The 72,089-nt window shown below is 48.1% G+C and overlaps 1 pseudogene; it reads right to left on the bottom strand.

The window, feature by feature from the left end:
- Positions 1 to 45,061: 45,061 nt before the first annotated feature.
- On the bottom strand, positions 45,062 to 46,584 carry LOC147990928 (uncharacterized; annotated as a pseudogene).
- Positions 46,585 to 72,089: the final 25,505 nt, after the last annotated feature.

Below are 72,089 nucleotides of genomic sequence, written 5' to 3'. Positions count from 1 at the left end.
ACAAATATCAGTATCATATCACAATCGTATTTGAACAACTAAGCCCTGTATTGTTCAGCTTGATGGGTGGAATCATGCTAGTACGACAGAAAGCACCTACGTAGATCATAGTAGAGTAGATAAAAGGGGAAAACCCTAAGCGTCAAGAGTAAAATTAGGAAAGTGGAACTAGCTGGACTAGTGGGTGGCGCACATGCTTTTTGAAACGAATATATGAACATTAGGTGACCAATTAAACGTTCTCTGTTTTAGTAATATGAGCATCATATCAGATTCGTATTTCAACACCTAAGCTTTGGAATTATGAGTGGCATGTTGTTTTGCTTGATGGGTTGAGGTCTTAAGGAGCAGTGCTAGCACAACACGAAGCACCTACGATGATGGTAGTGAATATAAAGGGGGGAAACCACAAGCTTTACGAGTATAGTGATCGTGCCATGGCAGATCTGAAGGTGCAAACCGGACAAAGCTACTTTGCAACCAATGTTTGCTTACAACTAGCCACTACGATTTGGTATGGACAAGAAAAGTACAGTAAACAATTTACAATCTATTTTCTGGGTGAGATCAATTACTTAAGCACATATGGAACAGTTCCACCTCTCTTGTGACACCGTGTAGGCCCCTATTGATACGTTGAGGGTGCTGCGGGTGCGATGGCTGTCGGTGGCGGGGAAGAAGACTTTAGACGGCAGACGGCTGGTTCAGGGGATAAATCCTGTTGTCGTGGACGAGGCGGTCGTAGGAGAGGCAACAGCAAGGTGGACGACAGCGCTGATGAAGCGAGAGGACGCGATGAAAGGATCCTGGTCCGACGCCGTGGATGAGAGACGTGCATCTCTTGCAGTGGACGACGGGGTAGCGGCTTCGGAAAGGTGGAGGATGGGGTGGTGGACGGAGGAGGCTGGCCGCAGTGGGGAGGTTGTTGCGGCGCCGATGGTGTATGAATGGGGAAATGGAGGGGGAGGGGGATCTCAAACTTTGGGACGCGCTTGTCTGAAATGTGGGAAAGTTATGAACTTATCCCCCGTTTAAACTTTCGGACATCACGTCGGTTGGGGATAGGACGGTAATCTCGCATCTCCCAAATATTTCCCGGTACCGATTTAGGGCAAGGAGAGGGTGTTTTGCGGCCCACGGTTGGCGCCCATGGTGTATGAACGGGGCTGACAGGTAGGGCGGTTGTGTCACGTCTGAGGGAAGTTACACATCTGCCCCTATTTAAAATATTTGCCTACATCGATTTCGGGCGAGGAGAGTTTTTTTGCCGCCCACCGTGTATGAATGGGGAAATGGAGGGAGAGACACATGTCTTTCAGACGAGCTTGAATCAAATGTGTTTTTCCGCCCATGTTTGGCGCCCACCGTGTTAGAATGGGCTCAGAGGTGGTCGTGTCACGTCTGATTGAAGTTACTAGTCTACCCCTATCGACGGCAGTGTAAATACGGTCGATAAGGATGTCAAAGTGTCAAGGGTAGACAGTAATTTCCATCTAGCAAACACTTGCTTCGGGCAGCCCACAAGTGATAGTGTGTGTTTAGCCGCTTCATTCAAAACTTGGGAGAATTAGCATTCACATTTTCCCTGGGCCCTGGCAAGTAAATTCAAATCCAATTTGTATTCGATTACGAATATCCACCGATAATTCTATGTTTTGTTATTTATTTCTTCAAAACCACAACACGGATTTATTCCACCTTTATATATGATTATGATTTAGAAATGTCGTGATCTTTGAATTTTGTAGGTTGGATACACTTTGAGTCAAACAGTTATTTCATCCAATACAATATGCTCACATGAAAAACAGTTCGCCTTATGTCAATCATACAAGTACTGAGGATTACCTCGCCTAAAAAGTTCGGATCATTACAACACATGGACAACATAGGGGGTCTTACAACATAATCCATTCAGATACATGACACAACATGCAAGTACAATAATCTATAGAAAATTTCAACTGGTATCTAAAGAAGAACTGGGATTACCCTGGGCTTCAGATAGCAGAAACAGCAGGACCTCCTCCGTCTTCAAATGCAACATTCTTACTTCCTCCAATCTTGGGTTGCTTGCATAATGTGTGCAGCTAATTGCATAATTTCGAGCCTCAAGATCACAATTACCTCATTCATGGCAGCCACAACATCTCTTTCTGCCTCTAGTAGAGCCTCAAGAACTATAATATGTATGCTCAGACTGCTCTCCGACGGTGTTGCCTATGAACTGCTACCATCTGGTAACATGGATGGCGCATTGCTTCCACAAATAGATTCCGGGGTTGTGTATTGTGTCCTAGTGTGAACGGCATCCTGAAAGGTTTCCGCTGGACATAAGTAAGAGATAGTTATCGCATGATTAAGGCAGTAAGCTTACATGGTAAATGACATACGAATTATTGCCGAGCATGGCAAGCTATATTTAAATGGTTCAAAGCAGCATCAACCGAAAAGAAATTAAAATGGTAAGATGAAACTTGAAAGGGAGTGTACCACCGCCATATTTAAGTTGCCAAGGCATCTAAGCAGTTCAAATAATCTGAGAAAGCACTTAACAGTGTGGCCTCATATAAACTATGAAGACAGACTTGTGATGAAGTTCATAGGAAAAGTTAAGGACTCAAATGAACTAGGCATGCATTTCTTTATGATAGTACAGCAGGCACTGCTGACATATTGGCCATCTCAGGTATAGCCTAACAAGTAACAAACAAGCATTCGAATCAAGCAATACAACAAAGCAGACAACTAAACTATTTGTAATTCTACCGAATTACAGGTTGAGGGCACAAGCCAAGAAAGCAGCCCACACGCATTACATTTCACATGTACTAAAACACACTGGCTTACCATATGTTGCTGTGAAGCCTTGCTGCTATTGCAATGTTCTTTGAAGATATCGTTAGCATCTCGTGGTTGCAAATCTAGTTGTTGTAGTTTATTCTGCACCCTCTATTTAGGTAAAATTAATTTTAATCACATGCACTGGTTCGAATTGATCATCAACGGTTCATCTAAACTAATGAAAGAAGGGTGTGTGCTTACACGACAATATATCTGCTTCACTATATTTTTATGCTTGTTCGAGGTGCCAGCCCCAAAAGAACAAATATTTTGCTTGATGGGGTTGGCAGCTCCATAATTAATCCTTACTTCTGAAGCATGTTACCCCAAAGAAGTTGGAGTAGGCTAGATATGAAACCCTTTCATGAAGACTGGCTAGTTTTTAATTAGTCATGCAACTTGGGAAGATCAAGAACACACACAAAAGTAATGAACTGAGGCTTGGAGCAGTGATGTAATAGCTAGCATCAGAAAATGTAGGGTAAAATGAACAAAAAGCAGCGGAACCACATGCTAGTTTGCTGATGTGTAATTAAGCATAGAGAAAATGAAGCAGTCTGATGGAACCAACAGGTGGCATCAGAACAACACCGTTATCATAAATATAGCATGCAAGAAGTAAAATAGTAGGCAGTGATATCTAGGAAGTACAGTAATACTTAGGACAAAACTAAAACATATTAACTATATGTGCACTGGTATGTAATTTAGCAAATGTAACATGTTCACTGCCAGAAGTATGGCCCTACAGGTGCAAGCAGAATAACACGTGTCATGAAAAATTGAATGATGCCTTGAAGATATTTAAAGGTGCAGTGCTTATGCTAAGAAAGTGAATGTAGGCGTCGGCCGTTGGATAAAGTAACTGATTCTTGGTGGCGTATGGGTATCGTTGTCATACTTGATAGCTAAGGATCGTCAATGGTGCTCATGTTGCGGTTGAGTTTGGGCAGGCTGTCGCCGTCGCTGAAGCGGCTCCGGTACTTTGTTTGCGGCGCCTGTCGACATACAAGAAAGCTCATCTGTGGTAAGTGAACAGTTGCACGATAAAGAAGAGAAAAACGAAGGAGTACAAATCGAAATAACCTGATGAGGCTGTGGCGTTAGTAAAGCAGGGCCGGTGGAGTTGAATATGGCGTCCGTGGAGTGGGTCCAGTGCAGTGGACTAAGGCTTCGGTGGGCGCAGTGTACAGTGCTTTCGGTGATGCGGATCTATTGCGGCGGACGAGGGCTTGTATGAAGGGCCAGCGATGGGGCAGACGAGGGAGTCAGTGAAGGGCCTACACTGTGGTGGACGAGGGCACCGGTTAAGTAGATCCGGTGCGGTGGACCATGATGGCGGTCAAGGAGATTTGGAGCGGTGGACAAGCCAGTTGGTGAAGCGGCTCCGGTGAAGTGGTGAGTTGGCAGTTGAGGGTTCCAAGGTGCAGATGGTAGATCCGGCGGGGTGTGAGGTCCACCGCTGTGGCGGAGGACTAGATTCGACAGCTCGCCGTGGTTGGGGGGTCGGGGAGGGGAAGGGGAGGGGCTCAGGGGAAGAATGTTGGGGGCAAAGTGGGGAAAACTATTGAGTTACCAAAGCAGCCCTTTTCCGTTCATGTGGCAGGGTAAAACAGGAATATCGCAGGGCTAAACTTTCGGGCACGAGATATTTCGATGTGAGCGGGAAGTTTGAAAGATTTTGGCGTCTGAAATTATAAGTGTTTTTCTCTTGTACGGCCGACTATGATATCATGGCCGAGAAGTTATTTGTTTTGCACCCAAAAAAAGTGCAAGTTTTGAAAATCAATGTCTCCAACTCGAAACTTAGATTGCCCATTCAATTCAAATATGGATCATTGAGCTAGTACAAGTAAATACCATCATACGGTCCAATTCAAATGAAATTCCAAATGCGTTTATCCTAAATATGATGACAAAAGAAAAAATGCGTATGTGTATGAATAAATTGGATGATTATAAAGTTTGAACATGCCTGTATGTATATATCTCTAGGTTTGATATATGAATTTGGAATCACGAAATCCCGGCTTAAAAATGTACCTCCGTTTAAAGGAATTACAAAAGCTAATGATGGAGTCGAATTCCAAAATTCCAGTCTTAGGTTTGTAATTCTGGTACATCAAGGTATATCACGCATGTTCAAAAGTATCATTATCTCATAGTCCAAACTGTGAAACAAATTGATCAACCATGAGTGCACACACTATTGACCATATATATATCCCAATTATGCTAAAGTCCCTCAAATATAGACACCTAACTCATTATCTGAAGCCAACCCCCCCACCCCACCCCTCCGACGCCCCACCCCCCTCACACGCACACGCCGTTCTCTCCCCCAGACACGAACACACGAGCACATTAACACCCCCCTCTCTTCTAAAGTCCGGACCCCAATATAGGTCTCTTATCACTTTATCTCTCGGGCATGCACACATCTCTTCCCGCACTCTCCAGGTCTCCTGGCATATCTCTTTCCCAAGCACACACACTATGTAGAGTGTATCTTTCTCATAAATACAAAATGTCGCCCCCAAACGTCTATCTCCCTAGTTATGTGGTTCTCGTACACTCACCTCACACACCACCCCCACTGCAAACAAGCACACTTTGTCTCCTTGTGCAACACTCTCCTCTTTCTATCTCTCCCACATGCGGACCCGCCCCAGCTCCTTCCCTATATACATATATGCCGTGACTCTTTCCATAGCTCCCTAATGTATCATCGTTCTCAATCTCGCACGTTGTTCTCTACACCATCTATTCTTGATCTCTCATGAAGTCCCTATCACACACACGATTACTCGCTTCCCTTGCGTCTCCGTACATAGGCCAATTTTGAACAACATCAACATTGTCTCCCTATCTATACGCCACTTATGGACACAAATGACCCCTCTCCCCCTCTTTTCCTCTCTATCTCTCTCTCTCTCCGTCGCTAGTTCTCTCTCTCTCTCTCTCGCTCTCACACCCCTCTCCCACACACACTCGATGTCTCTTCCAAATAGTCTAATCCCCGCCCGCACCCATGCTATCCCGCTACTACACATGCATTTGTCTCTCTTTGACACACATGTCACACCATTCCCCCTTCCCTTATACTAGGTTTACATCGTTAGTGGTCTCTCTACTCCACATACACACACTCCCTCTCACACACAAACACACACAAACATGCACAAACACCCATCTAGCTATTTGGATCTTTCTTTTAAGACACACACCTTGCATATTCTCTACAGCTCTAGATATGCATATACCCCCCCTCTAGCTCAGATGCACACCAAAATTCTCCATCTCTCTAACTCACACATCTCTCCCCATGCCCGCATGTGTATCTCACACACTCACTCTCTGATTATGTCTATGTGTCTCCACGTTACACAACACAAAGCCCCATGTACATGTCTCTCTATACTCCACACACATAGACACAAAGAATATATTATCATTGCCTCAGTCTCTAGACATATCACACTCTCTCTCTCTCTCTCTCGCAAACACGCTCAACAAGGGTTTTCGTGTGAATAACTTACCGTCTATTCATCAACAGTCGTGGCAGTACGGCGAACACGAGACGTGAAAAAAATAAATCTACACGTGTGTAGATAACCTAGTATGACTACTAGGACTAGAGCAAGCCGAAAGCGCGTCGCCGTCAGCCCCTCCTTATCGACGACGGGAAAACCTTTGTTTTACACAGTCGAGAAGTCACTGTGCTAAGGCCCCACATGCTGAGTCGTTGAATAGAATGTAGATCCTAGTTTACGAAAACAAGCTAGTATCAATAATACATTTGTATCTCCATACTTATATTTATTATCTTATAAAAACCGAGTTGGCGATGATGGTATGCGTGCCATCTTGTAATACACCGTCCGTTCTATATCTGACGGATGGAAACAAAACTAAAAGATACCCGCACCTCTCTCCACATTTGCAGACAAGGCCTTCCCTCGTTCATCCTTATCTCCAGCAACCTCATTATTGAGCAATTAAAAAAGGAAGCCTCTGGAACAAACTGGCCTCGTGGCCGCTGCCGGCGTCGTCCATCCCCTTGCCTCCAATCAGTCCGACCACCAATCACCACCACACCCCACTACTCTGCACCTTATCTCCTCTTTCACGAGATATCATTAATTTTTACACATGGGATTACTCCTACATGGGTCGATCACAACAAGTGTTTTATAAAAATATGCACCTCGATGTTCCGTGCAATGCACGAACATCTTGCTAGTACTCCTATAGAAGACTAAGTTTGTGATGATGGTGTGTCTGTCATCCATCATTTCTGACCATTAGATCTACATCTAACGACTGTGAGGTAAGTTGTTGCCTTTTCTCACCAACATCCCACTTATCTACCAATTTGCAAAAAAACCCATAATTAGTATCTTAAAAACCAACCACACCCCTCCCTCACCTCACCAAAATAGCCCAAGGAATATTTTCTGATTGAAACATAATATATCTCTACTGATATCCACACTCTTGTAAAAAACCGAGTTGGTGATGATGGTATGCCTGCCATCCTGCAATATAGACCGTCCGATCTATATCTGACAGATAGAAAGCAAACTATGACAATTTTGCAAAAAGATACCCGCACCTCTCTCCACATTTGCAGATAAGGACTTCCCTCGTTCATCTTAGTCTCCCACAAGATAACCAGCTCGTATAAATGCATCTTGATGTTCCATGCAACGCATGGGCATCTTGCTAGTATGTATATCAAAATTAGAGTGTTTTGTATCAAGTTTGTGAATAAGTATTATTCTAATTATGATCCCTTGCAACGCACGTGAACATTGCTAGTATTTCCAACCATTCCAAAAAAATGCTAGTATTTCCATAGTTTCGAGTTTCCAATCAAGATATTAGTCACCCATGGTTGATATTTACTTTCAATCACGTACACATAGGCACTATGTAACTAGCCTTGCTTATTGGCTTCCAAAGCTTAACTTTCACTCCTACTTACAATATGTAGAGTATTTAACAAAAAACTACCACTTACAACTAGCCCTAGGAAGAAACTTTTGTACAAAAAATAGCAAAAACATACCCAAAATTTCTTAATCCGTGCCAAAAACTACTACCTAGTGCCGATTAGGCTCGTTTAAACCCGTTTATGACAGGGTTGGCCCACACATCCGTGCTGACGAGGCAACTTAAAACAACACATTTTGTTTGACCGTTGACATGGGGGACCCACATCTGACCTTCTATCCTGTTTTTCCTAAACATCAAATCATTATTTTTCCTGAACATTACTTCAAACAGTACTGACGCGTGTTCGTCGGTGGCGCTGGTGATGAGGGAGTTGGCCGCCGCTCTGGCGAACGGGCCGGACGCCACGCTGGCCTCCGCACAGGTTGGCAGGCTGGCCTGAGAGTGACACACACGCGAGCAAGCCGCTGCGCTGGCCTTCGCTCGAGCCAGATGGCAGGCCTTAGTGCGACGCGAGCAAACCTTTGAGACATGCAGCTCGATGGAGCTATCTTGGCTAGCTAGCAGCCGCCAGCGCCAGACAGAGCTGGCATCCGGGCTGCCGCAAGATGGGCTCCGCACCACCGGCGGTTTTGACCTTGCCTTCTACCGGCGGCGGTAGCTGCGTCCCATGACCGAGGATGACTAGGTGGATGTGCCGGAGGTAGGAGGTCACTCGGGGATTTTTGTGCAGACTGACATGTAGGTCCCAGAAGTCATAACGCCTAACTTGCCGGTCGAATAGAAGGCGTTGACTTAAGGGGCGACATGGGTTGAAACATGCATATAACGGCACTTTGTAGAGTAGTCATTTCTTGGTAGGGCTGGTTGGTAAGGGCATGTAGTACAATGGTTGATAAGGTAGTCTTATCTTAAGTCTGCCACGTATGCAAGTGGTAGTAGTTTCTTGGCATTATTAGTGGTTTCTTGTAAGGAACAATGTACTACTAGCGACAAAAGGCGATTCTAGGTTGCGTTGTACTCCAACGAGTACTACTAGTGGCCGCGGGAGTGTATACCTCGTTTTGTGGGTTCGATCCCGGCCGAACGCACGGCTACCTTTTTTAAATAGTAACTTTGCTGCGAGACAATATTGTAGTACACGGGTAGTTTGAGTTTTGAAGTCGAACGGACGTGTCGCACCACAATCTGGGTGCACTAGATAGCCCAGTCACGTGAACGGGTTTTCCTTCCCATCATCTTGTGGCTCGCGTGCTCTCCCTAGCCGTACCTTGCTTGCAAGCTTCCTCATTAGCTAGTAGCATATTTAAACTAGCGCCTCCCAATTAAGCCCGAGGAGCTGGAAAAGCATGGCATGGCATTGGGAACTGTGCAATATGGCTCTGTATGTGAAGTGCTAGTACTCTGTAGCTTGTTGCGTTGCACGCATGGACTTCACTCCATTATCGGCTCTATAAAAGAAATTCCTCTTGACGTGCTTATTTTTTTGAAATGGAGACAAAAGCTTTGCCTCATCTCATTCATAAAGAAGGAACTACTAACAAAGTTCGATGAGATCCATTACAACTCCACAAATGGAAGCGAAAAGCCTAGTCTCGCTGTATCAGATAACTCAAATGTTCTGCCCCCGCAGTAACCATCGCTGATAAACAGGCTACTAGTGTGTGCGTGAGAGGAGCGACTAAGTAGGCCACCTACGCGCTTGAATAGAGCACCGAGAGTACCCACTACGCAGGTGTACTTTCCCTGCATTGGTAGTACAACGATGGTTCTAGAGAACAGTACTACCCTCCACTTCCAATTGTAGCTCCTTGGCCATGAGATTAATAGTTCAAAACGGGTGCACTATACTAGAAGCACAGTACATCACACTACTAGTTGAGAAACTTGTACTAGTACTTCTACAGTAGGAGTACGTAAACAATAGCCTCACCCCTTCGCTAAGGAACGATCGAGGAGCTATAGTTGGAAGGGACGAGGCCCTGCGGTTACTACGCTCTTATCTCCTCCTTGCTAGTTCCCCTCCCCCCGAAGAGAAGGCAGTTCGTCGCTGCTCCCATGGATTTGCTAGGCGGTTCTCCTGCTCGTCGGGGCTGGGAGACCTTGGACGATGATCCTCTGGGAGAAATCGCACGCCGCTTCGACGTCCTCACCGCCGCAAGACTCGGTACTTCCTGCACCAACCTTTTCAAGACGGCGCTTAAACAGGCTTGGGAAAAGGCCATGCTTCTTGGTCTTCCATGCGTCGTCGAGGAGAAGGTTCTTCTATGGGACAATCCTTCAAACAGTCCACCTCTCCTTGGCCATGGTTGCACATTGACTTCGCTAGATTTGTCGGCGTTGAGAGGTAGTTGGATTTTGCCCGATGAGCAGCTCAGTCATGGAGTTTGATCATGTAGTACTTAGTTATTCCATTTCCATCCCGTAATTTCTCCGCTGCCCACCATCTTATATATAGGTCTGGGTCGGTGCCAACGAAGATTGGCTTGCATACCTCCAGCCGGATACCACCATCATTTTGCACAACATCCACAGTAGTGCGGCCGTTCCCGTAGACCCCTTCTCAACCATTGGGATCAGCCTTCCGGACTGGCTGGGCTTGAATACGTATGATGATGCCTACATGAGATTGAAGAAGATAGCAATTGAACCCACCGACAAAGCATCACGGCTACGACGATTACTATCTCATCGCGGTGTTCGACATAAGGATTGCCATCAATGCAAGAGGCAGTAACGGCAGAGGCTGGAGGCAGATTTGTACCCCTACACGTTCGAAGACGTCGTGTGCCATCTAGGCCGCATCTTCGCGGTGACAAGCCAGAGGACTTGTCTCATCTGGTTGCCATCCTAGGGTACGGGAGATTACAAACGGAATGCACAAACCATCATTTGCATCCCTAACGGTACTCCACTATTTTGCAGGGACTAGTCATCCCCCGATCAAAATAAGATCGCCGATCCTGGATGTGCATTTGCAACCGTGATTTGGTCTAACCTGGAACATTGTAGCTGACTTTGGCATATTGGGATCAACTGTATTAGCAGTCGTTACCCATGGTACCACTGATGTGCAACATTGTCACACAATCTACCACGATCGGACCGTCACCATCACTACAAAAAAAATACACTTCCGTGATGATACGTGTTTCTCACAGTAGCTCGCTTTTTTGTCATGCATGTACATTCATGACAAATTTATGACAGAATCAAGATAGCCATACCTGTGCTGTCGTAGAAGTGTTCCATGACATTACCAAAATTATCATCACGGAAGTGTCCACTTCCATGATGATAAATCGCGCGTCACAGAAGTGCTTTCGTCAAGGGTGACCGACACGTGGCATCCACCGTAACGGAACGCTGTTAAGCTATCGGGTTGGGTTTTGGATCCGATAACCCGTTAACAGCCCCGACCAATGGGGATTTTCCACATGTAAAATCATCATTGGCTGGAGGAAACACGTGTCGGCTCATCGTTGGGACAGATGTCAACCACTCATTGGATGGAAGGCGCCTATGATACATCGACACGTGGCACGGCCCAACAGAGGCCCATTCCTGTGAAAAGGCCGGCCCGTTTGACTTGGTCAAAAGCTGGCAGGCCGTCCCATGGAAAGCCTGTTAACGACCTGTTCGAATATAGCCCATTCACAGCCCGCTAACCCAAGGCCCGTTACACCCTATCCGAATTAGGCCTAATAGCATCATTTGGGCCATCCAATATGATTCCAGCCCGTTTTCACTTGTGGCCCATGTATGGCCCATGACGCCTTTCGGCCCATATGAGGCCCTATGTAACTCTTGGCCTACTGACGGCCCGTGGTGAAACTGGCCCGTAATGAACAGTGTATCACTTTACACCCATTAATGGCCCGTGGTGAAACTGGCCCGTAATGAACAGTGTATCACTTTATACCCATTAACGGCCCGTTATTCCGTTGGGCTGGTTCCAGCCCATGTTACCTTTCGGCCTTCTCAAAGCCCATTTATTCTTGGGCTCATTTCCAGCATTCGTTTACTTACGGCCCGTTACTGTCATTTTCTACTTGTGGGCCAAATTCAGCCCGTGGTTACAGCCGGCCCGTTTGTGGTCCGTTAATACGTTGGGCCGTTTTCATAGCGTCATCAAATATGGCCTATTAACGATGGTCCGTTATGGTCGGCCCATGAACGGACGATTCCAACTCTAGCCCGTTTACGGCCATAATGCGGCCTGTTATTGGCCCATGTTTGGCCATCGATCATACTGCCCGTATAAGGCCCATTGATGATACTGCCCGTAGAAGGCCCACTGTTTCTACGGCCCGTAGAAGGCCCACTGTTTCTACGGCCCGTAGGAGGCCCAGTGTCACTATAGTAAATATTAGCCCATGGTTATTGTGGCCTAGTTTTAAAAAATAGGTTATTGCAGCCACTAGCAAACCGCGGAAAAAGAAATGCAATGACTAGAAGCAAACAAATAAACAAGACAACAAGGAAATAAATAAGCAAGCAACTTACGCTGGGCTATGACGGCTATCACATATATTACATCCACTAGGCATCAAAGTTCGCCACCAATGCAAATAAACGCGCCGACAAAAGAATATACAAAACTGAGAGCACTTCAGAAGGCACTAGGCCTGGCCAGGTCGCCCCCCAAACAACTGAAGAAGCTGAGTAGACCTCAGTTGTGTCAACGATAGATGCATCAACTCTAGATTTAAGGCATGATGGTGCGCACGGCAGTCCTCTGACATCTTCATTGCATCTTTGACTTCAAGTCAGAGCTGAGCTGAAGCAAGACTTTCCGCTTTAAGTCGAGACTGAAGAAGTCGAACTGATTGAGGCAGCGACTACACAGAGGTTGTCTCACACCTGCTGGTGAGTAGCTTCAACTCACTGTCTTCATCAAGACAGGACCTTGGGGTCATCTCACTGTCCTCAAGATGGTTTGGCTCACTATCTTCCCTAAAGTTCTGCCTGGCGTAAGAGATACGAGTCTGAAAGAGAAACAAGGAGACACATAACAGGTTTCACAATTATATAAGAAAATAAATGGATCTGTTCTGCATAAGGAACATGTTTTTACAACTACAATTTGAAACTGGTAGTTGTTGCAAACATCCAATCAGATGTAAACAGCAAAGCAAACAACAGTGGAGGAAATGATGCCTATCCAAATCTATACTAGAACAAAGTTTGAAGGCTTGAGAAGGATGAACTTACATTACATGTTAACACGGGCTGGACAAAGCCCTTCTCCATGTTGATGGAAGGATAATTCAATAAATTCCCCAAAGAAAATTCTTTCTAAGCGCTGCCATTATTCTACATTTTGCAAAGAGTAAATATAGATCAAATAATATTGGAAGAAACAGAGGATAATGAAGCTCAGGTGCAGATTGATGATACATAATCAAATAGCAATTAATTAAGTACAGCTTTACAAGGCAAAAGGGAGAGAGGTACTGACAAGAGCAATGCAGAGCCCATTATTGTTTTGAGATAGTATGATCCTTTGAGCAAGGAGATTCATCTGAAATTAGTTTTGATACAAGAGAGAAGGTAAGGCACAAACAGAAATTTAGGAGTTCAAAATTTGAATTGATATCATAGACAGTACCTGACGCTGGGCTCCCTGCAGTTCAAATAGGGGTTTGGCCACTGGAGTAGGGGTAAAGTGTGGTACAGTTGGGCCTGTGTTTTCTGTGGCTGCTGATCTATCTGATTTAACAGGTATCACTACCTTTTCCAAATACCTAGGTTGTACTCCTTGACGACCTGCACTCACCCTCTTCCTTTTGGACACCTATTATGAAAGAACAACATTTGACTTGAAAAACATAGTGTGACGACACATGGAATAGGTACAGAAAATGGATAGGTATGGCATATACTCATATATGATGCTTAAACTAAGCAGATGGTGTAACAAAGTAGAAGTAATGCAAGAGGTCAGAAGCAAAATATGTGCGACCAATACAACTTTGCAAAGTTAGAGCAAGCACCTTAATGGGTGAATAATATAGGCCATCCTCCACCATGCCAAGTTTGTTAGGCAGTGGATCATTCCGCAATATTCCTCTCGTGCGCCCATTCTCATATTCATTTTGATAATGTTCAATATCTGAAATGCATGAAAACATAAAAACAAGTGAGATTTTGTTTGTAATGCAGAAGTGATTCTAATCCAATACTGCCTCCCTGTAAACCCCTTTGAGCTATCTCCGCAATTCTTTTAAAAGATGCCATGCATGCTGTAATTTGTTGTGTGCATTAATATAATGTGGCCTACTACTCAAAATATGAGAGCTCCAGAAGTGATAACACTTCGCAGATGATAGCTGAAAAAAAGTAAAGAAGAACAAGTCGACATGACCTGACAGATTCAAAATATACTGAGCGAGAACAACTCGACCTGACCAGTCGACCGCAAGAGAAGTGTATAATCTTAAAGAAGAGCAGAAGAGCAAGCAGATTGAAGATATTACAAGTCTTTTAATACAATGTCGGTTGGCCACCCATGATGAACCAGAGCACACAGAGAAATACTATTCTTTCCCGTCTCTCCATATGTGGCTCACATGCATTTCGAAACAAAAGTAGGAACATTTAGCTAACCAATTAAACATCTCCCAGTTTTACTAATATCAACAATAATATCAGATATGAATTTGTACAACTAATCTTGTTTAGCTCGATGGGTGGAGCAGTGCTATTACGACATGAACCACGTAGGCTGATTGTGGTCATCATAAAATGGGGAAAACATAAGCATGATGAGTACAGTGTTGACCGTGGCAGTGGGATGGCAGATCTGAAGCTGCAAACCGCGCAAAGGGTAGTTAGCAACCGATGTTTGCTTTGAAATAACAACTAAGATTTGATATGGACATGAAAGTACGGTCAACAAGTGACAAAGAAATGCAATTATGCTGTCTCTCTATATGTCGCGACATGCATTTGGAAACTCAAGTGGGACCTTTAGCTAACCAATTAAATGTGTCGGTTAACTAATATCAGTATCATATCACAATCATATTTGAACAACTAAGCTTTCGAATTCTAAGTGTTGTGTTGTTTAGCTTGAAGGGTGGAGTAATGCTAGTACGACAGAAAGCAGCTACGCAGATCATAGTCGAGTAGATAAAATGGGAAAACCCTAAGCATCAAGAGAAAAATCAGTAAAGTGGAACTAGCTGGACCAGTGGGTGGCGCACATGCTTTTCGAAACGAATATAGGAACATAAGGTGACCAATTAAACGTTCTCTATTTTAGTGATATGAGCATCATATCCGATTCGTATTTCAACACGTAAGATTTGGGTTGAGGTCTTGAGGAGCAGTGCTAGCACGACACGAAGCACCTACGATGATGGTAGTGAATATAAAGGGGGGAAGCCATAAGCTTTACGAGTATAGTGCCCGTGCCATGGGGGATCTGAAGGTGCAAACCGGACAAAGCTACTTCGCAACCAATGTTTTCTTTCAACTAGCCACTACGATTTGGTACGGACAAGAAAAGTACACTAAACAAATTACGATCTATTTTCCGGGTGAGATCAATAACTTAAGCACATATGGAAGAGTACCACCTCTCTTGCGACGCCGTGTAGGCCTATGCTGATATGTTGAGGGTGCTGCGGGTGCGATGGCTGTCGGCGGCGGGGAAGAAGACTTTATACGGCAGACGGCCGGCTCGGGGGATATATCTTGTTGCCATGGACGAGGCGGTCGTAGGAGTGGCAACGGCAAGGTGGACGACGGCGCCGATGAAGCGAGAGGAGGCGATGAAAGGATGCTGGTCCAGCGTCGTGGATGAGAGACGTCCATCTCTTGAAGTGGACGACAGGGTAGGGGTAGCGGCTCCAGCAAGGTGGAGGATGGGGTGGCGGACGGAGGAGGCTGACCGCAGTGCGGAGGTTGTCGTGCCGCTGACGGTGTATGAATGGGGAAATGGAGGGGAGGGGGGATCTCAAACTTTGGGACGCGCTTCTCTGAAATGGGGGAAAGTTACGAACTTATCCCCCGTTTAAAAATTCGGACATCGCATCGGTTGGGGATAGGAAGGTAATCTCGCTTCTCCCTAATATTTGCCGGTAACTATTTCGGGCGAGGAGAGGGTGTTTTGCTGCCCACGGTTGGCGCCCATGGTGTATGAACGGGGCTGATAGGTAGGGCGGTTGTGTCACGTCTGATGGAAGTTACACATCTGCCCCTATTTAAAATATAAGCCTACATCGATTTCGGATGAGGAGAGTTTGTTTTGCCGCCCACCGTGTATGAATGGGGAAATGGAGGAAGAGACACATGTCTTTCGGACAAGCTTGAATCAAATGTGTTTTGCCGCCCACGTTTGGCGCCCACCGTGTCTGAATGGGCTCAGAGGCCGTCGCGTCACGTCTGATTGAAGTTACTAGTCTACCCCTATCGACAGTAGTATAAATCCTGTCGATAAAGACGTCAAGTGTCAGGGGTAGACAGTAATTTCCATCTCGCAATCACTTGCTTCGAGCAGCCCACAAATTATAGTGGGTGTTTAGCCGCTTCGTTCAAAACTTGGGAGAATTAGCATTCATGTTTGCCCTGGGACCTAGCAAACTAAATTCAAATCCGATTTGTTTTCAATTACGAATTTCCACAGATAATTATACGTTTTGTTATTTATTTCTTCAAAACCACAACAAAGATTTATTCCACCTTTATATATGATTATGGTTTAGAAATGCCGTGATCTTCGAATTCAGTACGTTGGATACACTCTGAGTCAAACAGTTATTTCATCCAATACAATATGCTCACACGACAAACAGTTCACCTTATGTCAATCATACAATTTCTGAGGATTACCTCGCTTAAAATTTCAGATCATTACAACACATGGACAACATAGGGGGTCTTGCAACATAATCCATTCAGAGACATGACACAACATGCAAGTACAATAATCTAATGAAAATTTGAACTGGTATCTAAAGAAGAATCGGGATTATCTTGGGCTTCAGATAGCAGAAATAGCAGGACCTCCTCCGTCTTCAAATGCAACATTCTTACTTCCTCCAATTCTTGGGTTGCTTGCATAATGCGTGCCGCTAATTCCGTAATTTCCAGCCTCAAGATAAATATTACCTCATTCATGGCAGCCACACCATCTCTTTCTGCCTCTAGTAGAGCCTCAAGCACTATAATATCTGTGCTCAGACTGCTCTTCGGCGGTGTTGCCTCTGAACTGCTACCATCTGGTAACATGGATGGTGCACTGCTTCCACAAATAGATTCTAGGGTTGTACATTGTGTCCTAGTGTGAACGGCATTCTGAAAGGTTTCCGCTGGACATCAGTAAGAGATAGTTATCGTATGATCCAGGCAGTAAGCTTACATGGTAAATGACGGACGAATTATTGCCAAGCATGGCAAACTATATTTAAATGGTTCGAAGCAGCATCAGCCGAAAAGAAATTAAAATGGTAAGATGAAACTAGGGATGTAAGTGGCAAATAAATGAAATCTGCCAGTCCCATCTAGTTAGTTTTTGCTACCTCCCTAGTTCATTTTCCTCAAAAAATAAAAACTCTTTTGAACTATCATACCACTAGTGGACTTTAATCGGGATTAAACCGGACCCAGTTGACAACCGTAGTTGAAAGGGAGTGTACTTCCGCTATATTTAAATTGCCAAGGCATCTAAGCAGTTGAAATAATCTGAGAAAGCACTTAACAGTGTGGCCTCATATAAACTACGAAGACAGTCTTGTGATGAAGTTGAGAGGAAAAGTTAAGGACTCAAATGAAATAGGCATGCATTTCTTTACAATAGTACAACAGGCACTGCTGACATATTGGCCAACTCAGGTATAGCGTAACAACAAATAAGCATTCGAATCAAGCAATACAGCAAAGCAGACAACTGAACTATTTGTAATTCGGTAGGATTACATGTTGAGGGCACAAGCCAATAAAGCAGCCCACTCGCATTACATTTCACATGTACTAAAACACACTGGCTTACCATATGTTGATGTGAAGCCTAGCTGCTGTTGCAATGTTCTTTGAAGATATCGTCAGCATCCTGTGGTTGCAAATCTAGTTGTTGTAGTTTATTATACACCATCTATTTAGGTAAAATTAATTTTAATCACATCCACTGTCCGAATTGATCATCAATGGTTCATCTAAACTAATGAAAGAAGGGTGTGTGCATACACGACAATACTCCCTCCGATTCTTTTTACTCTGCGTATAACTTTTTCTCAGTTTTCTCGTATTAGTCTACGCGTTGCCGATTCCTAGCGCTGGTTTCCTTTTGTGCCCCGCCCCATCCACCTCTGCCCTAATTAATTGGCAAATTAGTCTAGAAAAATTAAACCAGTGCCCTCCTTGGTATGCGGGTCAAGAGTTATGGGCAGAGTAAATAGAATCGGAGGGAGTATATCTGCTTCCCTCTATTTTATGCTTGTTCGAGGTGCCAGCCCCAAAAGAACAAATATTTTGTTCGAGGCTGGCACCTCTAACTCTATTTTATGCTTGTTCGAGGTGCCAGCCCCAAAAGAACAAATATTTTGCTTGATGGGGTTGGCAGCTCCATAATTAATAGAAGCATCAAATTAGTCATGCAACTTGGGAAGATCAAGAACACACAAACAAGTAATGAACAGAGGCTCGGAGCAGTGATGTAATAGCTAGCATCAGAAAATGTAGGGTAAAACGAACAAAAAGCAGCGGAACCACATGCTAGTTTGCTGATGTGTAATTAAGCATAGAGAACATTAAGCAGTCTGATGGAACCAACAGGTGGCATCAGAACAAAACTAAAGCATATTAACTATATGTGCACTGGTATGTAATTTAGCACATGTAACATGTTCACTGCCAGAAGTATGGCCCTACAGGTGCAAGTAGAATAACGCGTCTCATGAATTATGCCCTGAAGAAATTCAAAGGTGCGGTGCTTATGCTAGGAAAGTGAACGTAGGCGCTGGCCGTTGGATAATAGTACCTGATTCTCGGCGGCGTATGGGTATCGTTGTCATACTTGATAGCTAAGGACCGTCGATGGTGCTCGTGTTGCGGTTGAGTTTGGGCCGGCTGTCGCCGTCGCTGAAGCGGCTCCGGTGCTACAGTTGCGGCGCCCGTCGACATACAAGAAAGCTCATCTGTGGTAAGTGAACAGTTGCAGATAAAGAGAAAAACCGAAGGAGTACAAATCGAAATAACCTGATGAGGCTGGGGCGTCGCTAAAGCAGGGCCGGTGGAGTTGAATATGGTGTCCGTGGAGCGGGTCCGGTGCAGTGGACGAAGGCTTCGGCGGGCGCGTTGTACTGTGCTTTCGGTGAGGCGGATCTGTTGCGGCGGACGAGGGCTTGTATGAAGGGCCAGCGAAGGGGCGGACGAGGGAGTCAGTGAAGGGCCTACGCTGTGGTGGACGAGGGCGCCGGTTAAGCAGATCTGGTGCGGTGAACCATGATGGCGGTCAAGGAGATCTGGAGCGGTGGACAAGCCAGTCGCTGAAGCGGCTCCGGTGAAGTGGTGAGTTCGCAGTTGGGGGTTCCAAGGTGCGAAAGGTAGATCCGGCGGGGTGTGAGGTCCACCGCTACGGCGCAGGACTAGATTCGGCGGCTTGCCGTGGTTGGGGGGGTAGGGGAGGGGAAGGGGAGGGGCTCTGGGGAAGAATGTTGGGGGCAAAGAGGGGAAAACAATGGAGTTACCAAAGCAGCCCTTTTACATTCATGTGGCAGGGGTAAAACAGGAATATCGCAGGGCTAAACTTTCGGGCACGTGATATTTTGATGTGAGCGGGAAGTTTGAAAGCTTTTGGCACCTAAAATTATAAGTATTCTGCTCTCGTATGGCCGACTATGATATCATGGCCGACAATTTGTTTGTTTTGCACGCAAAAAAAAATATGCAAGTTCTGAAAATCAATGTCTCCAACTCGAAACTTAGATTGTCCATTCAATTCAAATATGGATCATTGAGCTACTATAAGCAAATACCATCATACGGTCCAATTCAAATGAAATTCCAAATGTGTTTATCCTAAATATGATGACAAAAGCAAAAGTGTGTATGTGTATGAATAAAGTGGATGATTATAAAGTTTGAACATGCCCGTATGTGTATATCTCTAGGTTTGATATATGAATTTGAAATCACGAAATCCCGGCTTAAAAATGTACCTCCGTTTAAATGAATTATAAAAGCTAATGATGGAGTCGAATTCCAAAATTCCAGTCTTAGGTTTGTAATTCTGGTACATCAAGGTATATCACGCATGTTCAAAAGTATCGTTATCTCACAGTACAAACTGTGAAACAAATTGATCAACCATGAGTGCACAATATCTCAATTACGCTAAAGTCCCTCAAATATAGACACCTCACTCTTTATCTAAAGTCAACCCTCCCCACCACACACACACACACACACAGAGAGAGAGAGAAATCGTTCTCTCCCCCAAACACCAACACACGAGCACATTAACACCCCTCTCTCTTGTAAAGTCCGGACCCCAACATAGGTCTCTATCACTTTGTCTCTCGGGCATGCACACATCTCTTCCCTCACTCTCTAGGTCTCCTGCTAGCTCTCTTACCCAAGCACACGCACTATGTAGAGTGTATATTTCCCATACACACAAAATGTCGCCCCCAAACATCTATCTCCCTAGTTATGTGGTTCTCGTGCACTCACCTCACACACCACCCCCGCTGCAAACAAGCACACTTTGTCTCCTTGTGCACCACTCTCCTCTTTCTATCTCTCCCACATGCGGACCCGCCCCAGCTCCTTCCCTGTATACATATATGTCGTGACTCTTTGCATAGCTCCCTAATGTATAATCGTTCTTGATTTCGCACATTGTTCTCTACACCATCTATTCCAGCTCTCTCATGAAGTCCCTATCACACACACGATGACTCGCTTCCCTTGCGTCTCCGTTCATAGGCCAATTTCGGACAACATCAACATTGTCTCCCTATCTATACGCCATTTATGGACACAAACGACCCCTCTCGCCCCCCCCTCTCTCTCTCTCTCTCCGGCGCTAGCTCTCTCTTTCTCTCTCTCTCACACCCCTCTCCCCCACACACACTCGATGTCTCTTCAAAATAGTCTGCTCCCCTGCCCGCACCCATGCTATCTCGCTACTACACATGTCACACCATTCCCCCTTCCCTTATACTAGGTTTACATCATCAGTGGTCTCTCTACTCCACACACACTCTCTCCCTCTCACACACAAACGCGTGCACAAACACACACAGACACGCACAAACACCCATTTACCTGGATCCTCATCTCTCCTCATGTCTGCATGTGTATCTCACACACTCACTCTCTAATTATGTATATGTGTCTCCACGTTACACAACACAAAGACCCATGTACATGTCTCTCTCTATCCTCCACACACATAGACACAAAGAATCTGTTATCATTGCCTCAGCCTCTAACATATCACACACACACTCTCTCTCTCTCCCTCTCTCTCTCTCTCTCTCTCTCTCTCGCAAACACGCTCCACAAGGGTTTCCCCGTGAATAACTTACCGTCTATTCATGAACAGTCATGGCAGTAAGGCAAACACGAGACGTGAAAAATAATAAATCTACTAGTGCTTAGACCACCTAGTATGACTACTAGGACTAGAGCAAGCCAAAAGCACGCCGCCGTCACCCCCTCCTTGTCGGCGATGGGAAAATCTTCGTTTTACACAGTCGAGAAGTCATTGTGCTAAGGGCCCACATCTCAAGGCGTTGAATAGAATGTAGATGCTAGTTTACAGAAGCAAGTATCGATAATACGTTTGTATCTCCATACTTATATTTCTTCTCTTATAAAAAACCGAGTTGGTGATGATGGTACGTGTGCCATCTTGCAATATAGACCGTCCGATCTATATCTAACGGATGGAAATTAAACTAAAAGATACCCGCACCCCTCTCCACATTTGCAGACAAGGCCTTCCCTCGTTCATCCTTATCTCCAACAGACCTCATTGTTGAGCAATTAAGAAAGGAAGCCTCTCGAACAAACTGGCCTGGTGGCCGCTGCCGGCGTCGTCAATCCCCATGCCTCTGCTCAGTTCGACCACCAACCACCACCACACCCCACTCCTCTTCACCTTATCTCATATTTCTCGAGATATCATTAGTTTTTACACATGGGATTACTCCCGCAAGGGTCAATCACAACAAGTGTTTTATAAAAAAATGCATCTTGATGTTCCGTGCAATGCACGGATCTTGCTAGTACTCCTACATAAGACTAAGTTGGTGATGCTGGTGTGTCTGCCATCCATCGTTTCTGACCATTAGATCTACATCTAATGATTGTGAGGTAAGTTGTTGCCTTTTCTCACCAACATCCCACTTGTCTACCAATTCGCAGAAAAACTCATAATTAGTATCTTAAAACCAACCACATCCCTCCCTGACCTCACAAAAACAGCCCAAGGAATATATTCTAATTGAAACATAATATATCTCTAGTGACATATGTATATCAAAATTGAGTGTTTTGTACCAAGTTTGTGAATAAGTATTATTCTAATTATGATTCATTGCAACGGACATGAACATTGCTAGTATTTCCAAACATGCATTTCTTTTCCTAGTATTCCATAGTTTCGAGTTTTCCATCAAGATATTAGTCACTCATGGTTGATATTTACTTTCAATGATGTACACATATGCACTATGTAACTAGCCTTGCTTATTGGCTTCCAAAGCTTAACTTTCACTCCTACTTACAATATGTAGAGTATTTAACAAAAAACTACCACTTTCAACCAGCCCTAGGAGGAATCTATTGTACAAAAAATAGCAAAAACATACCCAAAATTTCTTAATCCACGCCAAAAACTACCTAGTACTCCTACCGATTAGGTTCGTTTAAACCCATTTATGACAGGGTTGGCCCACATGTCCGTGCTGACGAGGCAGCTTAAACCAACACATTTTGTTTGACCGTTGACACGAGGGACCCACATCTGACCTTCTATCCTGTTATTCCCCCTCAAATCATTATTTTTCCTGAACATTACTTCAAACAGTACTGATGCGTGTTGGTCGGTGGCGCCGGTGATGAGCGAGTTGGTTGCCGCTCCGCTGGATGGGCCGGATGCCGCGATGGCCTCCGCACAGGTTGGCAGGCTGGTCTGAGCATGACTCACGAGCGAGCAAGCCGCCGCGCTGGCCTTCGCTCGAGCCAGATGGCTGGCCTTAGCGTGGCACGCGCGAGCAAGCCGCCGCGCTGCCTTGCCAATCTAGCTAGCAAACCTTGCAGACAAGCAGCTGGACGAAGCTATCTTGGCTAGCTAGCGGCCGTGAGCGCCGGACGGAGCTCGCATCTGGGCTGTCGCAACATGGGCTCCGCACCACCGGCGGTTTTGACCTCGCCTTCTGCCGGCGGCGGTAGCTGCGTCCCATGGCCGAGGATGACTAGGTGGATGGGCCGGAGGTAGGAGGTCACTCGAGGATTTTTGTTGGTAAGAGCATGTACAATGGTTGATAAGGTAGTCTTATCTTAAGTCTGCCACGTATGCAAGTGGTAGTAGTTTCTTGGCATTTTAGTCGTTTCTTGCATTATTAGAGCAAGTACAATAGAGCTGAGTCAGCGGGCTATAAGAAATAAACTACTACTACATGTGGGCTATAAGATGGGCTGTAGATGACATGGCACTGGCTTATAGCCAGCAGCTGGCTATACTATTAACCATGCTCTTAGGGGTTTCTTGTAAGGAACAATGTACGTACTACTAGCGACAAAAGGCGATTCTAGGTTGTGTTGTACTCCAACGAGTACTACTAGTGGTTGCGGGAGTGTATACCTCGTTTTGTGGGTTCGATCCCGGCCGAACACACGGCGGCCTTTTTTAAGAAAATAGTACTACTACACTTCGCTGCGAGCCAATATTTTACATGGGTAGTTTGAGTTTTGAAGTCAAACGGACGTGCGGCCCCACAATCTGGGTGCACTGGACAGCCTAGCCACGTGAACGGGTTTTCCTTCCCAGCATCCCGTGGCTCGCGTGCTCGCCCTAGCCGCACCTTGCTTGCAGCTTCCAGCTAGTAGCATATTTAAACTAGCGCCTCCCAATTAAGCCCGAGGAGCCGGAAAATCCTGGTAGGGCATTGGGAACTGTGCAATATGGATCTGTACGTAAAGTGCTCTACTACTACTCTGTAGCTTGTGGCGTTGCATGCATGGAATTCACTCCATTATCGGCTCTACTATAAAAGAATTTCCTCTTACCATGTTTTTTTGAAACGGAGGCAAAAGCTTTGCTTCATCTCATTCATAAAGAAGGAACTACTAACAAAGTTCAACGAGATCCATTACACCTCCACAAATGGAAGCGAAAAGCCTAGTCTCGCTGTATCAAATAACTCAAATGTTCTGCCCCCGCAGTAACATCGCTGATAAACAGGCTGCTAGTGTGTGCGTGAGAGGAGCGGCTGAGTTGGCCAGCTATGTGAGAGGAGCGGCTGAATAGAGCACTGAGAGTACCCACTAGGCCACTACGCAGGTGTACTTCCCCTGCATTGATAGTACAGTGATGGTTCTAGAGAACAGTAGTACCCTCCACTTCCAACTGTAGCTCCTTGGCCCTGAGATTCAAGAGTTCAAAACTGGTGCACTATAATAGACTAGACTAGAAGTACAGTACATCGCACTACTAGTTGAGAAAAGTAGTACTAGTACTACTACAGTACAAGTACGTACTCCTCCGTCACATAATGTAAGACGTTTTTTGACACTAGTTGGCGTGTACAAAAAATGGAAAAAAACATACCCAAAATTTCTTAATCCACGCCAAAAACTACTACCTAGTGCCAAAAATTTCTTACTAGTGCTATTATTTACAGTATAATGCAACCCCATAACGTTCCATAATCCCTTTCTTTAAAAAAATCACTTCTGGAGAGAAGATTGCTATCTCCACGCGAGCTTCTCATAGGCCGGCGCCACCGCATGCAGTCATGTGAGAGAGAGGGAGACATCCATGCATCATGTAGAGAGAGGAGAACGCGGGCGGATAGCCAATGGGCTGCATTGGGCATTTATAGCTGCTAACTCCTCCCATCCATGCGCCAGGGGTATTTCCGTCTAGAAAGCATGCAGCGATCCCCTGCCTTGGTATCCGGGTCTGCTCTTATGCGCAGGGTAAAAATAATCGGAGGGAGTACTAGTAGTAAATAATAGCCTCACCCCTTCGCCGAGGAACGATCTACAGTTGGAAGGGACGAGGCCCTCCGGTTACTACGCTCTTATCTCCTCCTCGCCAGTTCCCCTCCCCCGAAGAGAAGGCAGTTCGTCGCTGCTCCCATGGATTCGCCAGGCGATTCTCCTCCTCGTCGGGGCTGGGAGACCTTGGACGATGATCCTGTGGGAGAAATCGCACGCCGCTCCGACGTCCTCACCGCCGCAAGACTCGGTGCTTCCTACACCAACTTTTTCAAGACGCTGCTTAAACAGGCCATGCTTGTTGGTCTTCCATGCATCCTCAAGGAGAAGGTTCTTCTATGGGACAATCCTTCGAACAGTCCACCGCTCCCTGGCCATGGTTGCACGTTGACTCCGCTAGAGTTGCCGACGTTGAGAGGTAGTCGGATTTTGTCCGATGAGCAGGTCAGTAATGGAGTTTGATCATGTAGTACATAGTTATTCCATTTCCATCCCGTAATTTCTCCGCTGCCCACCGTCTTATATATAGGTCTGGGTCAGTGCCAACGAAGATTGGCTTGCATACCTTCGGCCGGATACCACCATCATTTTGCACAACATCCACAGCAGTGCGGCCGTTCCGGTAGACCCCTTCTCCACCATTGGGATCGGCCTTCCGGACTGGCTGGGCAAGAATACATATGATGATGCCTACATGAGATTGAAGAAGATAGAAATTGCGGACCCGCCGACAAAGCGACGCGGCTACGATGATTACTATCTCATCGCGGTGTTCGACATAAGGATTGCCGTCTATGCAGGAGGCAGTAACGGCAAAGGCTGGTGCATGTTGGTGGCGGCAGATTTGTACCCTTACATGTTCGAAGACGCCGTGCACCATCTACTCTTCGCGGTGACAAGCCAGGGGACTTGTTTCATCTGGTTGACATCCTACGGCACGGGAGATTACAAACGGAATGCACAAACCATCATTTGCATCCCTAACGATACGTCATTATTTTGCAGGGACCAGTCATCCCCCGATCAAAATAAGATCGCCGATCCTGGATGTGCATTTGCATCCGCGATTTGGTCTAACCTGGAACCTTGTAGCTGACTTTGGCATATTGGGATCAACTATCTTAGCAGTCGTTACCCATGGTACCACTGATGTGCAACATGGTCACATAATCTACCACGATCGAACCGTCACCATCTACCCAGGTATTCCATTTTTTAACCCTCTCGCCTTCTCTTTCATTGTTGTACTAGTAGTCTACTTTGTAGTACTAGTAGGAGTACCTTTTACCTTGGAGGACGCGTATAGCTAGCTAGGCCCTTGAAGACTTGAACCCACTAGCTGCCACCATTTTTGTTTTTCCATGTCTTACTATCTCATCCATGTAGCCAAGAGTGGCTATATATAATAAGCCGGTTATTTTACTTCCTCTATACCAGAGTAGTACTATTTGCTGCATAGTATTACTGACCGCCAAATTTGAGCACAACATTATTATGCATGGACCTTGACTATGTACGTCACCATGTGTACAGATCTGGGATGCCGCGTGTACCAGATGAACGGCGCCGAGTTCGACCCCCGTGATGCTACGTGGGTGCCGAGGAACACTCTTGGAGAGTACTTGCTTTTCATTGGGGATAGCTACCCCATTGTGAAGCGGATGCCACCTTCCGTGCACGACACGGAAGGCCTGCCGTTCATGAAGCATGGTTGTGTCTTCAGTGCGCACCGCCGGATGAACGACATGCTGGGACACGCTATCCCTAATTTATGCCGCTTCAGCTTGGATGAGTCCCCATCGTGTGGAACCGGACTGGAAAGCTGCGACAATGATTCCCGTTCCCACCACTATGGATTGTGCCATCCATGAAGAACACCTGGGACTGGAACCTGGAGGAGGACATGTAGCCCATCTATAACGTGTAAGTGGAGTACGGTAATTGTGAACGGTAGCGCTATGAATATATGTAGACTAGTCGTGCACAAATTTATCACATGAGTTGGAGATGAACTTGTGTGGCATACTAGCATTTGTCCTTTAGAATTTATTACTAGTAAATGTGTTATGTGTACGTGCAACTTGTGTGGTTGTTGCACGGGCTCCAACATGCTCTTTGAGAAAAAAAAGGTGGCACAGCTTTGGATATACGTGACATGGTGGCATCATACAGTAGCATCATTCGCTATAGTTGTACTAGTACACTCCTACTAGGACGACAACTCCTATAAAACCTTGCGCTTGGCTCTTTGCCTCTTTGGGAGGTTCAACAGTTCGTACTCGTGTGAACCTTGCACTTGGCTCTTCGCCTCTTCGGAAGGTCCAACAATGATGATACCACGGTACAATATGCTTCTGGCAATCTGACACCGATTGAACTGCTGCATGTCCACCGCGAGGGAGAGGGCGAGGGAGAGGGAGAGGGCGCTGTAGTCAAAACTCTCTCCTCATCCTGCGAACCACCACGCGTGTGGGCGAGGGAGAGGCGTAGTAAGCAAGCTTCTCCTCATTCGGTGAGTTGACGGGACACATCAAAGCAGTAGTAGTACTAGTAGTAGTAGTCCATACTGTGTCCTTTCCAATTAATATGGCTTAATTTGAAACGAGAAAAATACACTGGTGGTCAACGATGTAACAATATGCTCTTTACGGTCACTATACAGTATATTGTTTTGCGGCGGTTATGCGATCACTAGCTCATCGTAGAGCACCGTATTGCACCCTACTGACCGGCCACATAGTCGACGTGGCACTTTGTTGACTGGTTAAATTGTCACCTGGTTTCTGGGTCCCACCTGTCAGTTGGCAGAGCAAAGAAATCAGTTAAACAAAACTTTACACAGGCGCGACACGAGTCCAACCCTTGCGCGCGAACCGCCCTGGCTGTGTATGTGAGTGCATGCATGTGTCCTCCCTTGGTCTTCCAACAAAGAGTGTACTAAATGATGTACATCTACACTTCCAATGTGTTTAGCCTTTAATCTAAATCGATATTGATTGACTAATGCACCAACTTGTGCTGTAGGTATAGGCTACATGTCTATCCTTAATTACAACATGCAACGGCCTTCATTTAATCTTCTTATCTCAATGGTCGCATGCACACATAAGTCTGCTACTTTTGGGCGTTAATTATGCCATGGTCAATGTGTAAATCTCTAAATGTACAGTCTTTCATGGACGTAGGGAGTAGGTTGAGCACTTGAGCGTGAGCGTGTGTGTTGCGTCGTGTGCTGTGTGCCGCATGGGTGCGTGAGTGTTGCGTGCGTCCATGTGTACGTGTGAGTGTTGCATGTTGCATGCATGCATGGGGCTTACTCCCTCCCATTGACATGTCCATTTGGCTATAGATTTCAACAAGTGACTAGGTACGGAGCAAAATGAGTGAAGTGAGCGTAGATGCATAGGGATACTGTAGAAAGGAAGTCCTCGCGATCCATTTATTCCCCATCTCGGTCAGAGAGAACTATTCAACTAGTATTCATAGTGAAGTGACAATACACACTGCAGCAGATGGGACACGTAATTAATAAGATGAACCAGTGTGTTGGTGTTACTAAATCAGTCGGTTATGTTTGGTAGTCTCAAGTCATTGAAAGCATGCACAACCCACATATCTTATTGGTTGATATGCCACAAAACAAAAAACGAGAAGGGAGTTAATGTATGGTGCCTAAGTGTTTTGGGATTATTTGGTTTTCGTAAGGTGACTTACACACCTAGACGGAGGGAGTAGTAGAATTGAGATTGAATGCACTTTCTTCCCCGTCTTCCACTCTTCTTCCTCCTCTTTCCTTCTTCCTCTTCTCTTCGCCATCGTCGGCCGCACACCATTTAGCCCCGCTCATTGCTCGCCCGCCCGCGCCATCTTCCTTGGTAGCTCGCGTGTACCATATCCCCTCGCTCACTGCTCGGCCACATGAGGAGAAGCTTCTTCACTCGCCCGCCCGAATCCACTTCCCCGCTGGCTCGTAGGCACTGAAAACTCCAATGGCAGAACCGACTGACACGCAGATCCACGATTGGAATTCCCTCCCCAATGTTCTCTTGGAGCAGATCTGTAGTCGTATGGACCTACTAAGCACCGTCCGTCTGGCCGCATGCTCGGTGTCTTTGTACCATCTACTCGTCCGCAACCGGCCGGCTCTTTTCAAGACACCCTGCTTGCTGATGCCAGATCCTCGCAGGTGGCCCAGACACCGACTTGACGATCCTACGGAGGTTGCCGTGGTGCCCCTCGACATGCTACCACTACCCTTCCACCTATCCTTCATGCGTGGCCACTACTAGGCGGGCATGAAGGCCAACTGGATCATCCTCATCCACCACACCGGTAGTCCGTGGCGTCTCGTGAATATCTACACCCAGCGAGAGATCACCCTTCCATCGTTGGATACCGCCGCCATCGAGCCTCGCGGCCCACCAGAAACTCCTGCCTACTACGCACGAGACGCGTCAAGCTTTTGGCTTGACCTCTATTTGCAGAAAGTTGTAATCTGCGAAGTGCCCACACCATCAGAAGACTACATGGATTACAAGCTCATTGCCTTGTTGAACAAGGGATTAGTCTATCTGGAATCAGGTCGCCATACATGGTTATGGCTCATCATCAATCCTGTTGAGGAAAAATTTCTGTCTGATGCTATAGTGCATGATGGCGTCGTTTACGCGATCGACACACAGATTGGCTACCTATATTGGTGGAATCTATCATCGTGTAATTGTTCTATATCATCTCATCTTTACCTTATGAATATGACTGCCTGTTCATTTGTTACAAATTTAGAATGCATAGCATGTCTATAATCACATCATTGCTATATGTTCCTCTCATTTCCTAGATTTTTATGACCACACATGTTATTGTTAGAGTTGATATGAGAACAATTGGCATCTAATGATTGTTAGAATACATATTATGAGCATAACATCATGATTGCTATATGTTACTCTCGTTTACAAGATTTTTATAGCAACGCATGTTATTGCTTAGAGTTGATATGAGAACAGTAGTAGTAAATGCTATGGTAGAATATGAGTAGTCGTTGTCATAGCTATTTTCCTCTCATTGTTACATGATGTTTGAACCATGACATATTGCCAGAATATGAAAGCCATTGGCTTATTTTTTTAACTTGGGGTATGATTATGACCACAACATTCCAATTCTCTGTCTATGATATGTGTCACTGTTTTAATAATCTTAATTCCACACATACTCTGAACATGATTGTTTATTTTTGTCCTTTTGGTCTCCAATTTGAATTGTTGCAGCAGACGCAAATGCGCTGGCCTTCATGATTCCAGGACCTGGAATCATACCAGCTGATGAGTGGTGGTTTATCGCTCGTTCAGCTGACAGCGGTCATTTGATGCTCATTCGCACGTACCAAATTGACCAAATAACTACATCAAACCACATGCAGTACAATGCGTGGGGCGTTCATGACATTTATGGCTATGGCTGCTTCGTGTTCGAGAAAGATCCCAGCTCCGTTGGGTCAGGCGTATTCAACTGGAGGCGGGTTTACAGCCTCGGCAACCACTCCTTGTTCCTCGAGCTCAATTATCCGATCATCCAACCAATCATCGATCATATCACCGGCGATGATTACTGTGCTATGCAACTTCCATTCACGAGGGGGGGGGCTATGTTTACACATCATACCATGGGTTTCATGAATCACCATATCCAGAGATTCATCGACACAGCTTGTTGCCAGATAATCTTTAGTGTGTGAAAGGCATCAAGCTTCCATGCGATGGATGGCTTTTGCAAACCCGACATGCGGCGATGTGGTTCATGCCAACAGCAAATATGCACAACTTGATTCATGTTGATATCTAGACTGAGCCATCTATTCTACTGCTGTAGCACGACCCTCTTTTGTTGGATATTATGTACTTCTGTTAGTTTGAAGCACTCCTCTGGTTTGAAGGATAGATACCTTCCTGGGATCAAGTGCATCCTAACTCACCTGCGTAGGATGTACTGATAATGATGATGGAGATGCTGTGCACAAGCCATATATATCAGGTAGGCTTCAAGTGTATACTTGTTAGTTAAACCTATGTATAAATTGTGACACTAAATATGACTAGTAAGTAGTACAGTAGCAGTACTAGTATACATCGGTCAAATTATTCATCATGTCCACACATTGAATTGATGTGACAACACGCTGCGCGTGAGGTGACACAAGAATCCCGGCGGCTTGTTCGGGTATTCTGGACTTCAGATTTGGAGTACCACTTATCTGTCGAAATCTTTCATCATTCACTTAAAACAGTCGATTGATCATACATTGAGTACCATATAACTAGAGTTACCGATGCAAGTCGAAGAAGGATTGGCCCGTGCTGCCGGCTAGCGTCAAGTTCGATCCCACAGATCAGGAGCTGATCGAGGACCTTGAGGCCAAAGTGAGTGCTGATAACGCGAGATTTCAGTCTCTCATCGATTTGTTCATACCAACCATCGACAGCGAGCATGGCATATGTTACACCCAACCTGAGAAACTTCCAGGTTAGACACCGATCGGCCGTCTACTTGCACAAACATATTCCTTTGTTTATAGCTCTATTTTTCTTTTTAGACGCAGACCTGGTGAAGCAATTACAATTTGACAGTTAATAAAAAGTGAAACAAGTGACTGCAACATGCCGAAGATGTTATGAAAATGCCAACTAGGTACACTAAAACCTGTATTCCACAATACTGCAGGTATCACACTGAGTGGCCTAAGGAAGCATTTCTTCCAGCGCAATTCTAGGGCGTTCAAAAGGGGCACGTGGACGCGTTGCAAGATACAGTCGGAGTGCGGCATGCACACGATGTGGCACAAGACCGGCAATACCTTGCCGGTGATGGTCAACGGCCGGCAGACGGGGAGCAAAAAAGGTTCTGGTGCTGCACACCAAAGAGAACTTCGACCAGCAGAGGACCAACTAGGTGATGCACCAGTACCACCTCGGGGACCTGGAGCAAGAGAAGGAGCGGGAGCTGGTCCTCTGCAAGATTTTCTACGAGATGAACACTAGGGCCAGGAGTAAAAAGATTATAAGTTAGTTTGGTATTGGTAGTTGTACTACCTTGTCGTCCGCAAGTTGGTATTGTTGTTAACAATCTTTTGGTATGCACTTGCATTTGCTTCCAACCATCATGCCGAGGGTCGACGTGGATATAAAGCTAAATCATTTGTTTCGAAACGAATTTTCAGGCACCTAATTTTTATTTGATGGGTAGCATAAGCACCCGCCGTTTGAATTCCCAGTTCTCCAATTTTTTCGAAACAAGTGCATGCACTTATTATCACGATAAAAAACAATATCCATGCTGCATCCCAGTTATTAGTCTGTACTTGCAGAATTCTCTCGTTTATTGAGCACGTATATTGTTTTTTCAGGTCAAGCAAGTTTCAACTGGGCTGTAGATTGCCCAGGGTTGTTTTGTTTTTAACAGGCCCAGCCCATGATGACAACGGGGCACAAAGATCCAGCAGGTATCTACTGGCCTCTGTCCCGCCAGCGTTAGTTATATTTTGTCTTACAACATCCGCAGGTAGTTTTTTTACTGAATCAAACACACAGCCCAGTTTTATTTTCCTCTTGAAACGCATGTCCTACATCCGTTTTCTAATCTCTACCTATAGTTTTACTAGTTCATATACATGTATCATTATATTGAAAACACATAAAATTCCCTTTTCATATTTACATCCTTATTTTTGTTGTTTTTTCCCACCCAGCGCTGATTTTTTTACCACTGGTTTTCCGTTAAACCAACTAAATTGTCCCACGTCTTATTTGCTTACACAAACAAAACGATTTTTTGGCAAATCAATAAGTTCTTAAAAAATGTTTATCATTTCGGGATTACAACAGTTCGGACTCCACCGAAATATGCAAAATAAGGTTGGACTTTTTGACCGTGGTCCTGGGCAGAAAATGGGCTGTAATAAATTACTTAAGAATTAGCAAATGGGCTGCAAATTATAAAAAATAGCAAATGGGCTTTATGTTGTCTGCCACAGATTTGGAGGCTGACTTGTGGGCCTGCTAAGTTCATGCGTACACAAGGTTTCTCAAAAAATAAACTTAGTCAACAATCGACTCTACCAGCGTCAGACCGTTAGATGTCAATCTAACAGCAATCGTGCTTCTTCAGTCTTTGATCTTCCTGCCCCAGCCGCCCAAACCAGCACCATCGGAACCGCCTGCTCCCGCCTCCCGTGGCCGGAAGTGCTGCCGGGAAGGCCTCACGGCCCCATCATACTCGCAACCCTGGCCTGTCCATCCCTCTACTCACCCACACCTCCTGTTATTTTCCGGCGACGACAGCCGAACCAGTCAACCCTCGTACTCTCCACCGCGTGGGCAGCCACTGCCGTGTCTTCCCCGACTCCGTGTCGTTCCCTTCGTAGGCCTCGCTGTCGTCCACCGCCCTGGTGCTCTCGGCGCAGTGTGGTCAACGATGTCCATCCAACGGCCGTAGTGCTTCTTCAATCTCTGGTCTTCTTGCCCCAGCCGCCCAAAGCAGCGCCGGTCGTGCCGCATGCTCCTGACTCCCGTGGCCGGCTGTGCTGCCGCGGAGGCCTCACCATCCCCATACTACTCCCACCGCTGGCCAGGCCATCCCTCCACTCACCCACTCCCCCTGTTATTCTGCGGCGACGGCAGCCTCACACCGCAACTGAACCAGTGAAACCTCATACTCCTCTCTGCGTGGGCATCCACTGCCGCGTCTTCCCCGGCTCCGCGTTGTCCCCTTCTTAGGCCTCGCCGTCGTCCACCGCCGTGGTGCTCTCGGCGCGGCGTGGTCAATGTGGTCAATGACCGACTTCCATCGGAAGAGTACTGTACGTGGAGAGGCTGACAGCTGGGTCCACGGCAGCCGCAAGGAAGTGCCTCCTTATTACACGCAAAATAATTATTCCTCCACCTGATAGCAGGGACCCACCGGACGGGCCACCAGTATTTTGTAGAAAAAACGTTTCCCCCCTGACTGCTGGGACCCACCGGACGGGCCACCGTATTTCATGAAAAAAAAACGTTTGGCCCTAACTGCTGGGACCCACTGGACGGACCACCGTATTTCGCGAAAAAACGTCCCCCCACCGCTGTCAGCTCGGACCCATCGGAAGTGCCTCCTTATTACGCACAGAAAAATGAATACTCCCCCTGCTAGCTGGGACCCAACCTGGTGGGAGGCTGACTTGTGGGCTTAGTAAGTTGACGAGGATGTTGTGCTTTGTCAACTTAGTCAATATGAATGATTCTAGTTCCAGTGACCGTACGATGTCCATCCAACGGCCGTAGTGCTTCTTCAACCTCTGGTCTTCTTGCTCCAGTCGCCCAAAGTTGCGTCGATCGTGTCACGTGCTCCTGCCTTTCATGGCCGGCTATGATGCCGCGGAGGCCTCACCGCCCCCTACTACTCCCACCGCTGGACCATGCTATCCCTCTACTCACCCACACCCCCTGTTATTGTACGGCGACGGTAGCCTCACGCCGCAGCCGAACCAATGAACCCTCGTACTCCTGTCCGCGTGGGCATCCACTGCCGCGTCTTCCCCGGCTCCGCGTCGTCCCCTTCCTAGGCCTCGCCGTCGTCCACTGCCTTGGTGCTCTCGGCACGGCGTGGTCAATGTGGTCAACGACCGACTTCCATCGAAAGAGTACTGTACGTGGAGAGGCTGACAGCTGGGTCCACGGCCACAGCCCAGTTTTTTTGTGATTTGCCAAGTAAGTCGCTTTGTCAGGCTTGTTGGGCTGCAAATCTTTCAAGATGAGGAGAGCTTCATTCGGCTGGCCGAGAAAATGGCCCATCAGTAATGAGAAATGGGCTGTACATTTTTAAAACACATCAAACCGGCAATTAGTTTAAAATATCTTTTTATTCATTTCGAGATTTTAAATTACATTAATTTTTATGCGTGGAGAATTTGTTGGATTTTATATTGATATACATTTATTTTTTAAATCAGTTTGAAGGTGAGTCGAAATTTCGGGATTAAAAACAGTTCAGACCGCACTGAAATATGCAAAATTTCGTTAATTTTTTAACTATGGCCAGAATATGGGCTGTAATGCTAACAAAAAGAATATGGGCTCCAAAAAAACCTTAAGAATTAGCAAATGGGCTGTAAATTATTAGAAATAATGGCATATGGGTTGTATGCTGTTTTCCATAGATTTGAGGCTTTCCTAAAAAAAGGTTGACGCATAAGCACTGACTGTTGGATATCCATCCAACGACCGTCGTGCTTCTTCAATCTCTGCTCTTCCTACTCCAGCCGCTCAAACAAGCGCCGGCGGGACTGCCTGCTCCCTCCTCCTCGCGGCCGGCTGTGCTGCCGCACAGGCCTCACTGCCCGACCGTACTCCCATCGCTGGCCTAGCCATCCCTCTACTCACCCACACCTGCTGTTATTCTCCGGTGACGGCAGACGAACCAATAAACCCTCGTACAGTCGTACTTCCCTCCGCGTGGGAAACAACTGCCGAGTCTTCCCTGCCTCCGTGTCGTTCCCTTCCTAGGCCTCGCCGTCGTCCACCGCCCTGGTGCTCTCGGCACGGCATGGTCAACGTGGTCAATGACCGACATGCATCTGAAGTGGACTTTATGTGGAGAGGCCGACAGCTGGGTCCATAGCCGCACCCAAGGAAATGCCTCCTTATTACGCGCAAAATAATTATTCCTCCACGTGACATCAGGGACCCACCGAAAGGGCCTCTGTATTTTGCGAAAAAAACGTTTCCGCCGCTGAAAGCTCGGACCCACCAGCTATATCTTCGCACGCAAGGAAGTGCCTTCTTATTATGCACAAAAAAAATGAATACTCCCCCTGTTAGCTGGGACCCAGTATAGTGGCAGGCTGACTTGTGGGCCTACTAAGTTGACGGGGACGGAGGGCTTTGTCAATTTAGTCAATATGCACGATTCTAGCTCAAGTGACCGTACGATGTCCATCCAATGGCCGTAGTGCTTCTTCAACCTCTGGTCTTCTTGCTCCAGCCGCCCAAACCAGCGCCGGTCATGCCTCGTGCTCCTGCCTCCCGTGGCCGGCTGCGATGCGGTAGAGGCCTCACCACCCCCTACTAATCCCACCGCAGGCCAGGCCATCCCTCTACTCACCCACACCCCCTGTTATTCTGCGGCGACGGCAGCCTCACACCGTAGCGAACTAGTGAACCCTCGTACTCCTCTACGCGTGGGCATCCACTACCGCGTCTTCCCCGGCTCTGCGTCGTCCCCTTCCTAGGCCTCGCCGTCGTCCACCGCCCTAGTGCTCTCGGCGTGGCGTGGTCAACATGGTCAAGGAACGGCTTCCATTGGATGTGGACTGTACGTGGAGAGGCTGACAGCTGGGTCCACGGCCACAACAAGGAAGTGCCTCCTTATTACGTGCAAAATAATTATTCCTCCACCTGACAGCGGGACCCACCGGACGGGCCACCGTATTTCGCGAAAAAATGTTTCCCCCTGACTGCTGGGACCCACCAGCTACATCTTCGCACGCAAGGAAGTGCGTTCGGGCAAAAAAAAGATTCGCCCCCTGACTGCTGGGACTGACCAGCTACATCTTCGCAGGCAAGGAAGTGCCTGACAGTCGGGACCTACCTGGTCGAAGCGTACGTAGCATTGTCATTCTGGTCATGAACGTGTACGTACATACTGGTCGATGTAGAGGCGCGCACGTGTCGTAGTAGAGGTGCGCACGTAGCATTTACACATACGTACAGCGGCCAGGGTGCAAGAAAGAAAATACGGCCACGTATGTGTACATACGGGCGGGGTCTCGAACGCCTACTCGCGCATACATACGGCCAGGGCTTGTGTACATGGCTGGGTTAGAACGGAGAAATAGCGTCGTCGTCGTGTTCATGAGGAGGCAACAGAATGCGTCGTGTTCATGGGGAGGCAACGAAATGCGTGGTCGTGTTCATCGGGAGGGCTTGGACGGAATAGGCGATGGAAACGAGGCCTGGCGTACCGCAGAACGGAGGAAACGGCCTTGTGTTCGACCGGCCATGTCCAAAACGGGATCCTGTTCATTGGGAGGGGTCTGGCGTACTGCAAAACGGAGGAAACGGACCTCCTACGGTCGAAACGGGGGTCCTGTTGATCAGGAGGGGTGTGGCGTACTGCAAAACGGAGGAAACGGACTTGTGTTGGAGCGCTACGGTCGAAACGAGGGTCCTGTTCATTGGGAGGGGTGTGGCGTACTGCAAAACGGGACTCCACGGGATACTGTTCATCTCCACCATCGACCTCCTCCAGCCTCCACGGGCTCCTGTTCATCCAGCCTCCATGGGCTCTTGTTCATCCAGCCTCCACCGCGCGCTACTCCACCGGCTACTGTTCAACCACCCCTCCCACCGTCTACTGTTCATCCAGCCCTCCACACCACAGGGTCCTGTTCAACCACCCCTCCACGGGCACCCCTCCACCGTCTACTGTTCATCCAGCCCTCCACACCATGGGGTCTTGTTCAACCACCCCTCCACCGTCTACTGTTCATCCAGACCTCCTCACCATGGGGTCCTGTTCATCCACCCCTCCATGGGCACCCCTCCACCGTCTACTGTTCATCCAGCCCTCCACCACACCACGGGGTCCTGTTCATCCACAGGCAATGCCACCGCTCACTATTCATCCAAACCCACTACAACACTCACTGTTCATCCCATCGATCGGCTTCAGTTAGCAGCAGTAGCGAAGGAATCGCTTGTTCGGGTTCAGTTAACAGCCATCGATCGATCGCTCGGGTTCAGTAATGCATAGCCTGCAGTGCAATCGCTCGGGTTCAGTTAGAGCCCAACGCCTCACTCGGGTTCAGTTAGAGCCAACGCCTCGCACACACGCGCGTACGTGTACGAGAGAAACGCGCATCGCTCGGCCCCCGACCTCCCACCGTAACCGGGAACTCCCCGAAATTTTCCTCCCCCTCGCTTCTACCATGGTTTTTTCCGTTATGGACGGCCCAAAGAATGTCATGTAGCTGCGTCTCCGGCCCGCCCAGGACAAAAACCCCATGTTCTGTCATGATTTTTTGTCATAGAAGTAGGAGCCCACCACATCTATGATGATACCGGGTTTTGTCACAATTAGCATCATAGAAGTGTCATATGTATGACAGGAAAAAAATTTGTTCGGCCCAAAATGTCACGGATGTGTCTTTTTTTTTGTAGTCCATCTACCCAGGTATTCCATTTAGTATTATATTTTTTAACCCTCTCGCCTTCTCTTTCGTTGTTGTACTACTTACTAGTACTAGTAGGAGTACTTTTTACCTTGGAGGACGCATATAGCTAGCTAGGCCCTTGAAGACTTAAACCCACTAGCTGCCACTATGTTTGTTTTTCCATGTCTTACTATCTCATCCATGTAGCCAAGAGTGGCTATATATAATAAGGCGGTTATTTTACTTCCTCTATACAAGAGTAGTACTATTTGCTGCACAGTATTACTGACCGCCATATTTGAGCACAACATTATTATGCATGGACCTTGACTGTGTACGTCACCATGTGTCCAGATCTGAGATGCCATGTGTACCAGATGAATTGCGCCGAGTTTGACCCCCGTGATGCTACGTGGGTGCCGAGGAAGACTCTTGGAGAGTACTCGCTTTTCATTGGGGACAGCTACCCCATTGTGAAGCGGATGCCACCTTCCGTGCACGACACCGGAGGCCCGCCGTTCATGAAGCATGGTTGTGTCTTTAGTGCGCACCGCCGGATTAACGACATGCTGGGACACGCTATCCCTGATTTATGCCGCTTCAGCTTGGATGAGTCTCCATCGTGTGGAACCGGACTAGAAAGCTGTGACAATGATTCCCTTTGCCCACCTCTATCCATGAAGAACACCTGGGACTAGAACCTGGAGGAGGACATGTAGCCCATCTATAACGTGTAAGTGGGGTATGGTAAATTCTGAACGGTAGCGCTGTGAATATATGTAGACTAGTCATGCAAAAATTCATGCACAAATTTTTTAGTAGTAAATGTGTTATGTGTACATGCAACTTGTGTGGTTGTTGCATGGGATCCAACACGCTCATTGAGAAAAAAGGTGGCACAGCTTTGGATATAGGTGACGTGGCGGCATCATACAGTAGCATCATTCGCTATAGTTGTAATACTCCTACTAGGACAACAACTCCTATAAAAACTTGCGCCTGGCTCTTTGCCTCTTCGGGAGGTTCAACAGTTCGTACTCGTGTGAGCCTTGCACCTGGCTCTTAGCCTCTTCGGAAGGTCCAACAATGATGATACTACAGTACAATATGCTTCTGGCAATTTGACACCGATTGAACTGCTGCACGTCCACTGCGAGGGCGAGGGCGAGCGAGAGGGAGAGGGAGAGGGTGCTGTAGTCAAAACCCTGTCCTTGTCCTATGAGCCACCGCGCGCGTGGGCAAGGGAGAGGCGTAGTAAGCAAGCTTCTCCTCGTTCGGCGAGTTGACGGGACACATCAAAGAAGTACAAGTACTAGTCCTTTCTGGTTAAATATGGCTTAATTTGAAACGATAAAAATACACTGGCAGTCAAAGTATGTAACAATACGTTCTTTACGGTCACTATATATAGTTTTGCGGTGATTATACGATCACTAGCTCATCATAGAGCGCCGTATTGCACCCTACTGACCGGCCACATAGTCGACGTGGCACTTTGTTGACTGGTTAAATTTTCACCTGGTTTCTGGGTACCACCTGTCAGTTGGCAGAGCAAAGAAATCAGTTGAACACAACTTTACGCAGGCGTGACAGGAATCCAACCCTTGCGCGCGAACCACCCTGGCAATGTATGTGAGTGCATACACTTCCAATGCATTTAGCCTTTAATCTAAAATCGATATTGACTTACTAATGCACCAACTTGTGCTCTAGCTATAGGCTACATGTCTATCCTTAATTACCGCATGCAACAACCTTCATTTAATCTTCTTCTCTCAATGGTCGCATGCACACATAAATCTGCTACTTTTGGGCGTTAATTATGCCCTGGTCAATGTGTAAATCTCTAAATGTACAGTCTTTCACAGACGTAGGGAGTAGGTTGAGCACTTGAGCATGAGCGTGTGTGTTGCGTCGCGTGCTGTGTGCCGCACGGGTGCGTGAGTGTTGCGGGCGTTCATGTGTACGTGTGAGTGTTGCATGTTGCATGCATGCATGCATGAGGCTTTTACTCCCTCCCATTGACATGTTCATATTTCAAGCTTCCTATATTCCCTCCATATTGTGATACTCCCTCTGTTCCCAAATACGGAGTAAAAGCCTCCCTTTGTTCCCATAGAGTATTTGTCCCTCTAGAGATTTCAACAAGTGACTACATACAGAGCAAAATGAGTGAATCTACACTCTAAAATATGTCTACATACATCTGTATGTTGTATTCCATTTGAATGTTTAAAAAGATAATATTTAATGATTTTTTAACTAAAGTTCTTCATGCATTGGTGGGATTCTTCCATTTAAGTCTTTTTGCCTTGCCACATCAGACTTTTTGCCTACATGGCAGCCTTAGCACCTGTACAAGGTGGAGCATTGGGAGGGGCCTGAGCGTACATGCATAGGGATATTGTAGATAGGAAGTCTTCGCGACCATTGTTCCCCATCTTGGTCAGAGAGAACTATTCAACTAGTCTTCACAGTGAAGTGACAATACACGCTTCAGCAGATGGGACACTTGATTAATAAGCTGAACCAGCGTGTTGGTGTTACTAAATCAACCTTACCCAGTACTGCCATCATGTTTGCCAGTGGAGCACGCTTCCGCAAATAAGATTACGCACCTCTCTCCTCCATTAACTAACATATGGGCCCTCTTGAGGTAGACCCACATGTCATCGGCGTAACTTTTTACACTCCGAAGGACGGTATATCCTAGTAGTAGTACTAGTAGAATTGAGATTTAATGCACTTTCTTCCCCGTCTTTCACTCTTCTTCCTCCTCTCTTCCCAATCTTCGACCGCACACCATTTCCAACCGCTCACTGCTCGCCCGCCCGCGCCATCTTCCTTGGTAGCTCGCTCGTACCATATCCCCCCGCTCACTGCTCGGCCACACGCCATCTTCTTCGCTCCCCTGCCCGAATCCACTTCCCTGCTGGCTCACAGGCACCGAAAACCCCAGTCACTTAGTGCCCTGAAAAACCCTATGGCAGAACCGACTGACACGCAGAGCCACGATTGGAATTCCCTCCCTGATGTTCTCTTGGAGCAGATCTATAATCATATGGACCTGCTCAGCACCGTCCGTCTTGCCGCAAGCTCGGTGTCTTTGTGCCATGTACTCGTCTGCAACCAGCTGGCTCTTTTCAAGACACCCTGCTTGCTGATGCCCGATCCTCGCAGGTGGCCCCGACACCAACTTGACGATCCTACGGAGGTTGCCGTGGTGCCCTTCGACAGGCTACCACTACCCGTCCACCTGTCCTTCATGCGCGGCCACTACTGGGCGGGCATGAAGGCCAACTGGATCGTCCTCATCCACCAATCCGGTAGTCCATGGCGTCTCATGGATATCTACACCCAGCGAGAGATCACCCTTCCATCATTGGATACTGCCGCCATCAAGCCTCGCGGCCCGCCGGACACTCCTGCCTACTACGCACGAGACGCGTCGAGCTTTTGGCTCGACCACTGTTTGCTGAAGGTTGTAATCTACGAAGTGCCCACACCATCACAAGACTACATGGATTACAAGCTCATTGTCGTGTTCAACATGGGATTAGTCTATCTGGAATCCAGTCGCCATACATGGTTATGGCTCATCGTCGATCCTCTTCACCCAACATTTCTGTCTAATGCTATAGTGCATGATGGCATCGTTTATGCGGTCGACGCACAGATTTGCTGCCTATACTGGTGGAATCTATCGTTGTGTAATTGTTCTACCTCATCTCATCTTTACCTTAAGAATACGACTGCCTATTCATTGTTACAAATTTAGAATATATAGTATGTCTAGGACCACATCATTGCTATATGTTCCTCTCATTTCCTAGATTTTTATGACCACACATGTTATTGTTAGAGTTGATATGAGAACAATTGGCATCTAATGATTGTTAGAATAGATATTATGAGTATAACCTCATGATTGCTATATGTTACTCTCATTTCCAGGATTTTTATAACAACGCATGTTATTGCTTAGAGTTTATATGATAACTGTAGTTAGTGCTATGGTAGAATATGAGTAGGCCCTGTCATATCTGTTTTCCTCTCATTGTTACATGATGTTTGAACCATGATATATTGCTAGACTAGCAATGTGCCCTTGCATTGCAATGGACCCAAAATAGAATAATACATGTTCACAAACTTGAAAGAAAAACACTATAGTTTGGTGTATATATCACTAAAAATATACTCGTATTAGGTTTCACTCAAAATATATTCCTTGTGGCCGTTTTGATGAGGTGGGGGAGGGATGTGGTTGGTTTCAAGATACTAAGGGGTTTCTGCAAATTGGAGCAGAGGAGTGGGGTCTTGTTGCAAAAATGCCACGACTTACATCATAGTCCTTAGATGCAGATCTAATGGTCAGAATTGACGGATGACAGACACACCATTATCACCAACTGAGTCTTTTATAGGAGTAGGGAATAGGAAAGCCATTGGCTTATTTTTTAACTTGGGGTATGATTATGACCATGACATTGCAATTCTCTATCTATGATATGTGTCACTATTATAATAATCTTAATTCCACACATACTTTGAACATGATTTTTTATTTTCGCCCTTTTGGTCTCCAATTTGAATAGTTGCAGCAGACGCAAATGCGCTGACCTTCATGATTCCAGGACCTGGAATCATACCAGCCGATGGGTGGTGGTTTATCGCTCGTTCAACTGACAGCAGTCCTTTGATGCTCATTTGCACGTACCAAATTGACCAAACCATTTCATCAAACCACATGCAGTACAATGCCTGGGGCGTTCGTGACATTGATGGCTATGGTTGGTTCGTGTTCGAGAAAGATTCCAACTCCGTTGGGCCAGGCGTATTCAACTGGAGGCGGGTTTACAGCCTCGACAACCACTCCATGTTCCTCGGGCTCAATTATCCTATCATCCAACCAATCATTGATCATATCACCGGCGATGATTACCGTGCTATGCTACTTCCATTCGCCAGGGGGAACTGTGTTTACACATCATACCATGGGTTTCATGAATCACCATATCCAGAGATTTGTCGACATAGCTTGTTGCCAGATAATCTTCAGTGTGTGAAAGGCATCAAGCTTCCATGCGATGGATGGCTTTTGCAAACCCGACATGCGGCGATGTGGTTCATGCCAACCACAAATATGCATAACTTGATTCGTACTGATATCTAGTCTGAGCCATGTATTTTGCTGCTGTAGCATGACCCTCTTTTGTTGGATATTATGTACTGTTGTTAGTTTGCAGCACTCCTCTGGTTTGAAGGATAGATACCTTTCTGGGATCAAGTGCATCCTAACTCACCTGCGTAGGATGTACTGATAATGATGATGGAGATGTTGTGCAGAAGCCATATATATATACAGCTCGTCTATTCTGATAATATTATAAGAATAGTTATTCTGATAACACTTCCGCACTGCATTCTCAACGCGAGGGCACTGCACTTTCTTTAGCAAGAGCACTGCAATACAGAGACTACTGAACTTCGTGTCGGAAAAACCTTCGCGTAGTGTTTTTTCGGTACTGTTTTCGCTCTAATTTTTTAACTGCATATTGGAAGGAGGCGTGTAATATACCGTTTGAAAGCTACGGATTAGACGCAAGTTCGCCATGTTGAACACTTTTCGAGATTCCCCACGGTTTAAGAGTAGTTTCAAAAATGATGCGGCCCACAAAGAGTGGCAGCGAGCTTTTTTCGCATTTTTCTAAACCGCTCGTCGGAATGAGGCAAATGATACACCATTGGATAGATATCATCGAGGCGCATATTTTTCATAACTATTGTTTTCTCTAATTCATTATGGTTTAAGAGAAGTTTCAAATTTACTAAATCATGGAATTCTGTTTTTCAAATTTTTTCAAATTTTCGGTATTGTTTTCGCTCCAGTTTTTAACCGTTTTTCAAAACAAGGCGTGTAATATCCCGTTGAAAAGCTATGGACGAGGTGCAACTTTCATGTGTTGAAATGTTTTTGAGATTCCTTACGATTTTAAGTTAATTTTGAAAATCGTGCGGCGGGCGACGAGTGGCAGCGGCTGTTTTTCGCAAATTTTTTACAAACCGCTGGTCGGAATGATTCAAACGATACGCCGTTGGAAAGATATCGACGAGGCACATCTTTTTCATGTAGAACACTCTCTCTAATTCTTTACGGTTTTAGAGGAATTTCAAATTTAGCGAAATGCGGACACTCTATTTTTCGCGACACCCAAATCGACGTGGGTACTTCATCCGACTGAAAACCGCACTGCATCGGATGAAAAACCACACTGCATCAGACGTGATAGAGAACTGCATGGTTTATTTTATTCAAACATAATTTTTTTAAGGACGAGAAAGTAGAGTGCACTTCACATTGGGTGTAAATGAACCACAACACTATCAAGAAGTGAACCGCATTACTTTTTTGTGGTACGTAAATCTTCCTAAGCGAGGTGGAGTGCACTTCATGTCAAGTGTTGGTGAACCGCAAGACTATGAAAAGTGAGCCTCGAGACTACCGTAAATGGGTCGTACTGCATTAGACAGAAAACCGCACTTATTTACACTAAAAACCGCACTTCATTGGACAGACAAGTGCACTGCATGATTTATTTTTTGTGGGACGTAATTTTTCCCAAACAAGGTGGAGTGCACTTCTTTAGACTAAAACCTACACTTCATCGGACTGACAAGTGCACTGCATTATTTCTTTTTTGTGGGACGTAAATTTTTCCAAACGAGATGGAGTGTACTTCACGCCGAGCGTTGGTGAACCGCAATACTACCTCGAGACTACCAAATTTTCCGAAACAAGGTGAAGTGCACTTGACGTCAAGCATTGGGCCCGGAAGTGGACCGTAGGGACAGAGCGAGTGCACTACATCTAATAAGAAGTGAGCTGCTTTGAGATGTTCTTGTTTGTGTTTGCCAAGTGGACCATGGAAAAGTTATATAGAGAACAGCACAAGAGAACAAAGTGAGCTACAAAGCATACACAACTATTGATAGTTTTACACAGCCACACACCCATACAATATCGGCACTCTCCACTGGCCGAACCGCACAAAATTCTACGGGGTACACTTTCACTAACCATCGTGGTAATGAAGTGCAGTTTTTACAATGAACTAATGAAGTGCAGTTTTCAACAACAACAAAATTGAGGAACGGGCCATCCAGCCGAACTACACCACTTCACCTTTCCTGCAAAAATAAGTAGAATGAACCTCAATAGAAAACCAGAGAGGACTTCATTTGCACTTTTTCTGTTTAGAAAAGCACAAAAATCAATGAAGTGCAGAAGAGCACTATGCGTCTCCTGATGCTCTACTCGCCATGCTTGTAGTAGGCCGCCGGGAAGGGCGATGCAGTGGGGAGAGGAGGCCCATGGGAACCTCCAGATAGGCCCAGCGAGCTGCACAGGATGCGCCCGCGAGCTGCACCCCAAGCGAGTGAAATACAAAATGACTAAAAAAATCATTCTGGCATGTAGCCACCACAACGAAACTGCAATCCTGCCTGATGCCCGATCTACACTGCACGAGGAGTCGCAGTGCACTGCACGCCCACGGCCGTGCTGCTCCAGCGATGGAGGATGGGAGGTAGAATAGGGGGACCGAGGGGCGGCGACCCACTAACTTGGCGGCGCCGGCGCGGGTACTTGGGGCGCGATCTGACCGGGGGTGCCTGGATCCATCATGGGAGGTTGAGGCTGCTGCGCTCATTGGTGCGATGGGGGCGGGGCCTGGCAGCGCGGCGGTGTTGCCCGGCACCGTAGGGAGGTAGTGAACGGGGAGGGGGCGGGGGCGGATCCCATCGGATCCCACGAGGACGACGACGCTGGAGGCGGAATCCACCGGATCCCACGGGGACGACGACGCTGTAGGCGGATCCCATCGTATCCGGCACCGGGAGAGGTCGTTGGTGGTGGTACGACCACCGTGGATGGGGAGGAGGAGGGGTTGTTCTGGTCAACGGAGCAGGGGGCGGTGGCCATCCAGGAGAAGTAGGGGGCTGCGCCACGGGAAGGTGCTGCAGGGGAGGAGGCGGAGCGTGGAGGTAGGTGGCGGGGTAGGGCTCCGGCGACGCACGGCGGGGGCGGGGCTCCGGTGGCGCGCGGCGGGGGCGCGGCTCCGGCGACGCGCGGGCGGGGCGGGTCTCCGGCGGTCTGGGTTGGAAGGAGGAGGTCAGCCGCATCACAGGGAGGGGCCGACCCGGGGTGGGAGGTAGGAGGTCGTCGGGATGGCACCGCGGCAGCGCAGGGGAAGGAGGTGGGGCGACGGCACGGGCGAAGATAGCGGCTAGGCGGCATGGGGGAGGAAGGTGGTGTGGCGGCGCGGGCAGGGAGGTGGTCCGGTGGCGACGCGGTGGGATGCGGGTGTGGAGCACGGGGAGAGCGAGGGGTGGAGGAGAGGATAAAGCGGGGTGGGTTATGTTTTGTTTTTTTTCATTGCGTCCGCAGTTTGGTTGTGGTTAGTTTGTAGCTACAGGTGGGTCGGGGTGTTATCAAAATAAGCTCCGGTGTTATCATAATAAGACTCTTAAGGGTGTTATCATAATAGACCCACCCTATATATATAATATCAATTAGGCTTCAAGTGTGTACTTGTTGGTGAAAGTGTTGTCCAATGAGAATTATATTTTGTATTACTCATGTAGCCTACAAATTTTGTCGCACAGCCTTGTAACTTCTTACCCCATTTCTAAATTTGTACTAGTCCTCTATACCGTATATTGCGCTACTCGTACTACTACCTCCCTCCTGGTTTACTGGCCCCCTTCATAATTTGTGTCAAATTTTGACAATAAATTTCACTAACTAAATGTTAATGCATGTCACAAAAAATTATATCGTTTTATTCGTATTTGAACATAGTTTCCAATGGAATAATTTTCGGTGACATGCATTGACATTTTGTTAGTTAAACCTATGGTTAAAATGTGACACTAAATACGACTAGTAAGTAGTACAGTAGCAGTACTAGTAAACGTCGGTCAAATTATTCATCATGTCCTCACATTGAATTGACGTGACAACATGCTGCGCGTGAGGTGACACAAGAATCCCGGGGCGTGTTCGGGTATTGTGGACTTCAGATGTGGAGTACTACCACTTATCTGTTGAAATCTTTCATCATTCAATTAAAACAGCCGATTTGATCATACATTGTGTACCATATAACTGGAATTAGCCGATGCAACTCCAGGAAGGATTGGTTGGTCCTGCCGGCTGGCATCAAGTTCTATCCCACGGATCAGGAGATGGTCGAGCACCTTGAGGCCAAAGTGAGTGCTGACAGCGCGAGATCTCACCCTCTCGTCGATTTATTCATACCAACCATCGACAGCGAGCACGGCATATGCTACACCCATCCTGAGAAACTTCCAGGTAAGACACCGATTGGCCGTCTACTTGCACAAACATATTCCTTTGTTTATAGTTCTATTTTTCTTTTTAGACGCAGACCTAGTGAAGCAATTACAATTTGACAGTTAATAAAAAGTGAAACAAGTGACTCTAACATGCCAAAGATGTTATGAAAATGCCAACTACGTACACTAAAACCTGTATTCAACAATACTGCAGGTATCACACTGAGTGGCCTAAGCAAGCATTTCTTCCCGCGCAATTCCAGGGCGTTCAAAAGGGGCACGTTGATGCGCCGCAAGACATAGTCGGAGTGCGGCATGCACGCGATGTGGCACAAGACCGGCAATACCTTGCCGGTGATGGTCAATGGCTGGCAGACGGGTAGCAAAAAGGTTCTGGTGCTGCACACCAACAAGAACTTCAACCATTCCCGCAAAAAAAGAACTTCGACCAGCAGAGGACCAACTGGGTGATGCACCAGTACCACCTCAGGGACCTGGAGCAAGAGAAGGAGCGGGAGCTGGTCTTTTGCAAGATTTTCTACCAGACGAACACTAGGGCCAGGACTAAAAATATTATAAGTTAGTTTGGTATTGTTACTTGTACCACCTTGTCGTCCGCTAGTTGGTATTGTTGTTAACGATCTTTAGGTATGAACTTGGCATTTATTCCAACCATCATGCCGATGGTCGACGTGGATATAAAGCTGAATCATTTGTTTTGAAACAAATTTTCAGGCACCTGATTTTTATTTGACGGGTAGCATAAGCACCTGACGTTTGAATTCCCAGTTCTCCAAATTTTTCGAAACAAGTGCATGCACTTATTATCATGATGAAAAAACATTATACCTGCTGCATCCTAGTTATCAGTCTGTACTTGCGGAATTCTCTCGTTTATTGAGCATGTATATTGTTTTTTTAGGTCGAGCAAGTTTCAACTGGGTTGTAGACTGCCCAGGCTTGGTTTTCTTTTAATAGGCCTAGCCCATGACAACAACAGGGTACAAAGATCTAGTAGGTATGTACTGGCCTCTGGCCGGCCAGCGTTAGTTATATTTTTTCTTACAACATCCGCAGGCAGTTTTTTTACTGAATCAAACACACAGCCCAGTTCTATTTTCCTCTTGAAACGCCATGTCCTACTTCGTTTTCTAATCTCTACCTATAGTTTTACTAGTTCATATACACGTATCATTATATTGAAAATACATAAAGTTCCCTTTTCATATTTACATTCTTATTTTTGTTGTTATTTTCCCTCCCAGCGCTGATTTTTTTACCACTGGTTTTCCCTTAAACCAACTCAATTGTCCCACATCTTGTTTGTTTACAAAAACAATATGATTTTTTTGGCAAATCAATAAGTTCTTAAAAATGTTTATCATTTCGGGATTACAACAGTTCGGACTCCACCGTAATATGCAAAATAAGGTTGAACTTTTTGACCGTGGTCGTGGGCAGAAAATGAGTTGTAATAAATTACTTCAGAATTAGCAAATGGGTTGCAAATTATTAAAAAATAGAAAATGGGCTCTATGTTGTCTGCCACGGATTTGGAGGCTGACTTGTAGGCCTACTAAGTTCATGCGTACATAAGGTTTCTCAAAAAAAGAAACTCAATCAACCATCGACTCTACGAGCATCAGACCGTTAGATGTCAATCTAACAGCAGTCGTGCTTCTTCAGTCTCTGATCTTCCTGCTCCAGCCGCCCAAACCAGCACCGGCGGAACCGCCTGCTCCCGCCTCCCGTGGTCGGCTGATGTCTACCACACAACCTTCTTCTTGTAGACATTGTTGGGCCTCCAAGTGCAGACGTTTGTAGGATAGTAGAAAATTTCCCTCAAGTGGATGACCTAAGGTTTATCAATCCGTGGGAGGCATAGGATGAAGATGGTCTCTCTCAAACAACCATGCAACCAAATAACAAAGGGTCTCTTGTGTCCCCAACACACCCAACACAATGGTAAATTGTATAGGTGCACTAGTTCGGCGAAGATATGGTGATACAAGTGCAATATGGATGGTAGATATAGGTTTTTGTAATCCGAAAATATAAAAACAGCAAGGTAACTAATGATAGAAGTGAGCGAAATCGGTATTGCAATGCGTTGAAACAAGGCCTAGGGCTCATACTTTCACTCGTGCAAGTTCTCTCAACAATAATAACATAATTGGATCATATAACAATCCCTCAACATGCAACAAAGAGTCACTCCAAAGTCACTAATAGCGGAGAACAAACGAAGAGATTATTGTAGGGTACGAAACCACCTCAAAGTTATTCTTTTTGATTGATCTATTCAAGAGTCCGTAGTAAAATAACATGAAGCTATTCTTTCCGTTTGATCTATCCTAGAGTTCGTACTAGAATAACACCTTAAGACACAAATCAACCAAAACCCTAATGTCACCTAGATACTCCAATGTCACCTTAAGTATCCGTGGGTATGATTATACGATATGCATCACACAATCTCAGATTCATCTATTCAGCCAACACAAAGAACTTCAAAGAGTGCCCCAAAGTTTCTAACGGAGAGTCAAGAAAAAAATGTGTGTCAACCCCTATGCATAAGTTCATGAGGTCACGGAACTCGTAAGTTGATCACCAAAACATACATCAAGTGGATCACATGAATATCCCATTGTCACCACAGATAAGCACATGCAAGACGTACATCAAGTGTTCTCAAATCCTTAAAGACGCAATCTGATAAGACAACTTCAAAGGGAAAAATCAATCCATTACAAGAGTGTAGAGGGGGAGAAACATAATAAGATCCAACTATAATAGCAAAGCTCACGATACATCAAGATCATGCCAAATCTAGAACACGAGAGAGAGAGAGAGAGAGATCAAACACGTAGCTACTAGTACATACCCTCAGCCCCAAGGGTGAACTACTCCCATCTCGTCATGGAGAGCACCGGGATGATGAAGATGACCACCGGAGAGGGATTCCCGCCTCCGACAGGGTGCCGGAACGGGTCTAGATTGGTTTTCGGTGGCTATAGAGGCTTGCGGCGGTGGAACTCCTGATCTCGGTTTCTTTCTAGAAGTTTGGGTATATATAAGAGGTGTTGGAGTTGGGAGAAAATCAGGGGGGTCCCCGAGGCGGCCACGAGATAGGGGGGCGCGCCCCCACCCTGGTGGTGGCCTCGAGACTCCTCTGGTCCATCTTCGGTACTCCATGGGCTTCTTCTAGTCCAAAAACAATCTTCGTGAAATTTCAGGTCAATTGGACTCCGTTTGGTTTTCCTTCTATGTGATACTCTAAAACAAGGAAAAACCAGAAACTGGCACTGGGCTCTAGGTTAATAGGTTAGTCCCAAAAATCATATAAATGCATTTAAAACATCCTAGATGGATAATATAATAGCATGGAACAATCAAAAATTATAGATACGTTGGAGACGTGTCAAGCATCCCCAAGCATAATTCCTGCTCGTCCTCAAGTAGGTAAATGATAAAAACAGAATTTTTGATGTGGAATGCTACCTAGCATAATCATCAATGCAATTTTATTTATTGTGGCATAAATGTTCAGATCCGCAAGATTCAAGACAAAAGTTTAATATTGACATAAAAATAATAATACTTCAAGCATACTAACTAAGAAATTATGTATTCTCAAAATAACATGGCCAAAGAAAGCTTTCCCTACAAAATCATATAGTCTGGCTATGCTCTATATTCATCACACAAAATATTTAAATCATGCACAACCCCGATGACAAGCCAATCAATTGTTTCATACTTTTGATGTTCTCAAACTTTTTTAATCTTCACGCAATACATGAGCGTGAGCCATGGACATAGCACTATTGGTGGAATAGAGTGATGGTTGTGGAGAAGACAAAAGGGAGAAGATAGACTCACATCAACTAGGCGTATCAATGGGCTAGATGCCCATCAATAGATATCAATGTGAGTGAGTAGGGATTGCCATGCAATGGATGCACTAGAGCTATAAGTGTATGAAATCTCAACAAAAGAAACTAAGTGGGTGTGCATCCAACTTGCTTGCTCACGAAGACCTAGGGCACTTTGAGGAAGCCCGTCATCAGAATATACAAGCCAAGTTATATAATGAAAATCCCGGTAGTATATGAAAGTGACAGCATAGGAGACTCTCTATCATGAAGATCATGGTGCTACTTTGAAGCACAAGTGTGGTAAAAGGATAGTAGCATTGCCCCTTCTCTCTTTTTCTCTCATTTTGTTTTTTTGTTTTTTGGGCCTTCTCTTTTTTATGGCCTCTTTTTTCTCTTTTTTTTTAATTTTTCGTCCAGAGTCTCATCCCGACTTGTGGGGGAATCATAGAGTCCATCATCCTTTCCTCACTGGGACAATGCTCTAATAATGAAGATCATCACACTTTTATTTGCTTACAACTCAAGAATTACAACTCGATACTTAGAACAAAATATGACTCTAAGTGAATGCCTCTGGCGGTGTACCGGGATGTGCAATGAATCAAGAGTGACATGTATGAAATAATTATGAATGGTGGCTTTGCCACAAATACGATGTCAACTTCATGATCATGCAAAGCAATATGACAATGATGGAGCTTATCATAATAAACGGAACGGTGGAAAGTTGCATGGCAATATATCTCGGAATGACTATGGAAATGCCATAATAGGTAGGTATGGTGGCTGTTTTGAGGAAGGTAATGGTGGGTGTGTGGTACCGGTGAAAGTTGCGCGGCACAAGAGAGGCTAGCAATGGTGGAAGGGTGAGAGTGTGTATAATCCATGGACTCAACATTAGTCATAAAGAACTCACATACTTATTGCAAAAATCTATTAGTTATCGAAATGAAGTACTATGCGCATGCTCCTAGGGGGATAGATTGGTAGGAAAAGACAATCGCTCGTCCCCGACCGCCACTCATAAGGAGGACAATCAAAAAATAAATCATGCTCCGACTTCATCACATAACGGTTCACCATACGTGCATGCTATGGGAATCACAAACTTTAACACAAGTATTTCTCAATTCACAACTACTCACTAGCATGACTCTAATATCACCATCTTCATATCTCAAAACAATCATCAAGTATCAAACTTCTCATAGTATTCAATGCACTTTATATGAAAGTTTTTATTATACCCATCTTGGATGCCCATCATATTAGGACTAGTTTCATAACCAAAGAAAATTAGCATGCTGTTTAAGAATATCAAAATAATATAAGTGAAGCATGAGAGTTCATCTATTTCTTCAAAATAAAATCGCCACCATGCTCTAAAAAGATATAAGTGAAGCACTGAGGAAATGACAAACTACTCCGAAAGATATAAGTGAAGATCAAAGAGTAGTTGAATAATTATGCAACTATGTGAAGACTATCTAACATTTAAGAATTTCAGATCTTGGTATTTTATTCAAACAGCAAGCAAAACAAAAGAAAATAAAATGACGCTCCAAGCAAAACACATATCATATGGTCAATACAAATATAGCTCCAAGTAAAGTTACCGATGAACGAAGACGAAAGAGGGGATGCCATCCGGGGCATCCCCAAGCTTAGGCTCTTGGTTTTCCTGGAATATTAACTTGGGGTGCCTTGGGAATCCCCAAGCTTAGGCTCTTGCCACTCCTTATTCCATAATCCATCAAATCTTTACCCAAAACTTGAAAACTTCACAACACAAAACTCAACAGAAAACTGGTAAGCTCCGTTAGTATAAGAAAATAAACCACCACTTTTGATACTGTTGTGAACTCATTCTAAACTCATATTGGTGTAACATCTACTGTATTCCAACTTCTCTATAGTTCATACCCTCCGATACTACTCATAGATTCATCAAAATAAGCAAACAGCACATAGAAAACAGAATCTGTCAAAAACAGAACAGTCTGTAGTAATCTGTATTATTCGAATACTTACGTCACTCCAAAAATTTCGAAATAAATTTTTGGACCTGAGGAATTTGTCTATTAATCATATTAAAAAATAATCAACCTAAAGGCACTCTCCAGTAAACAATGGCAGCTAATCTCGTGAGCGCAAAAGTTTCTGTTTTTTACAGATCACAAAGACTTCACCCAAGTCTTCCCAAAGCTTCTACTTGGCACAGACACTAATTAAAACATAAAACCACATCTAAACAGAGGCTACATGAATTATTTATTGCTAAACAAGAGCAAAAAGCAAAGAACAAAAATAAAATGGGGTTGCCTCCCAACAAGCGCTATCGTTTAACGCCCCTAGCGAGGCATGATGATTTCAATGATGCTCACATAAAAGATAAGAATTGAAACATAAAGAGAGCATCATGAAGAATATAACTAGCACATTTAAGCCTAACCCACTTCCTATGCATATGGATTTTGTGAGAAAACAACTTATGGGAACAATAATCAACTAGCATAGGAAGGCAAAACAAGCATAGCTTCAAGATTTTCAACATGTAGAGAGGAAACTTGATATTATTGCAATTCCTACAAGCATATATTCCTCCCTCATAATAATTTTCAGTAGCATCATTTATGAATTCAACAATATAACTATCACATAAAGCATTATTCTCATGATGCACAAGCATAGAAATTTTATTACTCTCCACATAAGCAAAATTCTTGTCATTCATAATAGTGGGAGCAAACTCAATAAAATAACTATCATTGGAGGCATAATCCAATTGAAAATTAAAATCATGATGAAAAGTTCCATGGTTATCATTATTCTTTATAGCATACATGTCATCACAATAATCATCATAGATAGCAACTTTGTTCACATAATCAATTGGAACCTCTTCCAAAATAGTGGATTCATCACTAAATAACACTACAAAAAAAGACACATCCGTGACATTTTGGGCTGAATGACAATTTTTTCTGTCATACTTATGACACTTCTATGATGATAATTATGACAAAACCCGGTATCATTATAGATGTGGTGGGGTCCTACTTCTATGAAAAAAATCATGACAGAAAATGGGCTTTTCGTCCTGGGCGGGCCGGAGACGCAGCTGCATGACATTCTTTGGGCCGTCCATGATGGAAAAAACTGTGGTAGAAGCGAGGGAGAGGAAAATATCGGGGTGTTCCCGGTTAAGGTGGGTGGTCGGGGCCGAGCGATGCGCGTTTCTCTCATACACGCACACGCGTGGGTGCGAGGAGTTGGGCTCTAACTGAACCCGAGCAATTGCACTGCAGGCTACGCGTTACTGAACCCGAGCGATCGATCGATGGCTGTTAACTGATCCCGATTGAGCGATTGCTTCGCTACTGCTGCTAACTGAAGCCGGTCGATGCTGCCTCTGGATGAACACTGAGTGTTGCTGGGGTGTTTGGATGAATAGTTCCCGGTGGGGGTGGATGAACAGGACCCCGTGGTGCTGCCTCTGGATGAACAGGACCCCGATCGATCAAGCCGGTTGGGGCTGGATGAACAGGACCCCGTGGAGGGCTGGATGAATAGGACCACCCCGTGGAGGGCAGGATGAACAGTAGACGGTGAAGGGCTGGATGAACAGTAGCCCGTGGAGGGGTGGTTGAACAAGAGCCCGTGGAGAGGGCTGGTTGAACAGTAGCCGGTGGAGTAGTGCGTGATGGAGGCTGGATGAACAGGAGCCCGTGGCTGAACAGTCGCAGGTGGAGGCTGGAGAAGGTCGACGGTGGATGAATAGTAGCCCGTGGAGGCTGGAGGGGGTCGACGGTGGAGATGAATAGTATCCCGTGGAGTCCCGTTTTGCGGTACGACACACCCCTCCCGATGAACAAGACCCCCGTTTCGATCATAGCGCTCCAACACAAGTCCGTTTCCTCCGTTTTGCGGTACGCCAGACCCCTCCCGATGAACAGGATCCCGTTTCGACCGTGGTCAGTCGAACACAAGGCCGTTTCCTCCGTTCTGCGGTACGCTAGGCCTCGTTCCCATCGGCTGTTCCATACAAGCCCTCCCGATGAACACGACGACACATTCCGTTCCGACCCAGCCGGTTGGCTCCCCATGAACACGACGATGACGCAGTTTCTCCGTTCCGACCCAGCCATGTACACGAGCCCTGGCCGTACGTATGCGCGAGTAGGCGTTCGAGACCCTGCCCATATGTACGTACGTGGCCGTATTTTCTTTTTTGCACACTGGCCATTGTATGTACGTGTACATGCTACATGCACGCCTCTACTACGACACATGCGCGCCTCTACATCGACCAGTATGTACGTACACGTTCGCAACCAGAATGACAACGCTACGTATGCTTCGACCAGGTGGGTCCCGACTGTCAGGCACTTCCTTGCCTGCGAAGATGTAGCTGGTGGGTCCTAACAGTCAGGGGGCGAATCATTTTTTTGCCCGGACGCACTTCCTTGCGTCCGAAGATGTAGCTGGTAGGTCCCAGCAGTCAGGGGTAAACATTTTTTCACAAAATAAAGTTGCTCGTCCGGTGGGTCCCTGCTGTCAGGTGGAGGAATAATTATTTTGTGCGTAATAAGGAGGCACTTCCTTGCGGCCGTCATGGACCCAGCTGTCAGCCTCTCCACGTATAGTACTCTTCCGATAGAAGTCATTCCTTGACCACGTTGACCACGCCGGGCCGAGAGCACCAGGGCGGTGGACGACGTCTAGGCCTAGGAAGGGGACGACGCGGAGCCGGGGAAGACGCGGCAGTGGAAGCCCGCGCGAAGAGGAGTACGAGGGTTCGATGGTTCGGCTGCGGTGTGAGGCTGCTGTCGCTGCAGGGCCTGGCCAGCGGTGGGAATAGTAGGGGCGGTGAGGCCTTTGCAGCAGCACAGTCGGCCATGGGAGGCAGGAGCATGCGGCACGACCGGCGCTGCTTTGGGCGGCTGGCGCAAGAAGACCAGAGGTTGAAGAAGCACTACGGCCGTTGGATGGACATTGTACGGTCACTAGAGCTAGAATCGTTCATATTGACTAAGTTGACAAAGCACTCCGTCCCCGTCAACTTAGTAGGCCCACAAGTCAGCCTCCCACCAAGGTGGGTCCCAACTAGCAGGGGGAGTATTCATTTTTTTGTGCGTAATAAGGAGGCACCTCCGGTGGGTCCGAGCTGACAGCGGGGGGAGCGTTTTTTTCGCGAAATACGTTGACCCGTCTGGTGGGTCCCAGCAGTCAAGGGGAAACGTTTTTTCACCAAATACGGTGGCCCGTCTGGTGGGTCCCTGCTGTCAGGTGGAGGAATAGTTATTTTCCGCGTAACAAGGAGGCACTTCCTTGCAGCTGCCGTGGACCCAGCTGTCAGCCTCTCCATGTACAGTACTCTTCCGATGGAAGTCATTCCTTGGCCATGTTGACCACGCCGCGCCGAGAGCACCAGGGCGGTGGACGACGGCGAGGCCTAGGAAGGGGACGAGGCGGAGCCGGGGAAGACGCGGCAGTGGATGCCCACATGGAGAGGAGTACGAGGGTTCACTGGTTTGGCTGCGGTGTGAGGCTACCGTCGTTGCAGAATAACATGGGGTGTGGTGAGTGGAGGGATGCCCTGGCCAGTGGTGGGAGTAGTAGGGGCGGTGAGGCCTGCGCGGCAGCACAGCCGTCCACGGGAGGCGGGACAGGTGGCACGACTGGCGCTGCTTTGGGCAGCTGGAGCAAGAAGACCATAGGTTGAAGAAGCACGATGGCCGTTGGATGGACATCGTACGATCACTGCAACTAGAATCATTTATATCGACTAAGTTGACAAAGCCCTTGGTATGTGTCAACTTAGTAGGCCCACAGGTCAGCTTGCGAAACGGTGCGCCCCAGATGTCAGGGGGAGGAATCATTTTTTGGGCGGGTGAAGCTAGAATATCCTATATTGAAGAAGAAGCACGACATCCGTTGGATGGACATCCAATGGCCACTGCTTCTAGAACCGTGTGTTGACTATAAGTTGACAAAGCCTTGCATATGCGTCAACTCTTTTTTTTGAGGGGACGCATCAACTTAGTAAGGCCACAAGTGTGTGGCAGAGAACTTATAGCCCATTTGAGATCTGTAAGAATGTGCAGCCAATTTTTGAATTCTAATGGAATTTACTACAGCCCATTTACAGTTTGTTAAAAGTACATCCCATTTCAACCAACCGTTCAAAATAGAATTCAATAAAATTTCCCACATTTTGATGGAATCCAAAATATTTTTATCCCGAAATTTCTAGCCAGATTAAATACAATTTCAATATAAATTTATATTACGTAAAAATCCAACGAAACATTGCGCTCGCAACAATTAATGAAATTAAAATTTTCAATATCCAAAAGTAATATTTTATGAAGTAATTACGTGTTTGGTGCATTTTTTATAGTTACTACCCAGTTTTTATAATTACATCTCATTTATTATTTCTTAAAGCCCATTGTTGGTGTCAAAACCGACGGATCTCGGGTAGGGGGTCCCGAACTGTGCGTCTAAGGTGGATGGTAACAGGAGGCAGGGGACACAATGTTTTACCCAGGTTTGGGCCCTCTTGATGGAGGTAAAACCCTACGTCCTGCTTTATTAATATTGATGATATGGGTAGTACAAGAGTAGATCTACCACAAGATCAGAGAGGCTAAACCCTAGAAGCTACCCTATGGTATGATTGTACATTGTAGTTGTTGTTGTCCTACGGACTAAAACCCTCCGGTTTATATAGACGCCGGAGAGGGTTAGGGTTACATAAGGTCAGTTACAAAGGAGGAGATATCCATATCCGTATTGCCTAGCTTGCCTTCCACACCAAGTAGAGTCCCATCCGGACACGAGACGAAGTCTTCAATCTTGTATCTTCATAGTCCAACAATCCGGCCAAAGGATATAATCCGGCTGTTCGGAGACCCCCTAATCCAGGACTCCCTCAGTAGCCCCTGAACCAGGCTTCAATGACGATGAGTCCGACGCGCAGTATTGTCTTCGGCATTGCAAGGCGGGTTCCTTCTCCGAATACATCACAGTAGAATTTGAATACAAGGATAGTGTCCGTCCATGCAAAATAAGTTCCACATACCACCGTAGAGAGAATAATATTTTCACAAATCTAATTTGCTGACTTGTTTTGGCAACACGACATTATGCCATGGCCCGGTGATTATTCGAACCGTTTCCTTTAACTAGCCCCGCACATAACGCGAGGCAGTTTTTTGACACGTCTTGTCAAAGCAAAGATCATGTCCCCATATCACGGGATTCTCATCAATACGGGCATGGGTAACCCAACCGCGCCATCGATTATGGCGCTTGGGGGATAAGCGAGTTTTACCAGGCTAGTGGGGACGCTTAGTTTCGTCTGCCCATATAAAGGGATAAGGATTCACCTTTTCATCCACGCCTTCTTCCTCCTTTGCTCATCCGTTTTCGCACACTCGAGCTCTAGCGCCCAAGTCCGCACTTCCCACCTCAACCTTCTCCAACCATGTCCGAAGAGGAAGGCAGGTGAATGGTCTCCTCCACCATGGAGGGAGACATCAAGAAGCTGAGGAGAGCCGGATACCTGTCCGACAACATCGCGCACCGGCTCCCAGATGAGGGGCAGCTCATCCCCACCCCCAGGCCCCATGAGAGGGTAGTGTTCCTCACCCATTTCCTCCGCGGACTGGGATTCCCTCTCCACCCATTCGTGCGGGGGCTCATGTTCTACTACGGCCTGGATTTCCACGACCTGGCCCCGAACTTCATCCTCAACATCTCGGTGTTTATCGTCATGTGCGAGGTCTTCCTTCGCATCAAGCCCCACTTCGGCTTATGGCTGAAGACCTTCAATGTCAAGCCGAAGGTTGTGGGCGGCCGCCAGGCGGAGTGCGGAGGCGCCATGGTGGGCAAAATGCCCAACGTTACATGGCTCGAGGGATCCTTTGTGGAAACCATAAAGGGGTGGCAATTGGGGTGGTTCTATATCACCGAGCCGCGTGACCCTGCATGGGCAGCGGCCCCCGAGTTCCAATCTGGCATCCCCACGCGGCTCACCTCCTGGAAAGAGAAGGGCCTGTCCTGGGGTAGTTTGGGAGAGCTAAACCGGACTCCAAAAATGTATTCAAAACATGGTGAACAAGAAGCTCAAACTCGTCAACGTAGTCCAGGTCATGCTCCACCGCCAGATCCTCCCGTGCCAACAACGGGACTTCAACTTGTGGGATTTCGACCTGGCGCAGCACCGAACACTGAACAGGCTCTTCGACACAACTCACGAAGATACCTGGAGGGTGTTGTTCAAAAGCGCTGAGGTCCCCCCTCCCATTACTGAGGATCGCGGATTCAGCGCGAAGCGCCAAGCCAGTGCGGTAAGCTGCTTTACCTTTCACAGTATACTTATTTTTTATAGATTGACTCCATGCGGGATCTAAACTCCCGTACCTTTGATAGGACTGGCAGGAGACGGCCGGATAGATCGATTGTCCTGCTCCTTTGCCCGAAGGCCCAGCAGGCGCTCTTTTGGCGAAGATGCTGACTCTGGATCCTTATACGATGCCGTAGAAGACCAAGAAGGCCAAGGGAACCCGAAAGAGTTCTCGGCGCCAGGCGTCGTCAGACTCACCGTCCGATGACTCTGCGGCGCACTCCTCCCCCGAAGACGAGGAAGAAGAAGAAGATGTTCCCCCTCCAGTTGGGGGAGATAAGAAAAGGAAGGCCGCCCCAACTGGGGGGCCGAGGGGTCCAAGAAGGGGAGAATTCTCCTTCCGGACTACTCTACCATCGCCGCCGACGGCGAAGGCGAGTGGCTGCCCAGGGCCAAGCCCCTGGGGAAGTCATAAGTATTCGGATACCAGAGTAAGTCATAGTATTCTTTTGCCGCACTACTTTTCCTAACGCCGGAATATGATTATGCAGGCCGCCCCAAGCCCGTATCGATGTATCATCGGACATCTCCCTGGGCTCGTCGGACATGGATAGCGATCCAATTCCGACCGCCACCTCCCCCTATCCTGCGGACGACGCCGAGGTGCTGTCTCACGAGGCACCGGGTCGAGGGGAGACAGTCCCGAAGGCGCCTCAAGGCGGCCTCCCGGACTCCGGGAGCCAAGGGGACAAGGCCCCTGAGAGCTCTGAGTTCGGCCCTCAGCCGAACACCGCGCCGGAACCTCCAGTGGTTCCGGGCTCGGGCAGGCGGCCTCCTTGTAAGAGGGGCAAGACGCCTGTGCCGGTGACCTCTGTCCATCCAGAGGCACCGGACAATATGCTGGAAGCGCTTCGCGGTGCTTCCATCAACGAGGAGCACCGTGCTATTATGAGTGCGGTGGTCCAGAAGGTTCAGTCCGCCAAGAGCAGATTGACTGAAGCCCGTGCCAGCCTTCTAACAGGCTTTGAGGTAAGTGTTTTAAAATATAGGAAAAATATTACCGCATAGACAGTAGCCCCTGATGCTTTGTTCGGTGTTCACAAAGAAAAGCCGAATAGAGGATCAAATAATATCACAGGAGTCTAATATAAATATGTCAATATGCGTATGCAGGCCTCGCTGCTGGCGTCCGCCGCACTGACTGCGGAGGTTGCCGTACTGAAGCAGGACCTCGAGGGGTCCAAGAAAGAGCTCGGCCTTGCCAAGAAGCTCGAGGAGAACAAGGGTAAGTAATGCGCTGTCTATAGATATGTATATATAAAAAAAGACGCGATTGCAAAATGACAGGATCATCGTATATCTACCAGGGGCCACGACCGAGGTGGCGACCCTGAAGCAAGCGCTAACCAAGGCCGGAGATAAAGCGGCCAAGGAGCGCACCGAGCGAGAGAAACAAGAGGCTCGGGTGGGCGAGGTGCAGCAAGAGCTCCAGGCTCTCGTGATGAAGCACGAGGCGTTGGAGCTTGACTCGAAGATGCGAGAGTCTGAGCTTGCCGCGGCCCTCGAGAGCGCGAAAAGTGCCAAGGCCGAAGCCCAAAAGGCCCTCCAGGAGATCGATGCGATGAAGAAGATAGCGGAGGGTAAGGCATTCTATATGTAGAGCAAGCATGTAAAAGTAAATTACCGATTACTTACCCGAATTCGGAGCTCTCCAGGAGCATTCGCATATTTGCCCCGCAGCGTGTCGGATGCCGCACAGTTTTACCAGGCCGAGGAGGGAAGCTCAATGGAGAAGCTGTTCTGGTCTCAGTGTACTGGGACCGAACATCCGATGCCTCTGAGCAACCAGCTAAAGCAGCTGGTCGAGCTGCACAAGGCGGCCGAATAGGCCATGAAGGGCCTTATAGTCCGGCTGTGGCCTGGCGATGCCCTTCCGAACAGCTACTTCGGCCTAGTGAGGCGACTTGTGGATGCCTGCCCACGGCTGGAGGTTGTCAAGTGGTCCGTCTGCATTGAAGGTGCACGCCGGGCTTTCGCCCATGTGAAGGTGCAGTGGGCCAAGCTAGACGCCGTGAAGCTGATCAAGGAAGGGCTGCCGCAGGGCAAAGAGCATCGCACCCCCGAAATTTATTATGAGGGTGTCCTGAAGGGTGCCCGTCTTGTAGCGGACGAATGTTCCAAGGATGTAATATTTGAGTAAACTTGCTCGCGTGATCCTGTATGATGAAAACTTGTTTCATATGCGCTATGCAACGCTTGTGTGAATTTAAAATATTACCTTCTGTTTGGCCGTTTATCCAATCTGAGAGATGGCTAGTCCTCGGCTTCTGCCCCCATGCCACGAGTGCTGGGGTGTTCGGGATAAACTTGAGCACTCTTGTTCCCATATTTGGGTCCTTCGAGGGAGGTGTTCAGCACAACAAACAAGGCAACCGGACTAATAATGCTTTATCACTCTCACTTAGCCATAGAATTCTATAATTTTAAATTTCGGCGAAGCCCCTGGTATTCGGAAGGCCGAATTCAGGGCGCGATACACGCCTTTAAGACGGACAGGGCCGGCCCCTCTCCCTAAGCGGCATAAGTCTTTAGGGACTCGAAAACCTCGCGGAACAGCGACCAGTCTCTCGCCTCATCATGACAGTCAGTTTTAGCTTTCTCTACTGAGGTGCTAAGCCCGGAAGAACCGGGGCACAATCGCAGTAGTTCTCCTAGCGCTACCTTAGCCGATAGAGCGGAACATTAGGTACCAAAACATAGGAGCCGGGCAAACCCAACATTTGACCAAAGACATGATTCAGAGCTGATGCATATAATGCTATAAGTTCGGGGTGCCGCACTTGTGTAAGTGTTCGGACTTTTCACACCATATTGTGGGGTACGTAAGCCCCTAGTGTATTGGTTGTAATGTTATGCATTGTTTATTCAAAAAGGTGCATTAAAGCAAAATGATACAGATGATGCGATTAGCAAAGAGTAGGACTATGTCCCTTCCAAGGGCAAGCTGAGGAATTAAATCAAATATTTCGCTCGTTATTGTAATCCACCTAGGAATTCCGTGGCGTGACGTAGCTGTCTGCCTCCTTGGTTGCTGCATCGTGTGTTCGGAAATAGTGCTGCCGCACAGGGTTTCCAGAGATTAAGGTCCTAAAAAAGAGAAAAATAACCAAACGGGAAGCCCCTAGTGTGGTTTAAGCCGCGTCTTGGGACGTGCCGCAGTGTGCCCCCCTCCCCACCTGTGCCCATGGTATTTTTAATGCGTAATTATGTACGCGTGGCACGAGTTTCACCGTTTGGCTGAGACTGGGGTTGGGGCCGCATTGCTACGCGAGCTCAGATCGCGCCAGGCGGTCGAGTTGCCGATTGCTCCGAGCGTGCTTGAAGGTGTCCGGGTCTTGGAACGCCGAACTGGTGGATTGCCTTGAGAGGCTATTTTGCGCTTCTGCTGCGAGGGCCACAGTGTGCTCCTCTGTTCGGAGAGAGCGTTCTGTGTTTCCATTGAATGTAATAACCCCGCGAGGTACTGGCATCTTGAGCTTGAGGTATGCGTAATGCGGTACCGCATTGAATCTCGCAAATGCGGTTCGCCCGAGCAGTGCATGATAACCACTGCGGAACGAGACTATATCGAAGATTAACTCTTCGCTTCGGAAGTTATCCGGGGATCCGAAGACCACTTCCAGTGTAATTGAGCCTGTGCAATGGGCCTCTACGCCTGGAATGACGCCCTTAAAGGTCGTTTTTGTGGGTTTGATCCTTGAGGGGTCTATACCCATTTTGCACACTGTGTCCTGATAAAGCAGGTTCAGGCTGCTACCGCCATCCATAAGGACTCGAGTGAGGTGAAATCCGTCAATGATTGGGTCCAGAACCAGTGCGGCGAATCCGCCATGACGGATACTTAGTGGGATGGTCCCTGCGATTGAAAGTGATCGGATAGGAGGACCATGGGTCGAACTTTGGGGTGACTGGCTCCAACGCATATACGTCCCTGAGCGCACGCTTCCGCTCCCTCTTGGGGATGTGGGTTGCGTATATCATGTTCACCGTCCGCACTTGTGGGGGATACCTCTTCTGTCCTCCGGTGTGTGGCTGCCGGGGCTCCTCCTCGTCATCGCTATGTGGCCCCTTGTCCTTGTTTTCGGCAATTAACTTGCCGGCCTGCTTGAACACCCAACAATCCCTGTTGGTGTGATTGGCTGGCTTTTCTGGGGTGCCGTGTATTTGACATGAGCGATTGAGTATATGGTCCAAGCTGGACGGACCCGGCGTACTTTGTTTGAATGGCTTTTTCCGCTGACCGGGTTTAGAGCCTTTGAATCCGGCAATGACTACCATATCCTCGGTATTATCGTTGTTATTGCGGCGCTTATGTTTGTTGCGACGTGACCTACTATTGCCGTCCTTGGTATCCGAAGTACCATGGTTCTTTGATATGTTACCATGGTTCTTTGATATGTTATTACTACAAAAGCAGGTCATGAGTGTCGTGAGGGCTGCCATAGATTTCGGCTTTTCCTGACCAAGGTGCCAGGCTAGCCATTCGTCGCGGATGTTCTGTTTGAAAGCCGCTAGGGCCTCTGCATCCGGACAGTCGACAATTTGATTTTTCTTTGTTAGGAACCGAGTCCAGAATTGCCTGGCCGATTCTTCTGGCTGCTGAATTATGTGGCTCAAGTCATCGGCATCTGGTGGCTGCACATAAGTGCCCTGAAAGTTGTCGAGGAATGCGGCTTCCAGATCTTCCCAACAGCTGATGGACTCGGCTGGCAAGCTGTTAAGCCAATGACGCGCTGGTCCCTTGAGCTTTAGTGGGAGGTATTTGATGGCGTGTAAGTCGTCACCGCGGGCCATGTGGATGTGGAGGAGGAAATCCTCGATCCATATTGCGGGATCTGTTGTGCCGTCGTATGATTCAATATTTACAGGTTTGAAACCTTCTGGGATTTGATGATCCATTACTTCGTCTGTGAAGCATAAGGGGTGTGCGGCGCCTCTATATTGGGCTATATTGCGACGCAGCTCGAATGGGTCTTGCCCACTGTGTTCGGCCTGACCGGATTTGCTTTTACTGTATCCGGCGTGACGTTTGTTGTCTCGCAGAGTGGCGCGCCCTCATGATCCGTAGATCGATCTTGCATGCTTTGCTTTGTCCTCCAATATGTCTCACAGGTCTGGCGTTTCTCCCCATGCTTTATTTGAATGGCGTCGGGGTGGAGGCTGAGCTTTTGGCTGGAATGCCTCTCTATCGCGGCCACGAGGTGGCCGATCAGCCGTATCATACGCTTCTTCCTCCAGTCGGGGTAGCAACCTGCACTTTGGGTAACTCTTGGAAGGGCGCTCGAGTTTATATTCCTCGGCCGCGAGGACTTCGGTCCATCTGTCAGCTAGCAGATCTTGATCAGCTTGAAGCTGCTGCTGCTTTTTCTTAAGGCTATTTTTCGTGGCTATAAGCCGGCGTTTGAAGCGCTCTTGTTCGACGGGATCCTCTGGCACAGTGAATTCGTCGTCGCCGAGGCTTGCCTCGTCTTCGGAGGGGGCATGTAATTATCATCCTCCTCTTCTCCATCTGCCGCTCTCTCAGGAGGGCTGGCTCCTCCATCCTCCTGCTCTAAATCTTGCTGGAGGGGATTGTTGTTGTCTTCGGCACTATCCGGAGTATTATTATCTCCTGCGCCGGTATCACCACTTTTGCTTTGGCGGGACTTAGAGCGGCGCTGCTGACGTTGGCGCTTGGGTTGCTTCTTGGAGGGGTCATCCTCCGCTATCTCGTCGCCATTGCCTTCTTTCGGTGTATCCACCATGTATATATCGTATGATGAGGTGGCTATCCAGTGCCCTGTGGGTGGTGGTTCCTCTTCGCCTCCCACATCGTCGTCCATACCTTCGATGTTTTCAGAGTCTAAGTCGAGCATGTCGGTTAAGTCATCGACAGTGGCTACTAAGTGGGTGGTGGGTGGGCCTCAAATTTCTTTGTTGTCCGCATCCTAGTCCTGCCGGACATAGTTCGGCCAGGATCCTCCTGACAAGGAGAGAGACCTTAATGAGTTCAGTATGTCGCCAAAGGGAGAGTGCTGAAAAATATCCGCAGAGGTAAACTCCATGATCGGCGTCCAATCGGATTCGACAGGAACGGGCGCAGGCGGTTCGGAGTCCATGGCCGGAGAAGGATCCGGCAGTTTAACAGCACGGCTCTCGTGCAAGGTAAGGTTGATGTTTGGCTCGATCGCCGCTGAGGTTAAGGCCTCCGTGGCGGGGTCTATCCACCCGTCCATGGATGGCGCAAAGGGCTCCGAATTGGAGGTCGGAGCGGCTGCCTGTGCGATCTCCTGGACACTGTCCGATGGTAGAGCTAAATCGTACTCATCGTGACCGCGTGACGCACAAGGCAGAGGCTCGAATTCGTCGAAGATCAAGTCTCCATAGATATCAGCCGTGTAGTTTAAGTTTCCAAACCTGACCTGGTGGCCAGGGGCGTAACTTTCAATCTGCTCCAGATGGCCAAGCGAATTGGCCCACAGTGCAAAGCCGCCGAACACGAAGATCTATCCGGGGAGAAAAGTCTTACCCTGGACTACATCGCTATCGATGATAGTAGGAGTCAGCAAGCCTAATGGCGACGACACAGAGGAACTCTCAATGAAAGCACCAATGTCGGTGTCAAAACCGGCGGATCTCGGGTAGGGGGTCCCGAACTGTGCGTCTAAGGCGGATGGTAACAGGAGGCAGGGGACACAATGTTTTACTCAGGTTCGGGCCCTCTTGATGGAGGTAAAACCCTACGTCCTGCTTGATTAATATTGATGATATGGGTAGTACAAAAGTATATCTACCACGAGATCAGAGAGGCTAAACCGTAGAAGCTAGCCTATGGTATGATTGTATGTTGTAGTTGTTGTCCGACGGACTAAAACCCTCCGGTTTATATAGACACCGGAGAGGGTTAGGGTTACACAAGGTCGGTTACAAAGGAGGAGATAGCCATATCCGTATTGCCTAGCTTGCCTTCCACGCCAAGTAGAGTCCCATCCGGACACGAGACGAAGTCTTCAATCTTGTATCTTCATAGTCCAACAATCCGGCCAAAGGATATAATCCGGCTGTTCGGAGACCCCCTAATCCAGGACTCCCTCACCAATTTTATTATTAAGCCTAATGCATCCCTCCTAGGAAAGATTTGCAGCCCAGCGGGGCGGAGAATAACAACTTGACCTTGCCTGGGTATTCCTAAAAAAAGTATAGCTGGGCTAGCCATTTTCAGCTTGAAAAAAATTAATATCTGGGTTGGATATCTGGCCTTGGCTAGAAGGGCCACAGCCCACCCAGTTAATAGCTGCAGTGATGTTTTCATTGTTGTTCAGAGGAGAAAAATTAATATCTGGGCTAAACATCGCTCAAGAAAAACTTTGTAGTGCTCACACCAAACACAAATACTCCTCAAGCTGCTTGGTCCCAGCTGACGGCCGCTTCTTGTGCAATTCTCTCGTTTATTGACTACATAGGTTGACAATGGTGTGGGACCGTGATGTCAGGAAACCAGGAGGAAGCAAAAAAATTATAGCTTTATATACTAATAAGGAGGCACTTGCGTACGTGCGGCTATGGCCCTGGTGGATCCCCGCTGTCATCCTCTCCAAGTAAAGTCATCTCCTCATCCTCATGTCCGTTGTCAATGTTGACAACGCGAGACGGCAGCGCCACGATGAGCGCAATAACTCAAAGGACGATGGAGAGGGCCTCGCGGGTCCTACGGATGGTCTGATACAGGGCCCGCTGCTCATTCGGGAAGCCAGGATCATAGGGCCACATGTCCGCGACGGCATTGTCGTTCGCTTGTTCACCGGTGCTCCACATGTCCACAGGGTCTGATACAGGGTCCGGAGAACGCCGACAGTAGCCCCCCGGCCCAAGGCATGCCCGGACTTGGCCGTGAAGGGAGGCGGAAGGGCAAGAGAGAAGCGCCGCAGGCCCTAACAGCCTGCGGCCTTGGGCGCCGCGTGGCGGTTGACTGGACGTGGGCGCCTTAGCAACCGCGTGAATTGATAAAGGAGTGGCATCTTCCTAGGCCCTGCTTCTTGCTTTCTCCGGTTGCTGCTCAGATCCCCTTTCTTGCGCCTCTCCTTCCTTCCTTCGAGATTTCTAGATATGCTTTGACCGTGCGACCTAGGGATGCATGGCGCCTCGTCAGCCCCCGGTCGCAGCTTGGTACTCGTCTGCCCTGGACTCGCCGAACGTGTCGGAAGCGGGCCTTGCCCGGTTATGCCGGATGGCGATGGCGTGGGGCATCGACGGGGCGAAGGTGTTCAAGGCCGGCTCCGCCACCCCTGAGGGTCAAAGGAGCACCTTCTATCCGCTCTTCGTAAGTGCCATTGTTGCTGGCCTGGTGCCTCCCTTCTCCGAGTTCTTCTTCTCTGTCCTCCGCCATTACAAGCTACAGGCTCTGCATCTCCATCCCAACTCCGTCCTTCTCCTGGCAATCTTTGCTTATTATTGTGAAGCACATGTTGGGGTGCAGCCCTCAGTGGCCTTGCTGCGCCACTACTTCTACCTCCGGACCTCTCATGGGACTGCTTCCGCGTGCGCGAGCTTCGTCGCGTACGGTGGCGCCATTGCCATCTCGAACTCTGGGAAGAGGATTGAGGGCTTCAGGAGCAAGTGGATCTTGGTGGATGCTGGGCGCATCCACCCTCGGCTGATCCTACCCACGGAGCAGCCCACGAGCTCCAGCGACTGGGGTCGAGCGGAGCTCGCGGATCCCCGCGCGAAGATGGTGTTGGAGAAGATCGACGCGGATCTGAGGCCGACCGACATGGCGGCGGTGAAGCTGACCGGCGCGTCGCTGCTGAGGGAGTTCCTGGACCACCGGCTGGCTCCGCTTCGGCAGTACTCGCTTCTAATGTGGAGGCCCCATCCGAGCCCCGCGGCCTTGGCCGACGGAGACCTGGCTGCGGTTCTCCAATCTCTGGTCAAGGGCAATGTGGCGAGGCTGGAGGGCGCTCCTACGCCCTTGTTCCTCCGCAACGACTGGGAGCGGGTGGTGAAGTCCATGACCGTCTTCAATGGGGATGGGCCAGTGCCCCTAGAAGCTCTCGAGGAACCAGTGGACGTGGCCTCCGGCGACTCCAGCGAAGAGGAAGAAGGAGGGGAGCGAGGAAAAGGGCCTGACTCCGAGGCGACTGACGGAGAGTCGAGGGCTCCCCTCCCCCGGCGCAGGTCCCGCGTTCTCCGCCTCTCTCCGAACGATGACGACGAGGATGACGACGAGCAGGACGGCGGGAGCTCGCCCCCGATCCCGAAGAAGGACAGGACCGGGCTGATCTCCCGTGGGTCTCCCCGGCCCCGGGGCGAACCGCAGACGCACCTTCCGCCTCCAAGCTTCCCGAGGTTGACCCTTCCAGCCGGCTTTCAGTCTTCAAATTTGGCCGGAGGCCGCTTGAGCTCACTGGCGACGACCCGTAAGCATTCGGTTCTTGTCTTTATCTCTTGCTCTGCTTCTGAGGCTTGACGTCCGCATCTTTGGATAGGTTGGCGCCCGCAGCAAAGAAGCCGAAGGGGGCTCCCGAGGTTCCATCCGTGGCGGCGCTTCTACCCGCGAAGGAGGGTGACCGCGACGCACAGGCTTCTCCTACCTGGTCGTCCTCGTGAGGTTTGGCTGAGCCGGCTGGGGCGAGCTCAGCCCCCACGGCCCAAGTGGCTCCCGAGGTGCTCTTGCCTGCCGCCGCCACTACAGCTGTCGGGGCGCGGCAGACTCCGCCTCAGGATGCTGCGGCTGCGCTGCCGCCTTCTCCTCCTACTCCACCGTCCGCTGTCTCTCCGACTCCTTCTGCTGTTCTGGATCGTGCTGTTGCTGAGCTGGACCGACTGCGGCAGGATCTTCTTGGCGCCGACCCCCGCTTGGTGGCCGGGCGTTTGGAGCTGGCTTCTGTATGGGTTCGCTCCGACGCCTCGATTCGGGAGGCGCTGGTCCAGGCCTCGACGGCATGCGACGAGGAGAAGCAGGCCGTCCTGGAGGCGAAGGCTGCTTGTGATGCAGCCCTGGGGGAGGTGGTCGACGTCCGCGGTCGCTGCAAGGCGCTGGAGGACGAGCTGCAAGGCCTGCGGGATCAGCTCGCGAAAGAGGTCCGCCTTCGCCAAGAGCAGGAAGAAGGCGTGAAGGCTCGCGAGGCAGCCGTCAAGGGCCGGGAGGCCAAGCTCAGGAAGCACCGCGACCGCCTAGGCGCGCTGGAGCATGAGTTGGGGGCGAGGAAGGCCGAGCTGGACGGCAAGGCCCTAGTTCTTGCCGAGGACCGCGCGGCCTTCACGGAGTTGGAGGCGAAGGCTCGCTGCTCGTTGAGGACGCTTTACGACAGCGGCCTGGAGAGCCCGCTGGCTGGCGCCGAGGACGGCCCCGCCAAGCTGCTTCCCTTCCTGGTTCACGCTCTTGAAGATGTCGCCCTTGGCCTTGGCCCCACGGCCGAGGCCAAGGCGCCCGTCCTTTCTTCTGCAGCACTGACGCGGGTCCTCACCCACATCTACCTTCGCGATCCCGGTGTCGACCTCGACAGCCTGCTGGAGCCAGTGAGTGGTTAGCGTGCCGCTGCCGCTGTCGAGGCCGTGAAGGGGCGCGCGAAGGCTCTGCTGGGGAAGTTCCGGGCCTTCAGCACCAAGCCGGAGCAAGGCACTGCCGACCCTGCTGCTCCGTGAGGCGAACCCGCTCCGTGCTGCTCCCCCGCCGCCAAGTGACTCCGTCGTGGCTCTTGTCCTGCTTTTAATTCCTGCACATGTATCATGCCTCGGGGAGGCATTTAAACTTGCGTTTGGCATTGAGATAACAGTGTGGACTGTAATATTTGCTTTTGAATTCCTTGAAATTAGCGCTTTTCCTTCGTACTTGCTTATGTTCTACGCCGGCAGAGCCCGGCCCCGCGCGTACCTCACCCAGCAATAGTCCCGATCGGAAACCAGGACGGGACCAAGGAGTGAGGGGCTACGTGACAAGTTAGGCTCCTGAGTCGTGATGCTCAGGAGTCCCCCTTGGTGCACGAACAGCAAGTAGGGAGGTGTGATGCGGGTGGATCTACCGTTCTACGTCTGCAGAGCCCGGCCGCGCGCATGCCTCACCCAGCGATGGTCCTGACCAGAAACCAGGACGGGGCCACGGAGTGAGGGGCTACGTGACCAGTTAGGCTCCTGAGTCGCGATGCTCAGGAGTCCCCCTTGACGCACGAACTACAAGTAGGGAGGTATGATGTGGGTGGATCCACCAGTCTACGTCTGCAGAGCCCCGCCCCGCGCGTACCTCACCCAGCAATGGTCCCGACTGGAAACCAGGACGGGGCCATGGAGTGAGGGGCTACGTGACCAGTTAGGCTCCTAAGTCGCGATGCTCAGGAGTCCCCCTTGACGCTCAAACGGCCTTCGTACCTTGGCTCCGCTCGGGGAGAGACGCGCGACGAACCAGGCCTGGGGGTCCTGGCTGGGCGGCGTGCATCTCGGTGTGACCCGGGCGCAGCCCGCGTGCCCAGCCCCCTCGCGCGGCACTCCCGAGGGGAGGCGTTACGATGAGGCTAGACACTGAGCTCTGGGCTCCCTGAGGTTGATGCGGCCTGGGGGCCACCCTCAGTTGTTTATCACCAGCGCGGAGCATAGTGCTACCGTATGTGTATGGGCATAGCCGCTCCTTGGCAGTGTCATCAGCCAGCGCGGAGCATGGTGCTTCCACTGGTACGTGGGAGGGGGGCCCCCCTCCGGGAGGAGCCCCCAGGGCGTGTACAACCCCGCCCTAACACATGGCTGGCACGGTAGGGCCTGGCGAGGTGTATCTGGGCACCCGTGAGCCAGCGCGGGACTCACGGGGCCCTACCTCTAGGCGGGTTGCGCCTGGCACTGGGCCTTATCTTGTGATGTGTCCCTGCAAATTTGGTTAGATGTCGGCACTCTACGTCCTCGGGTCCCGGCCCTCGAGCTGATCTCAGCCGTCGCTGGTATGCCAGGTCGCGATGCCATGGACAAGGCCAGAGGGTGAGGGCTGGAGAGCCACTAAGAGCCCTGAGTCGCGATGCTCAGGTGCCCCCCCTTTAACGTGCAAGTGGTCGGCATGGAGGAGAAGAGGTGCCGTGGACCGGCATCAAATAATCAAGCATGGTGGGTCTAACGCATAATCGAAAATAAACGCAAATGGGATACATGCCACTGGGCCTGGCCCGAGCGGCTTGGGGATCATGCAGCCTGAGGGGCGCCCCCAACAAGGTAAGCTAACAACATGGAATAAAGGGATACACGCCGCAGGGACGAACCCACGCGGCCTGGGAATAATGCAGCCCTGGGGGCGCTCCCAGCTAGAAGTAAAGCTCGG

This window comes from Triticum urartu, chromosome 1A (genome assembly GCF_056163025.1).
Source record: "Triticum urartu cultivar PI428250 chromosome 1A, HENAU_Tu73, whole genome shotgun sequence".
Taxonomy (NCBI): domain Eukaryota; kingdom Viridiplantae; phylum Streptophyta; class Magnoliopsida; order Poales; family Poaceae; genus Triticum; species Triticum urartu.
This window is presented reverse-complemented; position numbering and strand designations above follow the sequence as displayed.